Source organism: Podarcis vaucheri (genome assembly GCF_965113315.1).
Source record: "Podarcis vaucheri genome assembly, chromosome: 4".
In the NCBI taxonomy this organism is placed as follows: Eukaryota; Metazoa; Chordata; class Lepidosauria; order Squamata; family Lacertidae; genus Podarcis; species Podarcis vaucheri.
The window spans coordinates 58,775,066-58,827,345 of record NC_138762.1 but is presented as its reverse complement, the minus strand read 5'-3'; the positions used below and the strand labels follow the sequence as shown (position 1 = coordinate 58,827,345).

At 41.3% G+C, this 52,280-nt stretch overlaps 3 protein-coding genes across 10 annotated transcripts in view; 1 reads left to right on the top strand and 2 right to left on the bottom strand.

Annotated features, from left to right (window-relative positions):
• Positions 1–8,389: 8,389 nt before the first annotated feature.
• On the bottom strand, positions 8,390–18,961 carry NDUFV3 (NADH:ubiquinone oxidoreductase subunit V3). The gene is made up of 4 exons (XM_082219892.1): positions 18,805–18,961; positions 15,617–15,710; positions 11,341–12,207; positions 8,390–8,635 (listed from the first exon to the last, which is right to left on the bottom strand). The coding sequence occupies exons 1-4, from the start codon at positions 18,850–18,852 to the stop codon at positions 8,469–8,471; spliced, it is 1,176 nt and encodes a 391-aa protein (XP_082076018.1). The 5' UTR covers positions 18,853–18,961; the 3' UTR covers positions 8,390–8,468.
• A 99-nt stretch (positions 18,962–19,060) lies between these two features.
• On the top strand, positions 19,061–34,619 carry WDR4 (WDR4 tRNA N7-guanosine methyltransferase non-catalytic subunit). Of its 2 annotated transcripts, none has more exons than XM_082219906.1 (11): positions 19,061–19,233; positions 20,659–20,721; positions 21,966–22,112; positions 23,499–23,655; positions 24,551–24,663; positions 25,484–25,544; positions 26,286–26,384; positions 27,782–27,846; positions 28,702–28,885; positions 29,467–29,536; positions 31,152–34,619. In XM_082219906.1, exons 1-11 carry the CDS (start codon positions 19,115–19,117, stop codon positions 31,313–31,315), a joined length of 1,242 nt encoding a protein of 413 aa, XP_082076032.1. In that variant the 5' UTR covers positions 19,061–19,114; the 3' UTR covers positions 31,316–34,619. The 2 variants fall into 2 exon arrangements, with proteins under 2 accessions (XP_082076032.1, XP_082076031.1); XM_082219905.1 differs by having other exon boundaries at positions 19,076–19,233; positions 22,031–22,112.
• Positions 34,620–44,603: 9,984 nt separating this feature from the next.
• Positions 44,604–52,280, bottom strand: part of PDE9A (phosphodiesterase 9A) — a 66,543-nt gene continuing 58,866 nt past the window's right edge. For all 7 annotated transcript variants that reach the window (XM_082219860.1, XM_082219861.1, XM_082219862.1 and 4 more), the window contains 8 exons: positions 52,118–52,200; positions 51,303–51,459; positions 49,557–49,670; positions 49,114–49,218; positions 47,862–47,990; positions 47,566–47,661; positions 45,792–45,866; positions 44,604–45,166 (listed from right to left, as the gene is read on the bottom strand). In XM_082219860.1, coding sequence (XP_082075986.1) covers positions 45,816–45,866; positions 47,566–47,661; positions 47,862–47,990; positions 49,114–49,218; positions 49,557–49,670; positions 51,303–51,459; positions 52,118–52,200 — 735 coding nt within the window. In that variant the 3' untranslated portion in view covers positions 44,604–45,166; positions 45,792–45,815. The remainder of the gene's footprint in view (positions 45,167–45,791; positions 45,867–47,565; positions 47,662–47,861; positions 47,991–49,113; positions 49,219–49,556; positions 49,671–51,302; positions 51,460–52,117; positions 52,201–52,280) is intronic.

The window sequence follows — 52,280 nt, the reverse complement described above, 5'->3', positions numbered from 1 at the left end:
GTTTGTCAGTGAAGCAGACTCTTGGAGAGACTCTTTTTTGTTAAACATTTTAAAGCTGAACTGGGATGGCCACTTATGGCATACTGGAATAGTGGGGGATTTCCTGCAGTGATAGAGGGTTGGGCTGGATCAGGCAGGCATAGGCAAACTCGACCCTCCAGATGTTTTGGGACTACAACTCCCATCATCCCTAGCTAACAGGACCAGTGGTCAGGGATGATTGGAATTGTAGTCTCAAAACATCTGGAGGGTTGAGTTTGCCTATGCCTGGGCTAGATGAGCTTCAAGAGCCTCCCCTCTCTTATTCTAAACCTATGAGAATCATTTATATTGACACCATTGGTACATGAAATGCCAGTGGCTGCTTTTTTCATGCCTGGAAGACACAATTTCCTCTGCCACAAACCTGCACCAAAACCAGTTACTGTAGATAATGCATCCTGAGCCCATCTCATAATCCTCTTTCACTATGCTGCACAGGAAATACCATATACAGTACACACTCCATCTCAACCAAGTAATGCTCCAATGTTCTGTTGAATTCTTTCATGCTTTAGGAAAACCCTTGCATTGGAGTTAAAAGCATTTCCCACTAGAAATATTTTTCTGCTTGAGACTCTGTTGAAATGTGTGATGGATGCCTGTATTCGTTTTGATGGGAAAAGCTTAACAGTATGTAAATTATTTTTGACAAACACTTTATTTACACAGTCACTAATGTTCTATTACGTTAGTGTGGAAGTGATGTAATTAATTTTTATGTTATCTATGTAAAACTGTCCATTAGGTTCAGGAACCTAATTATGTTGGGAATTATGTTTGGTCTTGATAAATGTTCTCGAAAGAACGAAGAACAGAATCTTAAGACCAAAGTTCTCATGCATTACAATGCCCGGTAAGGTGAACTGGGAAAGCTAAAATTTCAACTCTGAATTCACAAAGTGGCATTGGGGAAGATACTCGTTCAGCCCTGGCACCTCCAAGCAAAAAGGCCCATCCCTTTCTGGAAGCTGTGGCTAGATGGAGCAATGGTCTGCCTTGCTTTCAGTCAGCTTCCTATGATCTACCTCCTGGTCTCTGTTGGCCATAAGTGTGGAACCACAAGTAGTTTGCTTGCATTTGAAAGATCAAAGTGCCCATTTTGTGTGTGTGGGGGGGGGGGGGAGAGACTATTACGCCCTAAATCCTGAAAGAACTTTCTCTACCCACAGCATCCATGTAAGAAAAACTGGGCTACAACAACCAGGAGAGTAAAGGAAGTAGGCCGAAGCCATGCATTCAGTGAAAGTTGTGAGCCGCTCTGAAGCTCTAAGAAAACAAACTAAAGCACATATGATACAAAGAAAGTGATTAAAAAGCTTGATTTAAAATAATTAATGGGTATTACACTTGTCCTTTTGGTTCTGGGGTTGGCAAGTTGTTAAATCTTTTAAAATCTTGAGAATTCCTAATGGACAGGGTTGCAAATGGGTTTTTTATTTGATAAAGCTGGAATAAAGTACGCAGCATACAATATATTTTTAATAAAAATGTAATATGTTAACTTACTTGGGTGGCATTTAATATGTAGTAAAGATGTGAATGAAGTACTAGTGTCAGAATAATCAACTCGAGGGGAAATGGTCAGAATGCCTTTATCTATTAATATGATTTCGTAATGGTTGCACAGACAGCACAAATTATCTGAGCAGCTGTGAACTTGGTTTATTTTGTCAACTGTAACCAGTAAGTTCTATAAATATTCCAAAATATCTGGGGTTGGAGTAATAAAAGTCATATTCTGCATGTACTGTCTTGTGCTAATCGCAGCAGAGAATTCAGTTGTATTATACTGCTTCTGTCTCTAGGGTTTATTTCACATAATCCTGCTTTATGAGCAATATAAGTGAAAACAGTCGAACTCTCCCACCCCCCTTTCTGCTATGCTGCTCCTTGTAACTGGAATGTCTCTGCTCATAAAAATAAATGTGCTTCTGCTTCCTGATATATTTTATATATGAGAAGATTGAAACAAGCCCACTCACAGTGTGTAGTGTTTAATATTAAATCATTCTTACTGATAAAATCCTCCTTTTTTGGTAGGAAGGTTTTCTTTAAACACATTCCCCCCCTCCAAAAAAATAATGTGCTAGAAGTAGTATTCTTGGTAGTGACTTTGGAGACTACAAGTACTCAGGTGTTCAAAACAATACTTTGATAAATAACCTTGAGCCCCGTTCAATAAAGCTGCAGAATACCTTTCTTATATGCCAAATTTTAACATTACAAACCCATTCCTATTAACCTTGTGCATGGTGTAATGTGGTTTTAAGTGCCTCATGTTTTCACAGAGTTTGAAATAAGAGTGAAAAATATTTCATGAGCCAATGTACACATTCAAGTGTGTCCTTCAAAGGTAGATTTCAGTAAATATGGGTTAATAATAAGCTTCTTCTCCCAGGAGGAAATATAGCTTTAAAAACTTGGTGGGATGAAAGCTGCCTTATCATTTCTTGGTTTAGTTTCTCCTCATTAGCCTGTTATTGACTGTGGTTCCCTTCTTGGGAATATCAAAACACATTTCGCTGCCAGAATTCATTGGCACCAACCGACTGAGTCAGAGCCTAATGCTATTACAAGGTCTGCAACAGCTGCAACAGCCATACATCTGCAAGTCATTTGGAAATGGGATAGAAACTATCCATTACATGGAATTGTACCTTATATATTAGTGTATTACCGCTAGCAGTCTTTCAGTGACAATATGAGCAGGCCTCCACTTTTCTAATTTAATTATATGCAGTTGAATAAATATCTGATACTTCCAATAGGCAATATATCCTTAATAGTTCCAGTTACAGACCTTGGGTATTGCCCAAGCTTCTGAGAACTTTACAATTTATTATGTAACCCCGGGCATTCTATAAAAGGCGTCACCAAAGGAAATACGGTTTCCTGCAGGTTTTCTTGGGCCAATCCCCTTCTTTGACTGAGAATAGTAAGTCAACTCCTCGCCTCTTCTCTAATTTAGTCCTTCCTTGTGTCACATTCAAGTTGATTCCCAAAGAAATTAATCAAGGCTGTGCGGATTTCAGTCGGTTTAGCTGCACAAAAGCCAACATGAACTACAGTGGTACCTTTGGTTAAGTACTTAATTCGTTCCGGAGATCCGTTCTTAACCTAAAACTGTTCTTAACCTGAAGCACCACTTTAGCTAATGGGGCCTCCCGCTGCATGATTTCTGTTCTCATCCTGAAGCAAAGTTCTTAACCCGAGGTACTATTTCTGGGTTAGCAGAGTCTGTAACCTGAAGTGTATGTAACCTGAAGCATATGTAACCCGAGGTACCACTGTATTAAAATGCAATTATCCTAGCGCTCACTGCTTGTCAGCTCACTTCTACAAAAGGGATGCTAGGCAAGGGAGTGAGCTCCTATACAACCCCAATGTTTGGCATGAAGTTTCTCTCTTCTAACCTGAGGAATGAACCAGAAACCCACATTACAATGCACTTAGTGCCACTTCCTATCAAGCAGTTGAGAGGCCATTAAAAAAAGGCATTGTGAGCCAAAATGAGGAAGGGATGGTGACAAGCCGTTCTCTCTCACCCATACTTTCCCTTCACAGCTGTTTTTCCTGCTAGAAGAAATCAAGAAAACCCAGATTGTAAATTGTCATGATGCTGTACTGTCTGATTCAGCCCATACCATATTTCAACCGTGTGTCACTGGAAACTCTCCTGCTGCTCTCTGAAGAGCTGCTCCATGCCTGAAAGGGGGCTCCACAACCCTCCACTGCTTGCACTGACTGACTTGCTCCTTGCTGAAGCATTGCATGGTATTAAGAGACAACCTTTTGCTCACAAGTATCTAACAGTTCTGCATCACTGGGACTCTCATGTTTTTGCACAGAATCCTGGCAATTACATCTTGGTATAATTCTGAATGATCAATCTCTAAGCCCCACCATGCTCCCAGAACTATTGTTATCATGGTTCTGGGGGGAATTACTGGGCGGCCAGCCCAAGTCAGGAATAGGGAAGCTGTGGCCCTGCAGATTTCATTGGACTCCGCCTTACATCAGCCACAGGCACCATGGCAAATGGTCAGGAATAATGGCGATGTGGCCCCCCAAACATCTGGAGGGCCACAGGTTCCCCATCCCTGGCTTAAGTTTATAACATAGCTTCAACCTTTGGGCAGACGAGGGTAGATAGAATTCATTTTCAGACTTCTCTAATCATGTTTTGAATTGAGTGTGTACCATGTTTTGGCAATCTATCCGTTATAGAAAAACTTTAGTTTTAATATTCTCATGAGGTGCAAGCACTGTCTCTGTATAATTACACTAATCTTTAAAAGTCCCAATTACATTTATTGTAATGGGACTAAAGATGTAAGAAAAAGTTTCCTACCTCAAAATAGCTTCTATTTTGTGGGTATGGCAATAGACAACAGATGGGGAGAGAAAAAGGAGTGGAAACCCAGGCAGTCAAATCAACAGCTGCAAAACCATTCCTAATTTCTTTTGTTATTTTGATTAATTTTGAATTAAGTATGAAAATAGGGAAGCTTGTAGTTTTTATCTTAATTACTGCATTTCAATAATGCTCTCACTATCGCTCAAAACATCAGACTGAATCCATCAGCTGCCTATGCAAGATTACAAGACATTTTAAAGTCTACTTCGAACAGAAGGCAATTAAAGTCTGCTTGCAATTGGAAAGTAAGTCTAGGAAATTGTTTTCCTACTCAGTAAGCTTCCTGTGTGCATATAGAGCCCAAATTGCTTGCTTTTACTGGCAATTCATTTTCCTTGGTGTGATATAAAACCAAAGCATACATATATATTTTTTTCTAATCCTAAAACAAGTGGCAAAATGTATGTAATAAAAATGAAAAGTACATTAACATTATGTACGGCTTACTCGAGCAGCAAGGATGTCCTCTAATAGGACTTTGGACCAATGCATCACTTTAGAAATTAAGCGACATAATTGAAAAATCTAATATGGAGCATTGCACGGGTGGTATTAGAATCCGGGCCATCAAAGTGTGAAGATTTAATGCTTTGGAGATTCCTGGGTGTGCAGTGGTGTCACAGAGCTGTAGTAATGTTGGCAGTAAGATTGTCAAGCAGTGCAGCTGTTCAGAAAGCTCTGGAAAGGGACAATCAATCAATGTGATATTTGGACATATCCCATTATTTTTCTCAGTATCTTTTGGCTGCTTTGTTACCCTGGAGTTGAATTTATTGCAGCAACATTGCCTTTCAAAGAATAATAGAATCGTAGAGTTGGAAGGGACCCTGAGGATCATCTAATCCAAACCCCTGCGATGCAGGAATATGCAGCTGTCCCATACGGGGATTGAACCTGCGACCTGGGCATTATCAGCACCATGCTCTAGCCGACTGAGCTGTTCATGTTAAGGAACATTGTGAATTTTTGACACTTGTGTATTTTGTAGACATAGTAGTGTCTTGTTCAGGCAGTAGTGCAGCAGACAGTAGTTTTGCTGAAACACACAAATGTTTAATATAAATGAATATTAATTCATGTTGGTAAACTGCTCTTACATAAAATAGATGAAGAAGGCTGAAAGCAAGTTTGGCCCAGGAGGATTAACAATCACCAGAGGCTACTTTAAATTTCATACACACATGAACATAGTGAGGCATGTCAATTGGGGGAAGGTGGCAATGAAGCTGTGTGTGTTTTCCACTCTATTTTCTTCTTTAATAACATTCTGTTGTTTTACTTTTAATTAATTAGAACGACATTCATTTTATGTCAAGTTTTCCCCATCTGGTCAATCCTATTTATTACCCACTGATTTTGATGGAAGATCCAGACACTTTCTTGCTGCTGGCAAGTTTGGATGGAAAATACCAATCTACACAACTTTTAAAGGTATTCATTCTACTGCCCTCCAAGGGAAAAGACCTGCCAAATCTCAGAGAGAGGAACAAAAAGGGTGCCTGTTTTATAGATAGTTTTAAAAGGCACAAAGATACCCAGCCAAACTTCTATTTAAAATGGCATCTATTTTTAGTATAAGTCCAGAACTCCAACAGGTGCTTACAGAGTCTAAATTAAAAAAACAAAAAACCAAGGGGATTTTTAAGACTTAAGGACCAATGGTCCAGGAACATTCCTAAGCCTTGGAAGGAAGAAGCTGTACAGCCCTCAGTTTGCTTAATCTTGCTCTTGGAAAACTTCTAATATGAGAAACAAAGGCCGTTACAGATCCCCCTTGTTATTAAGCTCTTCTTGTCCCTCTATGTCCTTGACCTCTTTAAGGTACAGTGAGATTTTTTTAGGCAAAAGAAGGATAGAAATGTTAATAAATGACTTATTTTTGCCCGCTGTGTTGGAGGTTTTGTGGTTGCTTCATCAGACACAGTATTTTGGGCAATTCCCTCTTGCACTCCTTCTAAATCTGCTCTGGAGAGTCCCTCAACCCTCTTGAGCAGATTTGGGGGAGAGATTGCAAGGGGAAGAAGTCGTCTCTAATTAATTGTTTCAACCCAGTTCCAGTGACAAAAGCCTTAGTGTCATCTGATACAACCCACAGCAATAAAATTTGTTTTTAATTATATTTAACATTGGCATGGCTTGCACATCACACTAAACCATAATTTAATGTGTTGTGAACACGCATTAAAGAGCTGCACAGATCTTTCAGTCTGGACTCTACTTCCTTTTTGTTCTTCTGTGTTTCTGGGAGGACTTCAGATGCTTTCATTTCTGCTTTTAATTAATCATAGCTTGCCACGTTATTTGGACAAAGTACTGCGGTTAATCTCAACTATGGGAAATTTAAAACAAACCAATGTAGTAGCTATGGTTTGAAGTTGGCTGATTTGAAAAGAACTATTGTTAATGTTAACCACATTTTATTGGTCCAAATGAAGCAATAAACCAGTGTTAGACAAAACTGGAAGCTTCTGAACTCCTTCTCCCAAATGTGCAGAATTGGAGCATGCAAGCTAATTCCAGTTTTAACAATAGTTTGTACAACGTGGAACAATGAGACACAAACAAACATGTCCGTTGTTTAAGTTACCTCAGGCATTGGGGGGGCAGGAGAAAGGCAAAGTAGAGATATAAAATTTGAATGCTAAAGGAACACAGCTCTAAAATTATGTTCATCTCTCTCAACACATAATGCATCTTATTCACTTGCTGACACATGAACAGTTGTAGACATATGCAAGTTGGATCCAGAGTTAGCCATGCTTAATGTAGAACTGCTTTTTCATGCAGATGTGGTACATAGCTGTCAACTTTTCCCTTTTCTTGCGAGGAATCCTATTCGGAATAAGGGGATTTCCCTTAAAAAGGGGGGAAAGTTGACAGCTATGATGTGGTATATGTTGTTGCTGTTAACGTTGCTCTCTGGTCTTTGACTGCAATAAAGATTAATTGATTGATTGACCCTCTAAAATCAATTGGACTTCAGTTAGTCACAATCAACTTGTCCCACAAATTTCAACAGGTCTACTCTAAGCTTGAATAAAGCTGCAGTCCTAACCCCACTGAATTCTATGGGATGTATATCAGAGTATGCCTAGTTAGGATTGCAGCCTAAGCCTGGAGTCAGCTCACATATGGCATCTTGTTTGCTTTCAACTAGTAATGAAACACTTCAAATTAGTCCCACTAGGCCAGAGTTATAGCTACCTAAAGCTATATGTGGCTAGCAGAGTCAACTAGCTAACTTCATATTCATCTTGGTCTACATATTTCTAAACACAAGCAAAAGAAGTTTCATTATATTAATTTTTTTTAAAGAAAAAATGAAAATGGAGTTTTAAAAGAGGTTTTTCAAGGGTTTCCAGAAGTTTAGAGGGGTGTTTGCAGGCTTTTTAGATAGTGTTTCAAATATATGCATTTCACATAAATGCACGATTCCTCAGAACAAAACTCCCTGCATAAACTGGAACTTAGCTGTATTGAAAATGCAGTATTATTTGCAGTGGTACCTCTGGATGCGAACGGGATCTGTTCCGGAGCCCCGTTCGAATCCTGAGCAGAACACAACCTGTGTCTGCGCGTGCACGGGCTGCGATTTGCCGCTTCTTCGCATGCGCGGGACGTTATTTTGAGCATCTGCACATGCGCGAGTGGCGAAACCTGGAAGTAACACGTTCTGTTACTCCCGGGTCGCCGTGGAGCGTAACCTGAAAACGCTCAATCTGAAGTGACTTTAACCCGAGGTATGACTGTATTTGAGTTTAGTCTCAATTGATAGGTGATTTGAATGGATTTCATAGGCAGGGGTTTTTTCGATAAAATGCAAGTGTGCCACTGAGAATACACAGTGGGAGATTATTGTTAGAACTAGAACCTGATTATGTAACTTCTCAAAGGGGCTCCATGTGTTTAAAAAACTGACAGCCAGCAAACTCATTTGCAGCACTTTAATTGTAGCATGGATATTCCTTCATTGTCAGAATTAATTTGTTTGTGCATTTCTGCATTTAATTCAATGTCGTGGAGATACTCTCCCAGAGGATGGCTGAGGCAGCCTGAATTTTGCAAGCTGAACGTCATAATCCACAAAGGTGTATGATGTATAATCATGGTGTTGCAGATTCTTGTAGGTAGACATGTCAAATGTTTCTGGAGCAGTTTCAGCTGGCGGCTCGGCCTCTATGAGGAGAAAATATACTTGTGAATTCAGAGATAAAATAAACACCAAGTTATTTCTGGCCGAGTCAGATTTCATGGAGATTTCTCTGTCACTGGAAACAGCAGCTAACCACTGATATTTTATGAGAAATCAAAAATATACTATATTAAACATAACTTGAATTTGAACATGTAGCAATCAATGCCTTAAGTTACATAAAATAAAAGGTACACATCTAGCTGCAACTGATTTTGCGAAGGTTAGTTTGTTTCTTTTAATATTATCAGTCAGGAAAACTAATGCCAAGATTCAAAACAGGAGCATGTGCATGTGAGACTATCCTACACGTGCAATTCAAGCTTTGTTGTTGATTTGTATCACAACCATTCTCACTGCTAGGGGCAAGAAACTGTCTTTCCCTGGCAGCAGAAGTGCTGCTGTGAAAAACAAGAAAGCACAGCTCAGACTAATAATAATAATAATAATAATAATAATAATAATAATACCCTGCCCATCTGGCTGGGTTTCCCCAGCCACTCTGGGCTCACAGCACTGATCTCCCCTGCACATGAATGTTCTGCTTTGGGATCAAGGGCTCAATGGTTGAATTTTTGCAGATTTTGAAACTACTCCACAACTTTCTACTTCCAATGGAGTATTCAAAATCAAAGAGGGTTTGCTGTTGAATCTAAATCTAATTAAAACTTTATAAATTTTATATTAAAAAGATATTTGCATTTCGCCTCCCTCAGAGTATTTAGCTCTTTACTAAGTTCACAAAATCCAAAAGATGTTCATCCTTCAATAAATGTCTACAAAAACAGTGCAGGGCAATAAGAATCCTGTCAGTGCCATGAAACACAAGACTGGTGCTCCTTTGCCTGTAACATATAAAAATTCCTAAGGAAGCATCTCCCAAATTGCGAAATTGGAGACTATTATGACCACAACTAGTTTATATAACTCAATATTTTACTCAACATTGCATTCTCATTCACCTGCCTTTAACAATGAGCCGTGTATATTTTTAGATCATTATTTTTATTTTTATTTTAAGATATACAGAGTCCCCTCTATGCTCTGTATTATACCTTGGTCAGTAGGTGGAGGACATAGAAAATGGAAACAGCAGAAAAGCTTGCACCTAGTGTTAGAGAGGCAAAAGATTTTGTGCATAGCCAAGCACTTGATTGACAATGGGAAAACTCAGCATATGTTGCAGCCTTTTCCTCTGAAATCAAAGAGACTTTAAAATGTTTATGCCCTGTACAGAAACCCACACCATATTTGGCTTTTAGTTAGAGTGACATCAGCATCAAGTGGTTCCACTAACTTCCACTGAATTACAACTTGACAATTAAATACGGTCTGCTTTAAGGTTTCATGTTTCACCAGCCTTCCCTTCCTCCACGCTTAATTGCCATTATCTCAATTTTTCCTGGGCTACAACCAAGTAGAAACGAAAGGCTCAAAGCATTCTCAATATATAGTCTCAACAATGCTTCTTCTAGTCACCACTGCCCTCTGCTGGATACACAGAAGCCTGAACATTTGGGAAGCTTCATAGTAATGGTGTGTGTAAAATTAGCACTCAATTAAATAGTTTCTTCCAGTAGGCTTCCTTACTTTTCATGCCACGTAGAAGTCACCTTTCAACTGGCTTGAGTATTATTTTCTCTCTGCCTTATAGAGTGACAAATTATTGGGGAGAGAATGTTTTAGTAAAAAAAAAAAAAGAACAAGATGAGTGTAGTACAAAATACAAGACACAGGAAGAGGAAGGACATAATGAAGAACATGGTTTGAATGGGTGAACTTATCCAGTCTTTGACATATTGGGATGGGGTGAGGGGAGAGAGAGACAAGAATTGATTTCTTGTGAGGTTTGGGTGTGTTTTGAGACCAAAGGACTCCCTCATAGTCTACAAACATTACAAGACCAAATGTGTATGGGAGTTCCAGTATCAGAGATATATTACTAGGGGAGAACATATGAGAAAGGCATGTGCTGTGAATGTCCCTTGTTGCTAATGCTGGATTCCGAAGCGATATCTTTGCTAGCCTGAAGGCATAGCATCCCCATCATTCCTCTGGTGCCAAAGCTAACTTTGTTCCTTGTGATCGCATCAGCACAGCAGAGCCGGCTTATGCATCTACAAGAGAACTGTGAAAGGAGGAAAAAGACAAGAGTCGAGAGTACTGGAGGAACAGACAGTCCCAGTAGAAAATCAGCTGTTAAGCCTGAGGGCAAGTGCTGGGCAGGAAGAGAAGGAGACTGCAAAATAGATTGCTCAATAGCCTCATTGTGCTTCTAGCAAAAGTGGAGCAAAATTCCGATTTTGATAAGGCAGCCTATTTGAACTCGGCTCAATTTGGCTTTGAAGGACCTCCCTTCCTTTTATCACCTTTCAGTATTTCAGATGGTTATAATCACTGGTACAGAAGAATGCTGTGAAAACACGTACTGCTTTCTCCCACCAACAGTCTAAAAGCCAAGCAGGAGAATCAAAGAAAAGATGACTGGAAGCGCAAAGAACTAGACAAAGAACTCATCAGCAAAGCAGAAAAGTCTGCAAAAACAACTGCATTAAGCTCTTGAAAAGAGCAGAAGAGATTCCAGAATGTTTTTAGCAATGCCAGTACTCAAGAGTACAAGATATTTGCTCATAAACAGCCCTCAGCCCCCGCAGTACATCAGTGTAGAACAAACAAGATAAAGTGATACCCTGTATAGTGCTTTGTTGTTCAGTCTGAACTCCTGCTTCCAGGGCAATCTCCTCCTTCACTGTGGTTTCTGCCACTGGCACTCTGCCACCCAAAACCTCTCCTTGTGGCACAGCAGCAGTTCTTCCTTGCATGTCAGTCTTTTGTGCCTCCCTTGCCACACTTCCCCCCTGCCTTGGCAAAGTCAGATTTTGAGCTGCATTTTGTTGAGGCACTGACTGAGTTCTAGACAATGTACTTGAAGTTGCTCCAAGGGGTGACGCTTCAGGGAGAGATGCCTCCAGCTGCTTAGCTACGTCTGTTGGCCTCTGACTCTCTGCAACTTTTGTTCCAAAGTTGGTGCTCTTTAAACGAGCTTCTTCCTGTCTTCGGTTTGTGGCAGACTTTGACAAATCTGACCATAACAATTTGTCACCGGCTGTGGTCTGATGCACCTCCTTTTGTTTCGCGGGGCTTTCTGTGAATCCAGGACTAAAAGGGAGCTTCTCGGCTGCTTTGCCTTTGACCTGCTCTTGGGGAACGTGTTTTTCGCTTCTTATCTTTGCTTTCTTCGTTCTATCACCAGAAGAGGGGGGATCTCGACTTGGAAATGATACTTTGGTTTTTATGGTATCTTTGAAGGCAGAATCTTCCTCATCAGAATCAGAGCTGGAATCTGACTCAGAGCTTGAGGAAGAGGATGTCTCTTCATCTCCCTTCTTCTTCCCCAAGCCTGCTGTTGAGGAAACAACAGACTGTCCCTCAAGAGAAGGAAGCTTTGCTCTCTGAGGAAATTTTACCACAGTTTTCTTAGCCAAGTATTTCCTCAGATCTTCATCTCTTAATTTTACAGCAACATCGGGTTTAGTGTTAATTATCTCACCTTTATCTGTAAATTGTGGAAAAGAGGAGACAGCTTTTAAACAACATTCAACTGTTGTTTTCACACACTCCTTTGGTGCCAATTACATCTACAAAATGGCAAAGAACAATATCATTTTGGAATAAACCACTTCAAACACACCCATTAATATGGAATTCTACTTAATAGCTGTGAAGTTATCTGGTATAAACACCAGTCTGGAAGCTCAGTTTCCATTATACGCTGCATTTCATATAAAAACGTCAAAAAGTGTCCTTTGCTTGCAGAATTCTCTCACAGGAACATGAAGGTTATTTCCTCCTCTTTGTGCCACACTGCCTGTGAACATCATTTCATCTGTGAAATGTGGATGAAAACACTCTCCTATCTCCTCGAGTGCATTGTGAAGAGCACACTTAGCAGTGTGAAGAGTATATTTAGCACTGCAGTATCTAAGTACCTAGCAATATAATCTGTTGGGAGTGCGATCTTCCTATGGTTTTACATGGAAAAGAAAACATTTGCCTTTTCCAGTATTTGTTTATCATGCAGAATGAATATTTTGCCTTTCAGTGGTGCTTCCTGGAGTAGGACCTTCCTTTGTATTTAACATTCAGAAGCATTCTGCCTTTATACACAACAAGTTTAGCCACCATTTATAGACCTATCCTACAGCAATTAATCTATTCTTGTTAAAAGCCACTATCAGTATTTCTTGTGGCAGTGAATTGCATACATTGATTATATGACAACCTCTTGTTCAATATTAGAAATACTCATCAATGAAAAAGATGTAGTGCTTATGCAAGACCTTAAGAGACAGAAGGAAGATTTACTGGCCAAGACTCCCCCCATATGATCTAGGAAGTGCACCCAATATTCCTTGAAGAAAAGGGGAGGACCACATTTTCTTTTGACTCCTCTGTAATGTGCTGGGTGCATTTCCTTGATTTGTTACCAATTGTCTGAGTACCAATTAATCACAGAAGGTTGTATTTTGGAATCAAGTATGTGAATCAATTAAGTATGTGATCATAATGCAGGGAATCGGTATGTTTGGATCTTAGGAACAGTAAAATTAATCCTATTCTAAGTTGTTCTTGCACCAAGAGCACTTAACAGAAACCTTAGCATAGAGTGCCAAAAGACATTAAATAAGCAAGACAGCATAAAACTAAGCCAGAGTAGCATACATGCTATGAAGTTCAGACAGCTAAGAAAGAATGAAATCATCAACATGGAAATGAGAACTGACCATCATTAAAGACTGGGGGAAAGAGGACAGTATTTAAAGCATGGTAGCAGAATTATTCATTTTCAGATTATTGATAAGTGAAGTTAGCGTTGAGAAAATTAATTAGGGACTGAACAAAACTTGTAACTTAAAAGTCAATGGCCACATTGCAGCTACTTTCTAAGTAGCAACACTGAGGGCACCACAGTTCTCCACACTTAATTCTTGCACCCACACATACTCCTCAAGTGCTACTGAATTTGCTCCAACTGAAGAATGATCATTGTCATTGATAACCAGACTGATATATTGTAAAGCGGTTTTCACAGAGCTTTTAAGGATGCAAAGCACAAGGATGGTATGAGTAACAAAGGTGCTTACATTCCTGTCAGAGGAAAATACTAGATATCAAACTAGCATTTTCAATTCCATTAGCATCAGAAAAGCAACATCTGTGTAATCCATTTTTTCCCCATGAATGACAGTCACGAGAAATTGTTTTCCTTCATCAGTGCAAAAGAACAAGTATACTGCACACTCTTCAATCTCTAGAATATGCAGACTACTCCACCACAGCATGAGGAGCCCCAGGGAAAAACCAGGATGTGTTTTCTTCCTGTGTCAGTTTTTACAGGTCACTCTAACGAATTTGAGGAGCCAGGAATAATAAAACGTATAATAATTCCTTTCAAGGAGGCAAGACAGGGAGTTTACAGCCCAAAGACATGTACATTTAACAGAACAAGAGTAAATTTTTAAGAGTGTTAAAAGAAGAAAGATACATGTCAATGGTTTGTTGCACTTTCCAAACTCTAAATACTCTTTTGTATGTTAAGATACCCTAGTAATTACAAGTTAATAGTTATAACAGAGTCTGGAAGAACAGAAAGTTTAGCCAAGCACAGCTACTAAAAAAACCACAAAGATTACACAAACAAGCCTGGATTGTGTGTGGACCCTGCCGTTCGTATGCAATCAGTCTAAATTCAGTGCGCAGTAACATACAACAAGGAAAATGTATTAAAAAGCTTAAATATACTGTGTTAAAGAGAATCAAATTAAGGTATTGAATTTCCCTAAAGTAACATTTAAGAATGACAGATGAGACTACAGGAGTGGTACCAATACTCTTCTCAAACTGCAGACTAGAAAGTGATTTTGTTACCGTTGGTCAATTTGAGTTCACTATGCATGGAGAATTCTATCAGCAACTGCTAATAAACAATCAAGGAACCCAATAGTAGAGATTTTCCAACCAAATGTGTTTTATATGTATATATTCTGAAACCTATTTTAATGGAGATTGGAAGCTGCATGCAAAGGTTTCACATCTTAACGTGTTTAATAAAACAAGCCCACTCATGTATTTCACAAACAACCATGTATCATTATTCCCACACACTGTCTCTATCTTCCCTAAGAAAAACACTGCTGAGGGACTCCCAACATTCTGACCATAACCTTACATTTATTGGAGCTGGTAATGCTGTTAAATATTCCCCTGAAATGATTTTAGATACAGGCAAGGCATGTGATGTAAATTTACTGCAAATAAAGAAAAATAAAGAAAAACACAATGAGCTGCTGGGAATGGCATTGATGTAGTGAGAAACGTAAACTTTATTGGGTTGGCTAATTTCCTTGTGCTCTGTTTTCCTGTCATTCATTTGTTTGAAATCATTAAACTCTACAACAGAGATGAACCTGGCCCTCCTGGAGCTGTTGGACTCCCAACTCCCATCAGTCTCAGCTAGCATGGCCAATGATAAGGGATGATGGGACTTGTAGTCCAGTATTCCTGTTCTAAAGGCTAATTATAGAGAGCGTTTTCCTAAAATATCTGCCTTCTGTCTATTACACTGAATTTGTTAAACGGAGTTTAATAGGTTGACAGCTGCAAGTATTGCTGCTTTGAATGTTTTAATCTCTTAAAAAGATGTTAGAATAATCCAATTATTTTAGAAATAAACCTTGATATTTTAGGTGAACAACCTGTGGCATACAATCTTTAAAAGTTGCTATACAAGTCCTCTACAGAATACCTAGAATATGGTAACAACCACTAGATGTAATTTTAAAAGTCTGAATCTTAACATTCTGCAGACCATTAAAACTAACAAACCTTTGATCAATATTGTTACAAAATGTTATGCAAACCATCTTATAACTTGCATAATTAACAAATAAGAAAAGGTACCTTACTTTTTTTGGAGACTTTCTTATCACCCCCTGGTTTGGTGCAGAGAGAAACAGCAGGAGGTACACTTCGAAGCCCCCATGCTTGCAACTTAAAAGTCTGTAAGAATTAGAAATAAGTAGAAAATCTGTAATAACTAGAAAGACACTTGATTTAATAATGTCATTTATAATTACCCAGGCTACAAAAAGTATAAAGCACAATGTAGACAAATATGACTAAAAATCAGGCATATATGTACAGCAGTTGTGATAAAACAGACCACTCACTCCCTGCAATTCCTTCCAGAGCATAAACTGTGCAAATTAAGAAAACTATGAAATCTGAAATGTTGTCTTAACTAACAAAAGCCTATGTTGCTACATGTATACCCATTTGTACCAACAAGTATTCACATAGAACATGCACAAACGTTTAGAAATATAAAAAGACACCCTTACTCTCAAACAAATATTCTTACTTCAGGTCCTAGGCATATATATCAAATGCTTATGCACCTGTACAACTATACCTAGTTTTTTCCAGCCTCACGTAAAGGGGCATAAGTTTGGTACAAGTAAATGGACTTTACATTCAAATAAGGATTTTGACACAGCTCTGTGCAGATGAAACCGGTACAGTGCATATAAATGCTTTTTTATTATTATATCTGGAAATGGTTACGGATGCCTTGCAATTAAGTGGAATGTTAAAACTTGGTGCTAGCACACTGAAGTGTGCTTCTTTCTCCTGCTCCAAATACAGAACTGATTGACAAGTGAATGTAATGTACAATTTGGGGTACGGGTGGGAGAGAATGAAGACAACAACAACATACACCTTCTGCATCATTGTACAATATTACATTACTGTAGGTTAACATCTAATAAAGTCACCATGTCTTTTACCTAGGCTGTAAGGAACTTTATTATTTTACCAGCGAAGAAATTACTGGTAGTCTAAAAGTGGCAAGAGACACTAAACATACCTGAAGAAATACTCACTGCAGAATTTATAGCCTTATACAACTATAAGGCTTTAAAGCCTGCACCACAACAACCTATAGTTTATAGCACCTGTTAAACAGGTCATGTCAGTACTTGCACTACTACTTCTATTATTTGGTTTGTTGACTGCTTGTTACTCGAAGGACTCCAAGTGACTTACAATTCTGCTAAAATCACAAATATATTATACCATAAAACAGAGCAACCAACAACCCCATAATAGCCACAGGAAGCTTTGGCAGCATACTAACAACAAGCAATATCGTCTTAGTCTGTCAAAATCCTGGGACAAAAGCTAAGCCTTTGCCTGGTGCCAAAAAGATGTCAATGAAGGCTTCGGTGGGGAGCAAATTCCACAGATACAAAGCCAAAACTGAAAAGGCCCTCTCCTTTGTCATTAGCCTCCCTCAGAAGGGGGCCAGGAGAAGAGCCTCAAAGAAAGATCTATAGATCTCTCATATAGGGAGAGGCATTCCAGAAGATACTGGAGCCCTGAGCAGGAAAGAGCTTTGTATGTCAAAACCATCACTTTGAATTGGGCTTGGAAGCATGCAGGCAGCTAGCGAAGTTGGAACAGACTAGGTGTTATATTATCTGTTCTTATAGACAAATTCATGGCTATGTTCTGTTTCTACTGTCAGAGGCATTATGCCTCTGAATAACAGTTGCTGGGAATCACAGATGGGCAGAATGCTATTGTGTTCATGTCCAACTTGCAGGCTTCCCTCAGGATGCTGGACTATAGCTGCGCCACTGGCCACTGGCTTGATCCAGCAGGCATGTCTTATGTTGCCTCAAATCCATCACCAGTTGGCCAGGCACATTCTGAACTAACTCAAGCTCTGAACATTTTCAAAGGCAGCCCCACATAAAACATATTGCAGCAATCCAGACTTGAGGTTACCAGAGCATAGATTGCTGTAGCCAAGTTATCCCTACTGGATAGGTTTGCAAGTAGGCCACTAGCCTAAGCTGATGGAAGGAACTCCATGCGGCGTGTGTGCGTGTGACAGTGTTGAGTTCATAGTTGGGGGTTCCCTTGAATCTACTGCTGAAGCACAGGTGGTGGTGGGTGGTGGTAAAGTGTCTGCATCTGGCATGAGTCCCAAGACAGAATGTAGGTGGAGGTAACAGGCACTCAAATAAGGCTCTTTTGGGTGCAGGTCCCACCAAGCCCCCTTGGGAAGTTTAAGGCTTAAGGTTATAAAAGCAACAGCACATAGTCAGATGATCTATACTAGTTAGGGTTGTTAAACAGCATTAGGTAATGTAGGATGCACTCTCTTACTTTAAAAAGTAAGAAATATATTGATTGGTCAAGTCAGGGTCCAGAAAATCCATCTAGACCTGCATTTATTGCAAAAAATCACAGTAGGCACTATGTGGCCCAGGAGGAATCAGGACTGGTTCATCCAATCCGTGTTCTAGAAATAAAATGCAAGCACTTGTCCCATGAGTGAGGGCTAGGGTGTCAGCAAAGCAGCCCTCAGTGAGGTAGAACACTACAGCAACAGGCAACAGCAATTACTGGTATGTGATTTTTCCATATCTCTCCCTAAATTAATGAAAATGTAATCTGCCAAGCACACTCTAGTCTGATTTACAGTGGTTCTCCTATTCTCCAAGGCCTCGGGAAAAGTTATTTCCCGGCTTTGCTACCAGAGATCCACATGCCAGACTGAATTTGATATCTTTTGGATGCAAATGTTGGGCGTTACCTCTGAGTGACAGCCTCCTCCATTCAATATCAATAAAAATAAATAAATAAATAATAGCATGAGAAGCCAAAATCAAAGAGGCAGCTAAGAGTTTGCCCATTACCCTGCAGGCTTTGACGTTTCAGGTAAAACCCTACTGCAGGCTTCCTCAACCTCATCCCTCCAGATGTTTTTGGGACTACAATTCCCATCATCCCTGACCACTGGTCCTACTAGCTAAGGATCATGGGAGTTGTATGCCAAAAACATCTGGCGGGCCGAGGCTGAGGAAGCCTGCCCTACTGCCATCTTCTAGGGAGTAAGTCCCACTGAAATCAGCAAAACTTACTGCCAAGGAATAATGCACTGACTCAAGCTGCACAACCCGGAAACGTCAGGTCGAATCCTGACGCACACAAGGTCTGTCCATGGGCACAAACATTATAAACGGCACTGTGGCGACGGAGCGGCCAGCCCGAAAGCGCCTCTCGGATCTGCACCCTCGGTTACCTTGAGCACGGCGGTACGGCCGCAGGAGATTAGCAGAGCCGTCGCCATTTCAGCGTCCCACCCAACCTCGTCCCTGCTGCAACCTCCGCCCAGGAGGAAAAGGTCCCTCCTCTGTCAAGGGTCTTGCTCCGCCCACATTCCCTGCAGTATCCAATGAGCAGCGCTCTCTTGCTGCTGAGTGGCGGCGAGGGAGAGGTGGGGATTCCCGTTCCTCAACTGGGGAGGAGGGGCCCTTGCCAAGGAGTCCCGCAGTGACGTCATTTGCCGGCGACGGCTGTGTGGTTTCCCGCACGCGGCTCTGTTGTCGGGCATGGAGGCGGCTGACCCCGCCGGGGTTGCGGGTTCTTCCCCGGAGCTGGCGGTCTGCGGGGACCTGATGGTGGTCACCGGCGGAGCCAAGCTCTTGGCGGCCCTTTACAAAGAGCCTGGGTGAGTGAAACCGGGCTGAGGAGCTCCTGTTCAGCCTCTTCTAGCCTCGCTCTCCCGTCGTCTTGTCTATATATCTGCTGAGACTGCAGCCCTAACCGCATTTACCATTGAACTTACTCTGAGTAGGCACGGTTAAGATTCCGCTGTAAGGCAGCGGCTGTGTGAGAAGGGTTGTGTGTTTCTTTAACGGAGTGTGTAAAGCGGTAACCGGGTGCACCCTTTAATTCTGATCAGTTGCTTCAAAGCTGCCCCCCTTTTATACTCACAGTGGAGCAGGATCAATAACCGGTGGCAGTGTGTACACAGTTTATCCAGGCAGCTGGTCAGTGTGCATAATGCTGGTCAGCTTAGAAAAGTTGAGTGACAACGCTGATCTATATAATTAGAGGAAATAGGCTGCAGTGCTCTTCCGACAAATGAAATGCTGGTCGGATGGAGGGGGTGGACAGCCTTTCCCCAGCCTTATAGGTTTAGGATGATTGAATTTACATGTTTCTTCCTGCTAAAAAGGTTCCAAAATAGATAATGCTTTCAGGAGTAAAAGTAATCAGAGTACGCACGTTCTCTGCTTCTTATTTTCTGCACATTTTCTGCTTTGGAGAATGTATTACCCACTGCTTTTCTGAAAATATATGATCACTTGGGTTTCAAGATATTATATAATGAGCTGCTTTATTTTGAGTCAGCTACTCTAAGTACACAGTGTATTGTCAGTGCTGACAATAGGTCTCCACGCCTATTGTTTTCTAACTTCCCATGGTTACTACCTGATCCCTCTTAATAGAGGGATTCTGTAATTGAACCTTGAAATTTAATTCAATGGGATATACTTCTGAGTGGACATGTATAAAACTGTGCTATAAGGAAGCTCTGTATCAGTCTCTGGCCAATAAATAACGGACCATTTAATTACATTTACTGTATAGAGGTGCTGACATCTGTGGTAATAATGCAGAAGTTTGAAAAAAAGAACCATGTAAAATATACTTTTCATAAAAGATTCTAAAACTTCTCTGCATTTTCTGCCCTAGTATTTTCCACGTCTATACAGTGGTACCTTGGGTTAAGTACTTAATTTGTTCCAGAGGTCCGTTCTTAACCTGGAACTGTTCTTAAGCTGAAGCACCAGTTTAGCTAATGGGGCCTCCTGCTGCTGCTGCTGCTGCGCCGCCGCCGCATGATTTCTGTTCTCATCCTGAAGCAAAGTTCTTAACCCGAGGTACTATTTCTGGGTTAGCGGAGTCTGTAACCTGAAGCGTATGTAACCCGAGGTACCACTGTATGTTCCTCTGCAATAAAATGAAACAGAAAACCTCATTAATTTTGAAATTTTACTGTTTAAAAAGGCATGGTAAGTAAGATGAGACACAACTGATACTATGCTTATTGGAAAATACTGACCTGATGTAATTATATAATTTCCAGGAATGAAGATATTTTCATTTATGACTGTTCCACAGCAACAGAGAAACTTCAACAGAGTCAAGGGTAAGACTGTTTAAATTTTCCTTAATCTGAAGTAGGAAATCCACTGCATTCCTATTTATTCAGAAACTCTGTTGAATATGACATTTACATCTCTTGGAGTTGTTGTTTGTAGCTGAGAATAAATGTTGCCGCTATCACCAGTGTCACATAAAATACAAAAACAAATTGAGGAATACAAACTACTTATATGCAGTGATGCAGCTAAGTGATTCTAAACCTTGGACTCAATTGTCAGGTATGGGATGGGGTTTTAAATGGTCATGTGTTTTTTTTCAGTTGTGAACTACGGTACATAATTTAATATTTCTCACTTCCACCACCATTCCACACTTTACAAGTGCTTCCACATCCCTGATCAGTTAGAGAAATATACCAAGCAAAAAACTATTTGACTACCCTAATAATAAAAAGTGTGCTGGGCATATGCAGTTTGCCATTTTAAAAACTTGCTTAAATCATAGCACCTACACAGATAAAATGGTGCTTGCTTCTGCTGCCCTGATGCTCAGTGCATTTACTTGGGAATGAGTACTGAAGAAGAGGAGTTTGGCTTTGATATCCCGCTTTATCACTACCCTAAGCATCTAACAATCTCCTTTCCCCTCCTCTCCCACAACAAACACTCTGTGAGGTGAGTGAGGCTGAGAGACTTCAGAGAAGTGTGACTAGCCCAAGGTCACCCAGCAGCTGCATGTGGAGGAGTGGAGACACGAACCTGGTTCACCAGATTACGAGTCTACCACTCTTAACCACTACACCACACTGGTACTGTTCAGCTGTTTTAAAGTAAAAATAGTACAGTGAATATCTGCAACCATGTATATTCCTGACTGGCTGCCTCCTAACCGTAAAATGTTTTTTTTTTAAATAAGAAGGAAGGTCTCTTTGCTGCTACCTCATCACCTGCCACTCTCTTAAGTCGTCATTTGGGGGGTTGGCTATAGACATCTCTATTTCGACCATGAGCGCTGCCTTCACCATTGTTTATAAGAAAGGATTTGGTGTGTAAAGTTTTTTTAAAATCTGATCTTACTGCACACTAGTGGAAGGAAGGGTACCCTCTGAAATAACAGAAAACATAATTCCATAAGTTATCCATTGACTTAGTAGTACAGATACTCTAGTAAATAAACAAATGTTGTATTGATCAAGCCTACTAAATAGCAATTCCTGTTCTTAGCAGTCTGAGGTAACTGGGTGCAAAACCTCTAGGTCTTGAATATTTTTTTTCTTGTTGTTTTTAGAGATGATGGAAAGTCAGCAAGTGAAGCAAGTAACGATATCCTTGCCTGCACGTTTTCTTCATCAGGAACCTACTTTGCTCTGACTGATGACAACAAACGACTGATCCTTTTTCGTACGAAACCGTCTTGGAAATGTCTGAGTGTAAGGTATGGAAAGGAAGGCACTTCAGAAAAAATATTTGTACCCAAATATAAATAAGAGCTGTTTTAAGACAAACTTCTTTACATTTCTTGATCATTTTCTGTAACTGATCAGATATGTTTAACTTTACTGATAGAAAAGTTACCCATTATTAGTGTCCTTCATTTCCTCTAGTGCAGGGATGGGCAACCTATGTTGTTTGGTCAAAGTCACTCAGATCTCCCTCACCCAAGTCATTACAGCACACCTAGTTCTTTTTTCAGTTCACAAAAGGCTTAAGCTAAATTGGTGATTAAATTTTGGAATGTTTTGAAGAGATTACATACAATTTGGTTTTAGCCTGCTGTGCTTTATCTTTATGCTGGTTTTAGCTGCCTGCTATTTGTTTGCTTGGTTGTATTATTTTATTTTATGTGTTTTTTCTAAGCCGCTCTGAGAATTACAGCTGAAGAGCAGGCTCGTAACATGAGTTATTAACTTTATTGCACTACATTGTAAGTTGTTTTTGAAACTCAGATGATTTCATAATCATTTTGTTCTTTGTCATGATAATCCTCACTAAAAATGTGCAAGATTTCTCAGGTACCTGATCATGAACTCTCTATATTGTGACTTTATACATTCTAGCCATTCTGTAATTCAGATAAAAGGGCCCCCCACTTCCCAACCCAGTATGAAGAACTGAAATTTATTTGGTGTCATAAGTTTATTTATTTTTTAAAAATGTTTCTATACTTTCCTTTCAGCTCTAAAAAGAGACTACATTGTGTGTGAATGTGTCAAATTATATTCATTTAAAAGTTAGGAAAAATTAGGGACAAAGCAAAGGAGTCCTTTTTTTTGCTAGTCCAGTGTGTGGTGATGGGATTAAGAGTAGGGTTAAAGTGGGATTAAGATTAAGGTCAGGTTAAGAGTGGTCATAAATGAATGAATGAATTTTATTCCTAGGATTTAGAACTGTGCTGCATGCATACCCTTTAAACTCCTTTGGTGCTGGATTCTGACTGGGATTATTATGCCCTTCTCTTTTGAGATCTTCTGTTACCACTTCCAGAAACACCAAAGGGCAGGCTTTCTGAAATTCTGTAGCTGCAGTGCCTTATTTCCCCTGGCTACCACTAACCCCTTTCAGGTACTTATTAGTAAGGAGTCAATTCATATAGGTTTGTTCTGCTATAAAGTTTCTGACATGATCAAAACACATTGTTCATTTCTTTCAGTTTATGCAGATCTTCATGCAAATAATGTGGCCATTAACTTCTCTGGGAAAATGCCTTCCTGCCCCCAAATTTAGCAATCAGAATGTGATGTGCAAACATAATTTAGCTATAAAGTCTAATCTTCCAAAGAGGAAGTTTTGGACCCTAATTAGCGTCAATTCTTCATTCCAGGTCTGTCATTAGAAGATGTACTTCCCTGATTATAACAGCGGCAGAAGACAAGATACTAGTTGCTGACAAATCAGGTGATGTCTATTCGTACTCAACAACAGAGCCTGAAAATGCAGGAACAATTGAACTTGGTCACTTGTCTCTTCTGTTGGATGTGGTATGTATGCAATTTCTGGCCCAATACCATCTTTGTTTATTTAAAGAAGAGCCCCAAGCATAAATATATAGCCCAGTCCTAAGCATGTTCATTTTAAATAAATTTCCCCTGAATTCATTGGGTCTGCACAGTTACAGTGGAAAAAGCTCAGTGAACTCAACAAAACTATTTTCGTCATAAACGTGTGTTCTGTGTTTGACTATTCCTTTATATTGTTTTCTGAACAATCTAGAAGACTTGGTTTGAATGGGTTTGAATAGTATAAAAATGTTTTAAGATATCTAAAATAAGTTTGGGTTGGAAACCTATTGTTAAATATTTAGTTTCAGCTACCTCCTTTGAAAACAATGGCTGATAGTCAACTAAGTTTTACTCAGAGTAATGCCATTAAAATTAAGGGACTTAAGTTAGTCTTGTTCATTATTTTCAATGTGTCTGTTCTTGAGCAAAACCAGATAGATAGCCAGATGATTATTATCTTTGGTTATTGCTTATTTAAAACTTACCCAGCTTTTGCTTGCATCATAAATTTAACCAACCTTTTTATGTTTTGTGTGGCAGGATTGTCAAGAACCCCTAGTTTTGCTGCCTGCAGTGAGTAAGGGTCATCTCCAGGGGACTCTTACGCACTTCAGGAGAACTTGTAATTTGGAAGAAAATGTAGTTGTTTCTGTGTGTCACAGTGTGTTACAAATAAGCACAGACAAGTGTGACTAAACAGGCCAGCAAAATATTCAAGACTAGTAGCTTTTGTAGACTTTTCCCCCAAGTCTTGTCAATCTGAAACCAAAGAGATCTGAAACCAGACTAGTAGATGTGTACTTATTTCCCATATGTGTCTGCATGCCGCAAAGCCTCCTGGACTGTTTCATGGTGACCTGTGTTGTGTCATTAGGCGCTGAGTCCCGATGACCAGTATATCCTGACCGCTGACCGTGATGAGAAGATACGAGTTAGTTTGACTAGAGCACCACATAACATTGTGTCCTTCTGCCTGGGACACAGAGAGTAAGTGCAGTTGTAGAAAGTCTGCAACATGAGGAAAAGGGAAGAGCGGCCTGTTTATAAGGGGGGCGGGGAGAGGGGAGGTAGGAAGACATATTTTAAGATCAGTGCTACACAGCAAGCTAGCCAATGGGGTGCCCTGCCAATGTTGATGGACCGTGACTCCCACAATCCCTGTCTATTGACCATGCGTGCTGGGCTTCATGGAATTGGCTGAAGCTGTAGTCCAGCAACACTGAGAGGGCACCACAATGGCTACCCTTAAGCTGTCTGAGGAGATTGTAGATTCCCCCCAACCCACACTAGAGAGTTTTAAGAAGAGGTTGGACAGGCCCCTGTCCAGGCTCTTCAGGAATTGCTCTCTAAGCCCAAAGCGCTGGTCTGGATGAGATGCTGCATCCCTGGTAGCTCTTGGTTCTGTCAGGTAAGGGCAACATTAGGAGTTGAGCTCCCACTTACACAAACTCACGCAGTGGAGCCTTTCCAACTCTCTATTAATCAAAATTCATGTCAGGTGGCTTTCATTATTGAGTACATTTGGATACTGCACTACAATCTTCCCCTGTCCCAGAAAACTCTTTATAATGTGCTGCTCTGGCACTTTTTCATCGTTTGGGTTTTGCTCTTTCTAATCTATTTTCTAAACAGTGATACTGGTAGTAAATTGGTTCGTGTGCCTTTTTCCTGACCTAAAAGATAACATAGTGATCTAATCCAGTGTAGAGCCTTCTGTTGCTATGGTGATGTTTCACCTCACACTTTATTACTTTTTGCTTGCATTAGGAATGTACACCACAAACACTGACCTTTTTTTCTCTCCTAGATTTGTCAGCAAAATATTTGTAATACCAAACTATCCAGAACTTCTCTTATCAGCTTCTGGGGTATGTATGTTGTCTGAGGCATTTTACATCTGGAATTTTAGTAGGTTGCTTACACATTTTCCTCCCTTGCTGAGGGTAAAATACTGTAGTTGCTTTATGTTCCTTCTCTAAACACTTTTCTCAGGAGCATCCTTTAGGCAGGTGAGGAGGAAGCTACCAACTTTTCTAAGTGCTTTCTTAGGATCATCTAATCCTGATTACCATAATAAGGAAATGTAAAACATAATTACAATGAATGTTCACAGAACACTGCTGCATTTTTGTGTTGGGTGGTTTTGCCATTTTAAGTTGAATGCATTTAAGAATAGGCCTTTTTAACTTCATAGAGTAGGACTGAGGAGCCTGTGATCTGTCACATGTTGCTCAACTACAACTCCCATTCTTTTATTTTTATTTTATTATCACTTGCGTTTCTGTCCCATATTTTCCTCTAAGGAGCTCAAAGTGGCATAAATGGTTCTCTTCCAACTTTTATCTTTCCAACAATCCTGTGGCATTGACCTTGGACCAGTCATTGTCTCTCAGTCAGTGAGCTTCATGGCTGTGTGGGGATTTAAAGCTTGGCTCTTTGATCATCCCTGACCATTGGCCGTGCTGATAGGAGCTGTGGCCCAACAACATCTGAGGGGCCTCAGGTATCCGATTCTGTTGAGAGTGTGTGCATACATGTATGGCTGTTGTCTTCTTGACAGAAGCGGTGTTAATCAGCCTCTCTCTTTTGAACTGTACCCCCTTCCCCAGGACTGCACATTGAGGCTCTGGGAATACAAAAGTGGGAAGGAAGTGCACTGCTGTCATCTGAATAGTTTGAGTACATCTGAGGCTCCGCCAAATGAGAAGGTAATGCGTTTTTCTGTGAACATGTGAATCTCCCTCTCTGTCTTTCCAGGCAAACTTGCTTTCAGAATGGTATGTGTAGGTGAGGTGAGAGTAAATTTTAAACTACAGAAAATCTAATCCCAGAATGACAAGGAGGGCTTTTTGTAGTTCTGCAACACGATGTGCAAAGCACCACAAACCTTTTGGCCGCCTTTCTCTCCAAGATTACATTGAGAATAAAACCATTGCGCTGCTCTGAAAAGCTGTTGGTCTGGAATGAAATAGCTTCGGGTGTTTGCAGATTTATTTATTTTTTAAAAACACTTCAGAATCTATTTCATCCTTCATTTAATTGTCAACCTTTTTTTTTTTTACTTGAATTGGTGATATGAAGTGGGCGGTTTTTTGTCTACGTGCATACACATTGCAATCTGACATGCTAAAATTGCATACCTCTCTTCCTAAGGGGCATATGGGCTGGTGTTGTAAGGGCAGCAATTGCATCCAGAAGTTGAGTTATACTGTGAGAAGAAGGCAGGCACCCAACCCATTAGATCAAACTGTGGCTTGCTGTGGGTTATCATCCAGCATTAAGTGTCCAAGCAAAGAAGAGAACCAAACATGCAAACAAAAATCATGGGCAAAAATAATCTGAAAACTAAATTTGAGAATATTTCTGTTTTCTTTTTGTTAACCTCACACAAGTATAAGGCTAGATTATCCCAGCATAATAATATCTAGGAAAGCCGGGCCAACCCTGAATACCACAATGAGAGCTTCCAGTCTAGCTAAGGAAGGTAATTAAGGCTTCCCTTATTGGTTGCACTGGTGCTGGGTGTTAGACACAACTTTTTGTTGTGCCCCCCCCCACACTTTTGCATACTTGGGATCCACCATTTAAATATGGTCATGGGCACCTTCAGTCTTGCACATTTACTCTTCCCTTTCACCTGCCTGCCTGCCAAGAATGTGGAAGGGGGCTGTGCAGTTCGGCTGTGATGTGTGACTCTCGCTGCAAATAGTTTAAGACTTTAGTCCTCAGGCATTCAGAATAATTTTGGTGGACTCAAAAATTACCCCACTGGGGTTGGGAGGATGATTGCTGGCCTCATCTCCTCCTCTCCCAACCGTTATGCTATAGCAACTGTACATAGTTCCTAGTTGTGGGAAGGATTCTAACCATGTTCAACTAAATCCAGTTAGAATCCCCCCCTCCGGATCTTCATGCTCAACTTGGAAAGGAGAGGAGAGGGCTGAGATACTCAAAACTCCCTATCCAGTTTGAGTATGGGCCTTTGAACACCTGAAGAGGGCTTTTGAATTTGACAAGAAGGCTTTTCCTTTGTTACCATCTCTTCTTCCCCTACAAACTCTCTTGCCTGAGAGGTTTCTAATTGCATCTCCTTTTCCCTCCTCAGAAATATGCAGTCTCCAGGACAGCCTATTGTTGTGAAGGAAATTACATTGGCATTTTATATGACTGGTAAGAGGAAAAGAATATCTAAAATTACTGTGGAAGCAACAGCCAAATTGCATAATTTCATTATTAGGCCTGTCAGATATCTGTTGCTTTAAAATTACTGTGGAAGCAGCGTAGTCATGGCCACCAAGAATGTGGATTTTTCTTTGTTCATGATAATGATATTTTGCTTCAATAATATTAAGCCTGTCTGAGTTAATATAATATAATGAAGTTGATTTTGGTTGATGCTCGTATTGCTACATTAGCTTTGTTGTATCCACGGCATGTTTGGAAATCTCTTAGAACATGGGCAGTTCTCCTGCATATATCTGAGATGTGTTCTACCATGAACTGGACATTCTTGTTGGTCAGGGAGAACCATAAGGGGACCTTATAAACAATCACTCACAGGGAGTGAGACCCAAAGTTGTTGAGATTTTTTTGGGGAGGAAACCCACAGTTGTTGAGCTTGTTCTGAGGAGGCATCAGCAAAGTTGTTGAGCTTCGACTGGTTGGACACCCCTGACTTACAGCAACTTCTACAACAGGGATGGGAAATTTTTGGCTCTCCAGATGTTGTTGGACTCCAACTCCCATCAGCCCCAGCCCTAGATCAGAGATGAAGGGAACTGTAGTCCAGCCCCACAGGTTCCCCATCCCTGCTCTACGAGGTGATCATATTGCATGCATTGGCCATGACCAGAAAGAATCTGTACATTTAAGCCTTATGTGAAATTCAGGGCAAATCAACCATCATTTTACATAAGGTCTCTAAGAGCTTTGATTGACGTGTTTTAACCTGCTAGGCAATCTTGGCGTGCAAAATTTGCTCTGTAAAAATGATAGCCCTAATCATTACTGATCATTTCTGAAAAGTCTTCCCACAGTTTCCATCTTCCAGCTTGACCCCGAGACTCAGAAACTCATTCACAAACAGAACATCCCCTTGATCTGCAAAGGCTGGGCCATTGCATTTGAGAAAACAGGGGGGCTCTGGATTCTGCAGGAGGACATGCAGACACCTCTTCTGTTCTACCAACTTGTGAAAGGCCAATGGCAGGTGAGAGGGAACCTTCTGGTTGCAGCTGACTGTGTGCTTGCCCTTCTGTGGTGTCAGGCAAAGAACTTTGGGATACTCATACAGGAAAAGGGCATTGAACTGGAGCTGGCTTGGGAGTCAATTATTTACTATCTGCACATTAGACTAGGTAGCACTGGCTGAATCCATTTGGCAACATCCTTTGACAGTGTTACCAGTTTTTAATAAACACTCCCAAGCTTGAGAAGAACATGGTGCAGCTATGGTTGCCCAATCAAATAGCATGTTTCATTTTTAATTTTCATGCTGGTCAATATACAGCAGCCTAAGGCACAGTGCCAGAGCTCAGGCTGGTGATCAAGACAACAGTGACATAGGGCTACTTTGGTTTCTTTATCTGAAAATATGAGTGGAATGCCTGTTCCTTCTTTTGTTGTCAGTTTCTCTTTGTGAAAAGATTGAAAAAAAAAACCACACACACACGGTTTGGGGCAAATCATGGAAGATTTTGGGAGGGCTGTGCCCAGCACATGGTTCCCTGTATGAGAACCGATGTGCTTAATATGGGGATTTCAAGAGTTGTCCTTCTTTCCTTTTTTCAGTCTTCTGCTGAAGAGAGAGGGTTGATTAAAATGTCAAAGTGCATCCGTGACAACTGGACAGCGTTTGAAGGTAAGGCGGTTGAGACACTGTTTAAAGTGGGTGTCAAGGTAGGATTTGAGGAGAGTGCATCTCACAGCATTCATAAAAAGTAACTTTTTAGATTTAGATAAGAGCCTTGTCCCTTTGAGGAGGCTTGGTTCTGAGAGTGGAATTGCATGGAAGTTCACCCATCCCTGCTGTCAGCTGAGATTTGGTTATGTTGGGCAAGCCTTTGGAGTAATTATGTGAGGGAGAATGGGAGTGGAAAGGGTATTATAAAGCCAGGGTATTATTATTATTATTATTATTATTATTATTATTATTATTATTATTATTATTTATTTTCTATGCCACCCTTCATCTGAGGTTCACAAGGTGGTTGACAATATAGAAATACAAAAATACATATAACAGTAAAGAACAAAAACAATAACCCCTCCCACAGTTTAAATGGCCATAGATTGTTTAATTGGCCAAAGGCTAATTGATGTTACATTTAACATAATTTGAAAGCTAATCAGGAATTCCCATGTTGAGAAAATCTGTAATGATGAGCAATCATCCCCCAACTTGTTATCCACTACACAACTTTGCAATTTATAGCCACAAGACTGTGATGGGTACACCTTTGTCTTGGTCCAATAGCCTAAGCACTTAGACTGAGTGTACATTCCCAGAATCCTTTGCAACAGGGTGGGGTCATGTAGCAAAGATGCTAAAGTTCCTCAGCATTGAGGAAAAGATTTCCCTGAAGGTAGAAAGTAATATACTTTGGTAGCTGGCTCTTTTTTGGTTTTTGTTACATGCTGCCTTGAGCTGCTGAGGTCAGGTGAGATCTAAAAAATCCTGCTAATCGATAGTACCCACAAAAGAACCATTGAATAATGTGAGAACACAGCAAAATAGTTTTCCTAGATCTCAAATTATAGTTCCATGCAGAGATCCTAAGTGTATCAGCAGCTGGGGGAAAGGGGCTATTAAGATTATAGTGATTATTGCAGCTAATTAGCACAAGGGAGCTTGATAGTTGAATCCTGTTCCAGATGCTTAATTAGTGTCTTTACCCCTATGGAAAAGGTAGTTATCTTTTTATTGTCAAAATGTTAATAGCTGTCTGCCCCCTCCAGCTTTGATAGTTCTTCAGCCGACGATCACAATTTCTCTTCTGTTACGAGATGGGAGAGGAATATTTAAACCTTGAATGAATTGTTGCTGAAAAGAAAATCTAGCAAAGCCTTAACGTTGTCCAGTCAAGTGGAAAGGCTAATAGATATGTAGATTATTATTTTTTATTATCTTCTCTGAGCCAGATCAGCTTCTGTTAAAACACATTCTGTGGGGTAACGGGGCAGCGTACTAATTAATGTCATTTTAAAAACCCAAAATCATGGTCACAGTTCAAGACAGAAAGCCAAGACCATGGTCTAATCTAACAAAGCAATCTTTAATTTCTTAGTATTTGTAGTTGCCTATTTTCTCCTTCCCAAAGCACCCAGTGCCCCTTTAGTACTCACATTGGCTTATTATTGGTTGTGCAAATTCAGATTTTAAGGTTTTAAGTCTCTTCTTGACTTGCACAGAAAACAGACCCTCAGTGTGTGGAAAACACATGCCTATGAGCCTGTTCCAATTCTCTCTTCTACAGGCTCAGTTGGCAAAGAAAGTTGCTATCAAAATCTCTACAAGGCTTCTTTTGATAACATGGCTGTTTACCTCCAAAAGAAAGAAGAGAGACTTCAGCAGCGGAAGAGTAAGAGAAAGGACCCGCAGCATGAATCAAATGGGCAGACAAAGAAGCTCAAAACCTGAGCAGCATCCTTGCGCAGTGCAAAATTTGGTTGTGACTTGCAGTGCATTGGAAGAAGCTGGTTTGAAAACTACTGAATCACTTGGCACACTGAAGAACAAGCTGGCTTGATTTTTTCCACAAAGTGCAAATATTAACACGTCTAGCCTTATTATGGTGACACTTCCTTCCCTTGTCAGTGATAAATATGTCCTCTGCAAACTCTTTCTAGCTGCTTGCCTTGACTGTCAGCGTAGATGTCATTGGGTGATGACATCGTGATGCATGGCGGGGAAGAAGAAACACTGCAAAACTTGCTCCTCCAAGCTGAAAGCCTTTCTTGGCTCTGCTTCCGTACATGTGCCACATAAGCCATAGTGAGAACCCTTTGTCAAGTACAGGCCCCTAAAGCTCACCCAACAATTCCTACCATACGTCCTTCAGTCCTCCTCTGTCCAGAAAGAAGGTGGAGAGCAGGAATGGATGGAGGAGGTTTCCAGTCACTTCACAAGTCAATGGTGGTTGCTCCTTGCTGTCCTCTGTCAACAGCAAGGAGGTTCAGGCAGGGAAAAGCCAGGATTTATGAGGCAAAAATCCTGGCAATGTTCCCCAGGGGTGTCTGGAGAGCTTACTGCATCCCGTTGTGCCACACAACCCTGGAGTTTAGCTTCCCCTTCCAGTTGGAAGCGATCCTTTTGACTGTTCTAGTTACTAGCTAAGGATGTACATGACCAAATCCAAAATATCCTTGGATAATTCTCAGAGCTCACCTTTCATAATGTGACTTCATTGTGCAACAAATCATAACTGTGGAGTCCCTGCATAACCACAGATCTCCAGTGCATTTAAACTGGTGGAAACACAATATCTTCACAGTGAAGGTAATGAGTTACTTTGTAGTGTTGGGACGTGGGTGGCGCTGTAGTCTAAACCAATGAGCCTAAACCACTGAGCCTCTTGGGCTTGCTGATCGGAAGGTTGGCGGTTCAAATCCCTGCGACAGGGTGAGCTCCTGTTGTCCCAGCTCCTGCCAACCTAGCAGTTCGAAAGCACGCCAGTGCAAGTAGATAAATAGATACCGTTGCGTCAGGAGGGTAAACAGCATTTCTAGGCACTCTGACACTCGTCACGGTCTTCCATGCACCAGTGGCAGTTTAGTCATGCTGGCCACATGACTCTGAAAACTGTCTGTGGACAAACGCCGGCTCCCTCGGCCTGAAAGCGAGATGAGCGCCACAACCCCATACTCGCTTTTGGCTGGACTTAATCATCCAGGGCTCCTTTACCTTTTACCCTACTTTGTAGTGTAGGATGAGTCTGGTGACCTACTGGACCAAAAATGGGATTCTATTGCTGGAGTTGTCCTTTGACAACGGGACAATTTTCTCTAGAAGGAATCTCTGATTGATAGCTGGATGGGTGGGTGGGTTGGTTTGTTTTTGAACTAAATTAAGGCGACCTTTTTACTATGGCAAAAAGTATCCATACTTTTGAGATGTGATTTAGACTGCAACTTGCCAGCTTGAGTGTCTTCTTAAAAAAATAATAATAATACGAAGTTAAAGGATTTTATTTCATTGATTCTGTTTTAGAATGTGAGAGGCGCTGAAGTGTTCTGATACAGTATATACCATACTAGCATACAAGCGGCATATCACTGAATGAATGATATGCTGTAAATAAGCCGTAAAACGTGGTCACAGCATTCTGTCACTTAGAAGACTCTGCCTGTGCATCTCAGCTGTTTCAAGGTATTCAGAATTCCATTTCATAAGATTGAGACAGTTACAGGTAGTGATTGCCCCAGCTGCTTTTTAATGGTATTTCTCATCAGGCGGCCTGTTGAGAACGAACCTGGAAACTGCGCATAGTACAATCAAGGAAAAGACGAGAGAAAAGGCTATAGGTTTGATGAGGCTCCTGCTGGCAATGTCTAATGGACAGGGTTTCCAGACCTGGATCAAAACAATTGCACAAGCGGTTATGTGCATGCGGCATATCATTGCGGTGCCTTTTCTCGAGCAGTAAGTCATTGCCGTCCACACTGCTTCTGAAACCAAAGGGAATTTTGACGTTTGTAATGTTCAGAGTCTAAACTCCCATAGGACATGCGCAGCTCCTGGTTTGGAGCCATCCAAGTCCTTGAGGTAGATTCTGAACTCAACTTGCAGTTGTTACACAAAGCTTGTCTACACACAGTGTTGAATCTCAGCCTGTTAAGTTTACCCTGAGTTTCAAGCAGCATCTTAAGCAGTGGTGAACGTGAGCAGGAGTGGAGAGCTGTGGATTGCCAGTACCATTACTGAGCTGATTAATCATTGACCTCAATAGGATTATTTTCTGGTTTGTGAATATTCCTGGTAATTTAATGCAGTGTTTCTCAACCTGAAGGTTGACAGTGATGGAGACAGATGTGCCTCATAGGAAGGTCATTCTACAAATGGGAAACGATCACTGAAAAGGCCCAGTCATAGGTCACTGCCAGCTGGGTTGTCCTTGGTAACCAGGCCTTACCTGCAGATCATAGGGTCTGAGATGGCTTTTGCGGTCTTAAGTTCAGTTCTCCACATTCCCACATCAGTTTGTGATTTTCTTTACAAAGCCCTCATGATAGTCCAGCATTTTAGTGAATTTCTCCAAGTATTCACTGTTTGGGATGTGTATTTTGCCTAACATACATATTTTTGCAAAGCAATTTCCCCAAATATAGTGCATTTTGGTGTGTTATTTTCACTAATATATGCATGCTCCCTAAATCTGTTCTGTAGTTTTCCCCAACCCTCCGGAGGGTGTGTGGGAAGTGGACAAGTTGCATTACATAAATGGAAACCCTTGAGCTAACAGAACTACTTTGTTGGAGAACAGTGATTTAACCTGTGAACTTTTAAAGCAATAGCTGGGTATTGTCTTTCTGAAAACCATGGAAGATGCTGCCAAGTAACCCTTGTAGTTCAGTAGCAATCTGCAATTTCTTTTATTTGCTGTGCTCCTGGCAAAAAGTAGTCCATGTGGTATCACAATTAAATATTGGACTGTCCCAGACTCCTTTGTTGTCTTGTAAGAGTTTTCATCAAAACACCTGGGTGTCCTGCTCCAGATAAAACCCATGCTCAGAACACTCACCCAGACAATTGTCACATTTTGTGCTGTGCAAATTGGTGCCTGTAATCAGAATGTTCAGTTATAAGTAGGTAATTCTTCCCTTTCCTTTGTCCAAACTATTCCAAATGAGATTGTCGTCGTGTGGAAGGCTGTGCTCTAAAGAAACTTCAAATTGCAACTTAAAAGGGTCTATTAAAGAGTCTGTGACCATGTTTTGGTACAGCACACACACTCATTCTGACGGTTCTGTTTGTGTCAGAGCTGCTGCTTCCTAGTTAAGCACTCACTGCTTAGTTACAGACCCGCATTCTGTGAGGCAAATAGGTGGATTCTTTGTTGGGAAGGACAAAGGAGAATATTTGCATGCTGGTGCTCTTTGTTCTTTTCATTGTTAGGTCAGTGCTTTGTGTGCTTAAATGAATATAAAGCACATGAAATATAGTAGATGTTGCATTTGTTATGAGCACATGAGTTGTATTTTTTTTTTAAGATTCCAGAATGTATTCATTCTCTTTAAAAAGAGAGAGAGAGCCCCAGGTGCAATATGTCAGAAATATATTTCAGAAGCAGTACTAAGCCAGTTGCCTGGTTTTTCAGTGCAAGGGCTTGGTTACTGTCCTTTGGACAGAAAAAAGTAACGTGTGTGGAATACTCTGCCATGCAAGTTACAGCTTTTGTCCATGAAATAATAAGTTTTCGAAGCTGCCTGCCTTTTTGAACAGGCTGCACATACTGTAGCCCTAGTCAGGGATTCAGTTCACACTGTTACAATTCCATGGAGTTGGAAAACAAAGCTGCCGTCACAAGCGCCCCTCGTCCCAGTGGCCTTGCTGGCACCCCACCAACATGCCTTGTCTGGAAAGGGGAGCTTTATCTATGTACACAGGCTCTCCTCATTGTGTGAACAACCCTACATGTGTGCCCCCACTGCATACCTGGTGGGGGTGAGACACTCCTGCTCCATGGGAGCTGAGTGACCCAAGTAGGACTTATCCCCTCCTGGTGGAGAGAGGAGGAAGGTTGTTGTCCCTCAAGATGTTGCTGTTCACCATTGGGGGGAAAAGGGGAAGAGGTTGAATGAGTTCTCCAGTGCTACATATGCACAGACAGTATAAACACCCCCGTACTGAATTTCTTTTTAAATGGAAAGCCAGCAGTACATGGCTGCTTTTAGATCTATGTTTTGAAAAAATACTCCTAGTAGGCGGGCAGTTCTCAATCAAATGTTCTAACCATTCAATGACGCAGCTTTGGGAAAGGAAGTTCACAGCCAGTGACGGCATAGGCACTGTCCAATAGGGGCCTGCATTTCTCAACCGTCCCTATTTTTGGTGTTTGTTGCTGTTCAGTCACTGTCTCTGCTTTGTCTTAGGGGAAGATGCTGAGGAAGATGCTTTCTAAAATGCTCTTAGGTGGCTTGGGCCATGTCTTTGAGGAGCTCTGTGAAATGCTGAAGCAATAGGGATTTCTTTTTGCTGTTTTTTCCCCAGCTGTCGGATTTCTTTGAGAAAAACAAAAGGATTTCCTTGGGGAATTAGATTGGCTTGGAAACACTAAATAAATAAGTATTCATCCGGCACTGGAGTAGTGCAGTGCCAGAGTGTTCTACTCAGAGTTGTGCTCACATTTCTTCGAATCAATCCATTATTATTATTTTAAATTTCATCTCTAGGAGAATGCAGGTGCTTCCAGACAGGGGCCTCATATCGTAAATGAGCTGTTGAGATCTGATTTTTCTGCATGCACATTTGGCACCTCAGCTTCCACACATTACCATTTTCCCGACCCTAAATATTCATTGGTATTCTACTGCTTGCCATCAACACCCCTGCTTGGCTCCCTTTCAGCAAAGGAAGTAGGCTGGGAAAAACCAGCTGAAGCACAGTAGTGAGTAAGGCAGGTGCGCTCCATTTTATATTAAAAGTTGACCTATCCCACGCTCTCTCTATAGCCCAGCTCATGTTTAACAAACTCGTACACATCTGATTGGGCTCCCAAAAAGACTTTCGAGATCTGGTGTGGCTCTTGCTGATTGTTCAGGTAACAAAGAACCCCTGAGAGTATCCTCAGCTTGAAAGACGGCTGAAGAAGTAGATTTGATACTAATTACCTTATAATAGGTTTGTAAAAGCCTGCGAAGCATAGAATTAAGTCTGATGTAGTTATGTGTGAGGCATATATTAGTCTGATCTTCAGTGGCATCTCAGTTACTGTCTCTGCTTCTGCAGCTGCAATTTAGCCCACAGTTAGAAGGATAAATGCCGGCAATTAATTGCAGGTGCAAAATTGTGCATGCTGTAATTGAATGGAAGGGAGCCGCTATCACAACAATAGCAGCAGTTGAAAAGAAAACTGCAGACCTAGTTTATTTTAACTACTTGCGTTGGTTCCATCACCTCAGTTGCTTTTCGAGCCCGGCGTGTATTTATCTCCCCAAGGGCTTTGGGAGATAAATACATTTCAGGTTAGAAAGGATGTGGAGGGCGAGAGGCAGCGCTGTTCACTTTCACTAGTGCAGGCACAAAACAGATAACAGGAAACAAAAACTATTTTCAAAGTGCATACTGTGCAGGGTTCATCTAATACACCACACCAATGGAAGCGTTGCATAAGGATTTCGGCTTGCACAAGGGGGCCCTCCCCCCCCCCCCGAAATTGGCTCTGGGGAGGATGAGAGGACCCCTAGAAAGAGCATGGGGGAAGGAGAGTGGGGAATCATTGCATGTGGCAGATGGAACAGTTGTAATAGCATGATATTGACTTCTACCCAGTGTATTGTATTAAATGACAATTTAATACGTAAGGGTAAAGGGACCCCTGACCATTAGGTCCAGTCGTAGCCAACTCTGGGGTTTCGGCGCTCATCTCACTTTATGGGCCGCGGGAGCCGGCGTACAGCTTGCGGGTCATGTGGCCAGCATGACTAAACCACTTCTGGTGAACCAGAGCTGAGCATGGTAACGCCGTTTACCTTCCCACCGGAGCGGTACCTATTTATCTACTTGCACTTTGATATGCTTTCGAACTGTTAGGTAGGCAGGAGCAGGGACTGAGCAACAGGAGCTCACCCCGTCATGGGGATTCGAACCGCCAACCTTCTGATCGGCAAGTCCTAGGCTCTGTAGTTTAACATTAAATAAATAATGTATTTAATACATTAATAAAATGTATTAAAGCACTAAAAAGCTTATGTGTTGTGTGTAATGACGTGATTCATAGAAGTGGATCAGTCCCATAAACAAGCTTTGCCAATCTGGTGCCTTCCAGATTGCAACTCCTATCAGCCCAAGCCTTTAGCACATCCATGCTAGTATTATTTATTGATATTTATGATATATGTAGGGACGCGGGTGGCGCTGTGGGCTAAAGCCTCAACGCCTAGGGCTTGCCGATCGAAAGGTCGGCGGTTCGAATCCCCGCGGCGGGGTGCGCTCCCGCTGCTCGGTCCCAGCGCCTGCCCACCTAGCAGTTCGAAAGCACCCCCGGGGGCAAGTAGATAAATAGGTACCGCTTACCAGCGGGAAGGTAAACGGCGTTCCGTGTGCGGCTATGGCTCGCCAGAGCAGCGATGTCACGCTGGCCACGTGACCCGGAAGTGTCCCCGGACAGCGCTGGCCCCCGGCCAATAGATGTGAGATGGGCGCACAAACCCCACAGTCTGTCAAGACTGGCCCGTTCGGGCAGGGGTACCTTTACCTTTACCTTTACCTATGATATATGTGGGTCACTTCTCATTAGACATCTCAAGGCAATGTGCATTAGTAAATCTGCACTCCCCAAAAATCAGGAGGGTACCAAGTTGGAGAAGGCTTCCATGTAAGAACAGAAATGTCAGACCGGGAAGATCTAGAAACATCAGATTTCAAAGTAATATAGGAAATCCCTGCTGCAGCGTGGGCCAGAGCATCCATTGAATTAAGATGTGATCACAGAATGGAGCTTCCCCAAGCAGCAGCAGTACATATAAAGCTTATTCAATGCACATTTAAAGCACATGGCACTCTGGGAACTGTAGTTTCCCCACCACAGAGCTGCAATTACCAGCACCTTTAACAAACTGCATTTCCCAGGATGCTTTGGGAATGTGCAGTGAATAAGCCTTAAATGCTTAGTGTGGTTCTACCCTAGTGGGATCATGAATAAAGCTATTATTGCTGTGCCTTATAAGTCGGTTTTTATGTCAGTGTATTTTCATCTACTATTCAAAAATAGGTGAGTGACTTTGTCATAAAAAATCTGGTTCCTTTCCCTGATTACAAGCCCTTCTGCCACCATCAGGTATGGCAGCAGGTCAAATTAGTCCGGACTTTTTTAAATACAAGGACTGCTCATATTTGTTTATTCAATAGTATGAGTTATATCAATTCTCTTCGTCCATTGATTCTCTCTTTGATAGAAAATAAGCAAAGAAGAAGAAAAAAACAAGAAAAAAGAACAAGAAAAATTATATATGCCAAAGGAAAAAATAAGCAAAAAATAAATAAATGGCTGAGCATTATCCTGGATTGATGCAGTCTGGTGATTTCTAAATAGTCTCCATTTAAAAATGAATAAATTAAGTGTTCATCCTTCTTTGCTTCTTTTCATAATACATTAAGTTTTGTTAACAATTGCCTAGATTTGATTAGACCATCTGATTATTCCATTGTATAATAGTTTAGAAGACTGGTTGTTTTCAGAGCTTTGCAGTGCTTTATTGGCCATGATTCTACTCCAGTCTGAACTTTAATCACACAGGTGTTACTCCTTGCAAACAGTACTGGAAAATCCTCTAAAAAAACAGTCTTGAGGAAGCCCATTTTCACTTTGCTCCATGTGCTTCCTCTGCTGCACATTTCAAAGCTTTGGCTTCAGACTGATTGGGATACTCAGCCTCACAAAAGGAGCCCTTATCAAGAAGAACACATGTTACTGTTAGGTGGCTATCATTATACACCTCGAGCATTTTTCATTTTACAAGGAATCTCCTGTTACGTGACACTTTCCAATAGCCACTTAAGGGGAAGCACAATGTTTCCATCTGGTTCTCCTTTCCCCCCTCTGCATTGCTTGTTGACGGATGGCTTAGCAGCTTCCTGTGTTATCGGCTTGGCATAGGAATGCAAAATCAGACTTCAGTGGTATGAATAAAGCAGGGACCTCTCTGTCCATATTGAAAATGGGAATCTTGTACATGGAAATCTGTCGTATTGCACAGGCCCCTTGATTGCCATTTCCTGTAGTTAGGATATGTAGGTGCTGGTGATTCCTTGTATATATGTGAATTGTGGGGCTTGGGTGCATGTAGGATGTACATCAGATCCACTTGAGGAGGAATGAGAGTCTTTTTCATACGTTCACTGGACAGCTGAGAAAAAGACCAGGTCTACTGTTGCTAGTAATATGTTCTACACTTTCAGCAGCGTTCAGTGGTGAGGAACAGGTGGTCCTCCAGATGTTGTTGGACTTCAACTCCCATCAGACTCCCCCTGTATGCCAGTGATGACTGTAGTTGTAGTTCAGCCGCATCTGCAAGGCCATAGGTTACCAATGCTGGAGAGGGGCCTATAAGGCACCCTGATTTTCCAGCTGTATGCAGCCTGGGGTCCGCCCCCGCCACTTAATGGATCCAATTGGTTTCCAAGAGTGGTAGGGGATGCTTTGTCCCATGTTGATGGCCTTTCAGCTGATCTCCTGGTGGCCAGCTGGAATGTGGAGTTAACCAGGACTATTGACTGCTTGGCTCTGAAGTGCCCTCTCTGATTGCATGGAGCCTGGACAGCCCCGTGGTTTTCCGTGGATCTGAGGGCAATGAAACAATCACTGAGATAGCTAGAGAGCCTGTGGAGGATAACTCATTCTGAAGCTGACTGGACACGGGTTAGGGCTCAATGTTGAGCCTACCAAGTGGGGATAGCAACAGTGAAGACGACTTTCTTCACCGCCTCTATTGCATCTACAGAAAACAGCAGCAGGAGACAGCTGACAGTAGTGATAGGCAAGAAATTTAATGTTAATAAGAAACTACAAAATTCACGCTTCTCTAATTTGGACCAAGCCAAAATGCAACTATCCTTCAAATTTTTTATTTCTCTGAATTTTGTGATGTAATTCTTCTACCCATGTGTACAAAAATGCACATATAATTTAGAAATGCTTTGTATTAGGGGGAAACGGTAGCAAAAATGTGTATATCAAACTTTGAAGCTTGCCTGTTGATAGCTTGTTGCACAACCTTTTTAAGATGCAGATATTTCAGTGAGGGGGAAAGCCATTATTAGTGCTCAGCTACAAACTATTCAACAGTTAAGATTATAAGAATCTGATGACAAGCTGACAGATTGACAGTTCTGTCTACACAAGTGCACTATAATATGATATAATCAGCTTATTCATTTGGGAAGCAAATCAACCTTCTTTAAGCAGAGCTGCATTATCCATTAAAAAAACAAAGGGGGGGTTTAGAACTGAAATTATAGAAAGGAGAAAATATTGATGGCCTCTTCATGCTACTGTGACACTAAATTGTGTGAATATGTTTTACATGCCACCTTATGATTGCTAGGAGCACTATTGGGTCTGCTAAGGGCATTAATGGAAGAAATCCCAATTAAGCCACTTACGCAGCCTACAGCTGTCACTTCTCTCCACTTGACAGGTTCTAATGTTTCCCCATTAAGGAAAATGTCAACCAAATCCAACCAAGTCATACTGCAAACGGACCCAAGTAAATGAGCCCTGTTTGTAAGAGACTTCCATGGCTCCCTTGTGGGCACGCATACCTTTTCGCTAAGGGACAAGAGTAGTTGTACTTGTTGTATTTTTTTCATGTGTAACGTGCCCCCGTGTATAAGACAACCCCTATTTTGGGGGCCTCCAATTTAAGAAATGGGGGGAGATGGCCCAGAGTTGTTGAGCAAAAAGGTTGGGTTGGGAGTGTAGTGATCACACGGGGTTCCCAGACGTTTCACCGTCTATTGATCCCTGTGGCACCACTTTATTTCTCGCTGCAACCACCCAGGCCCTACCTGGTAAAATACTGAGTCCAGCCAGGGTTAAATTGGAACATAAGCTTCTGTTTATTTATTGCAGTTTGACAAGCGTGTGGTTTCATAAACGGTATCGGTCCATTACAATCATGGGGTGCCTATCCAGACCTATAACTTCCGCTACCTGCTCCCACACACTAAACCACCTCTCAGATATTTACTTGTCTTCCTAGTTCCTGACTCAGCTTACTGTATTTCGCTACACTAACTCAACCTACCCACAGACTCTATCCCAATTCACTCCCACTCCAACCAACCTCCCAACGAACTCTCCCCTTCACCCCTCCCAGAGCTGGTTTTATAGTCCCTCTGACTCCACCCCCCTGGGTTCTGATTGGGTAACCTGTTTAACTATTTCACCTCCAGCACTCTCATATGTTAACATCACAGGGAGTGCCCAGGGTTTTTTTTGGGGGGGGCGGATTGCCCAATTGCCACAGCAGTAGTCAATCCACAGCAGCCCTTGCCACAGCCACCAATCATCAGCCCAATTGCTACAGCAGCAGCCAATCCACAGCAGCCCTTGCCGCAGCCACCAATCACACACACAATTGCCGCTGACAAGCTCCTGCTAGCGGCTGCAACCAATCGCTCATTCCCCATCTGAACTATCCATGTATAAAACGACCCCCCATTTTGAACATTATTTTACAGTAAAAAAAACCTTGTCTTATACATGGAAAAGTACGGTAATTTTATTTCTACTGTACTAGAAGCCCGTGGGAGCTACTGCCAACTGAACTGGTAGGGTGGAAGGCCACCTACTTCCTTGGAATAAGTGATATTTGTGCTTCAGCTTCTCTTTCCCTCCCTCTGTTTTTCCTTTTAGCTCTCATGCAGGTGCTCCCAAGCCACTGCAGTATGCAGTATTTGCATTCCAACTCCCCTCTTTAATCAGCTCCATGCATGTCTGTCTGGCACTTTTTGTACTTCTCTCTCTCTCTCTCTCTCTCTCTCTCTCTTTATACTTGACATTAGATCCATCCAATCTCTACCACTTGGTAGATGTAATGCCAGAACTGCTTGTTCAACTGGATTAACAAACGTCTTATTTTTGTAACAACACAAACAGTAACCAATCTTTCTGTTTTGTAATAAACTGTGTTTTCTTTGATTCTCAGCTTTGGATTTTTGTTTGGATAGCTAATTCCCCACTGTGCACTAAGTCTGAGCTAATGATCTGAAGTCCCATGTTCCTCCTCTCCACATACATTGATTTGTATACTGGGATGGCAATAGCAGTAGTTCAGGGACATTTGACAAATGTCAGGAATACAACCATGCTGAAGACAATATCAGATTTATTCTACTTCTGTTTGAAAAAGAAATTACAACAGTTTGGAATAATAAATTTTGTTCACTCAATGAACAGGTGCCTTCAAACAGCATGTAATAAACTAGAGATATTTCATCTGCGGCTTGCTTCTTCAGTTGTGTGACTCAGGAAGAAAAATGCTTAGAAAGTTACTAGCTCTGGTTAAGGATGCCTGTCCACATCCCATGTGGATTTCAGAGCAGGTCGAACAGTATTTCTGGTCAACAGAAATGGATCAAAATGCAGTAATGGACCATCTCCCAAAATACATATTGGAGAGCTATCATCACCAAGAAAAAACATCTACACACAAACAATACAAGAGTAAAGGTTTGCTGTTCCAAAATGTTTTGTCACACTTAAAGGTGGCACGGTTATTATTCAGTGCTGGAGAGCCAGGTGTTAGTCACTGAGATCCTTTGGTAAGGGAAGCCTGAGTGTTAGCAAGATATCTCCTGTTTTGCATGGAAGAAAGTCTGAGCACCCACCTACACAATTTCTTTTAAAATCCAAACTGAGACTCAGAAAGCAGCTCTGCAGCTCACAGGCATATGGCTTGGGTACATGTGCCCTTCAAACAGAGACACGAGCTTCCTTGGATGGCAACGCCTTCCTTATGCATTACTCTAGATTTATAAACTCACTTTAAAAGCAACTTAACAAAAGCCTATGTAGAAATTACAGTGCATACTCCATTTAAAACATATACATAGGTACATGAATAGTACATAGAGGTGCAACGGGATTGCTTACATTTCTCCCAGAGCAAATCCAAGGCATCTTTCATAAGCCACACCTTTCATTTTGCGTCTTGTGCTTTACTTTCATGTACATTTCTAACAGGATGCTGTGGAAGGCATACAAGACCATAAGTTGCACCAAAGGATATCTCCCTTGGCTCATACTTGAATACTGATGTGTCTCTAGACTTTGGGAGAACTAAGAGAATAGAAGGGGAAATTTCACTAGATGTAGGATTCCCCAGTCCTCTTTTTTGCACAGCAATCCTTCTGTGGGTCTGAATGTGAATGCTCAGGGCACCCTAGTTGCTGGCACTTAAGTCCTGTCCCTGTCATAGGCTTTCTAGGGGACCTTGCACAAACCAGATTACAGTGGTGCCTTAGTTTACGAACTTAATCCGTTCTGGAAGTCTGTTCTTAATCCGAAACCATTCATAAACTGAGGCACACTTCCCTAATGAGGCCTCCCACCGCTGGTGCCCTTCCACCGTTCGGCTTCCGTTCTTAGACTGAGGTAAAGCTCGCAAACCTGGACACTATTACCGGTTTTGTAGAGTTCGTAAACCGAATCGTTTGTAAACAGGACAGTTCTTAAACTGAGGTACCACTGTAGTTTCTTCATGCCCAATGTTCCTTTCTGTAACCTAGGAGCAACAACCCATGCCCATTTCAGTTGGATACGTTGGTCCCAAACTCTCATTGTTCCGTATTAAAAGGGCACACTATCAGCATTACCTTTAGCAATTCGCATCCAAGCAAAATGGCTGCCAGCTTTTGTCCAATAAAAGCTGCCATGTGAATTTAAGTGCTGTATTAATCTGCCCAAGTAGGTCTTGAAGGCCACATGCAAAAGTTTTTCCTAGCTCTACATCTCAAAATGCTTCTAATTGTGGAGGTTTCAGAGACTGAATCTCAAACTGTAAGCATGGAAAACACATGCCAGTAGTCCTTCACCATCACAGACCCCTCTCAGGCACTGGGATAAGGTAACTGGAAACCTGTAGGCCATATTTGTCTCTCTAAAGGACCATCATCTGTACTCCTCAGTTACTGATCCAAAAACAAAAGGGGGAACAGCATATGCAGAGAGGGACTAGGGCGGCAGGGCTGAGGGACCCGGCTATCATTTCACCCTCCCTCCTGAAGGGTTTTCCTGACCAATAGTTGCTGACCAGAGAAGAGAACATTAAGCTTCTCAGCTTGCTATTGGTTCTGTCAAATCCCTCGGCAAGGTGACACTTCTAAATCGTACACAGACATATTGAGATAAATTGTTGTTACTTTAACGCTACACAAAACTACATTTTAAAAGATTTCTAAAACAACTCGCTTAAAAAGTACAATTTTCCCCAATACATCTCCATATGACAACCAGAAGCAGTTAAAAAAAAGAAGAAGACATATAAAATCTTAAAAAGAGAATAATTACAGCAGCCATTTTTTGTATAAGAATATATTATTTAGAAGATTACTTTTTCTTTAAAAAAATGTACAACAGCAGAGATTCCTTATTGTCTGCATCCATAAGGATAAATACTAGGGTTCTTTTTTTATATAAAAAAGGAACTTGGAAAAAGTGCTTGTGGCAGTGTCAGCTGTTCAGTCTCATCCTCCATCAGTGCTGTGTAATCCCATGATGCTTAGCTAGACTTGGCAAACCTCTAAAGGATCTTTGTGTCCATTATAATGCTGGAATTAAAATACAAACATTGTTAGGCCCAAAGAATGAGGTCTCATCCACTCAGAATAATTTTTGGCAGGGCTCAGACATGCTGATTCAGCACATCTTTTAAGCCACATGCACAGCAACTGTGGTAATCCCTATTTGGCCACATTTACACCATACATTTAAAGCACTAAGAGACCACTTTAAAGAGCCATAGCTTCCCACAGGGAATTATGGAAGCTGTAGTTTGTTAAGGCTGCTGGAAGTTGTTGAGAGACCTTTATTTGCCTCGCGGGGTTACAATTCTCAGAGTGCTTTAACAATCAATCCCTTTTCTTAGGGAACTCTGGAAATTGTAGTTCTGTAAGGGGACTAGGACTCTCCTAACAACTCGAGAGCGCTCTCTCTCTCTCTGCTTTTCATTACTGGTTTTATATTGTATAAATAGTTGGTAAAAAATGCATTACAATTCTATTTTATTTTGTTTTTCACAAGCATACGTTCAATATATTGCAGAGAAATTAGCTGGATTTTATCAATTTTTTTTGCTGAAAACGCCTCATGCCATTGGCAATTTTCTATATAATGTTTTAAATGTTGTCACCATGTTTCTTAATGTGAAAGTATCCTTTAAAGAGGGATAATTACCCTGATGTGCCTTGCCTTTGCTTTTCACTTCTCCTTGCTTCCAATTGCCAAACTTTCGTTCTTCTTCTTCTGTAACTAGTTAAGAGTAGAATGGAATAATTAACAATGGCAGTCATGAGGCACCTGATTTGTCAATATAGCAGCCACCGAGTCATTGGCACAACCCCGCAAATATGATCATCAGTGCATGAAATCTGTTCATTTCAGTGGAGTTTCCTTACAATGTGCCCCATAGGATCTGCAGCACCAGTGGTGGGTGTACAGGAACCATTATTTTTCTCTCTGGTTGTTAGTTTCCTCTGGGAACCCAACACACGCAGGCACCAGTGGGGAATGCATGAGAGTGTGAGCTGCCTTTTGAGTAGGGGTGGCCCATCCCGTTTTGCTACCTAAGAGAGCCAGTGTGCTGTAGTGGTTAAGAGCTGTAGTCTCGTAATCTGGGGAACCGGGTTCCCATCTCCGCTCCTCCACATGCAGCTGCTGGGTGACCTTGGGCTAGTCACACTTCTTTGAAGTCTCTCAGCCCCACTCACCTCACAGAGTGTTTGTTGTGGGGGAGGAAGGGAAAAAGAGATTGTTAGCCGCTTTGAGACTCCTTAGGGTAGTGATAAAGCAGGATATCAAATCCAAACTCTTCTACCCGAGGCAAAACGGGAAGCTGCTGCCCCTGTCTCCTGCCCCACTGCTGAAGCCTTACTGGAGTTGTGTGGCAGTACCTTCTGGTAAGATCTCATGGAGCTCTCGTGAGATGGGAAGAAATGGAACATGATCGCTATAAAAATCTAACTTGGAAGGAAGCCAGATCAATAAAGCTAGGAGAATGAAAAGCCCATAGTGAAAAGATTACAAGATGAAACATTGGGCATCATTTGGGGCCGATGCTGAAAAACTAAAAGCAGGCTTGTCTGTCAGTGGCTAGCTTACCCTCTGCCACTCAGAAGGACTACTCTGTCTTCATTCTTTGCCACTGTGAGCCAAAGGCCATTTGACTGCCTCAGCAGGAGCCACAAGCACTTGACAAAGGAGAGCTATAATTTGCTCCGCATGTGTTCTGCTTTGCATGCATCATTTTCCTATTAGTTGCCTTATTACCAGAAGTGCTATGCCACTATGCTTAAATGAACCAATTAATTCATGAAATTTGTACATCCCTATTTTATTGGCATCGAAGGGAACCTGTGGTGGCTTCCTTCCAGAGGGCATTATAGCATTACACATAAGAATGTAGGAATCTTTGCTTCAGCGTGAAAATCACAAAGCCTGTTTTATCAAGCACAGTTGTAAGTGAAGTTAGAAAAGCTTCTCGTGTTCTGTGTTGTATTCACAGCCAGAATCAGCTATACCCTTTGGTTCAAAAGTTCCCATTACGTTAGACCTGTTCCTCAACTTACTATTAAGGCTGTACTCCTACATACTTATTTGGACGTAGGGATGGGAAGAAATTTGATTTGGTTAGGATTTAATGCAAACCTGCCAGTGTGAACAATATGTGACTGAAGCACAGCTATCCTTCAAAATTTCTATAAAATTTGCACCTATATGAATTTTGTATTGCATTTCTTGAAACAAATAATGCACACAAAAATGCATATAGTTGGGCAAGTATGTGCAAAAATGCATATATTTGTGAAAATGGCATATAAAAATGTGTTGTATTAGGAGAATTCTTGCAAGCAAAACCTCAAAATCCTGATTCATCTAAGGGAGTCTGGGTGTTGCCTTTTCAGCCTCTGCAGTTGTCCTTGTTAATCCTATAAACAGAAGCTTGCCTTACCTCTTTCACAGCATCCTCTATTTGCTTCAGCTCCTCATAGCGATCCCTAGATTCCCAAAGTGGTTGGAGCAATACTTCTTCAACCTCTGGAAAAAGCTAAAACAAAGCAAGAAAGCTAAACTAAAATTGGTTTCCAATAACTATGTGTTTTGAAATGAGAAAAATTCAGCATGCTAGCATTGTATAAATGAGTTATTAAAAGCCTGGAATGTTAGTACCCACACACACCCACACACAGCTATGAGAAAATGCACTTGATCCAAGGGCTTTTGATCAATCAACTTATTTGACCTTACCTTTGTTACAGTTTCAAACATTGGGATAAGAACAAACTTCAGGAAGCCTATCTGTGCTGTAGGTTTGGTCACTTTGTCACGGTCCATGAAAGGTGCCACCGGAAGGCCTTCAGACTTTTCCCGGTCACTCTAGGACAAAGTGTAGCAATACATTAAGCAAATTCAAACCAACGGTCAATATTTATCCAATTTGGAATGATATAATTGGTTATTATGTGTGACCTGTTTATGCTGTATTATTTTAAAGATTTTTTATATTTGAAAGATGCAGCCGAAAGATTTTCAGACCTACAGAAATTTGGGGCATTAGAAAAAAAGTGGGAGGGTGGCAGAGACATCTTCTGGGGGTTCTCAGCAGGGAAGATTTTCTTCCCTTATCTGGAAATAAGGCCCACTGAACACAGTGTAGGATTGCTCTGCAAATGAATGAAGTGAACATTCTTTCATCTTTTCCTCTTTCTGCTATTATTCAATGGCTTTTTTGGCTGTATTTTAAATTTTCCACACTGGGAACATGTTAAATCAAGAAATAATATACCTGCCTTTATGTGCTGCCTATCACGATCAAGCCTTACTTGGTGTGATGCCAACTGCCACAGCTTGTATATACACATCGTGTTGACGGATTTGAGAGGGCAAGTGGACTGCTACTTTTTTTGTTGTTACTTCCTGCAGTCATCTCCAAATGAAATCCGGTAAGAAATGATAACGATGTGGCACCATAAGGCGCTTTTTTCCAACACTAATGAGATTGTCCTTTTGAAATGATCACAGCGCTTTCTTTCTTTTTCTTTTCGCCTTTCGCTTAAAAAACACCCAACTTTTCAGTTCTAATAGGCTTAGTCATGAATGGTTCAAAGTCACAGATATAAATAATCCAAACTTAACCTACATGGTGCTGCTTATTTAGCTGACATTTTCTACAAAGTCCTTGTCCCTGTTTGGTTTCAAAATGGTTTACATGCTGAGTTAACTCCTAAAAACAGCCCTGTTAGAGAAAACAGGCAGCAATCTGCTAACATTTGCATTTCTGGGCTGTGATTGCCCTTTTAGGCTACAAATTACAGTCAATTACAGTCACTTTTATTCAAAGTACATCATCAGAATGACACACTTTCAAGACCCTGCTGAGAAAGGGTCTTTCATCTTGGTGGAACTAGAAAGTCAGGCCTTGTTACTGGATAACTTCCAGCTCTGTTGTATTGAAACATGAACTACTGTACTACGGCAGTTCCACTGGGTGTACCCTTACCTGCATAAAATACTCCTCTAATAAGCAGTCTACCCATGGCTCTGCCACTTCCATTGGGCGAACTTCATTGGAGATATCACAGCATTTGATCAGGACCATCTTTAGCTGAAAGGAGGAGAGCATTTTACAGTGTGGTAAGAAATCTGCCATGTTTACCTGCACTTATTACCGGGCAATGTTTCCTTCATTTCTCAGTGAGATGTCAGCACTGAAAATAAGGGCACCTCCAGCTGTGGTTGTACATAGCAATAAGCTGTTCTTGCTATTAAAGTGCATTTGTACTGTATTTGTGCTGCACTTTCAGCTTCTACTCCTGCTACATGACATGTCCTGTGACACCCCCACATTGGTGCCTCCACACTGGCATTGTTTGACTCAGGCTGTTGTTCCTGTCCCCCACTTTGCCCCCCTTTAACATCTGAAAACAGAGAATATTGTCTTACCTGGGTCACATGCTCCTCATTTGAATAGTCAAACTTGTCCAGTATTTCTTTGAAAGCGTCCAAAATCTCAGCGTGCCTTGCCATGTCTGTTGCTAGGATTAATGTAATTATCCCCTATGTGAAACAAACCAACCAATGATATTGTAAGACGTTTATATTTCTTAATGTAGAAATGCCACTACCTCACCTATGCTTCCCCTCCACTCCAACAATTTACCCATTTAACAGTTTTGTACCAAGTTATCACACTTTTTTGGGGGGACTCTACGAAGATGCTGGGGAGCAGGAGAAAACTCTAGAGATAAAAGCCAAGCTGCACATTTGTTTTGTCTTTTGGAAAGGAGAGGCACATTGAGAAGCCTCAGTTCAGATACTCCCTAGAACTGCTCTTAGCCACACGATGTGGGCTTAATTTGTCAAGCTTTTAAGTTTCCTTCCCCATAGCTAATAGCTACTGTGTGTGTTCTAGACTGGGGCCAAGGTGCAAGGAGGGAAAGATATGACCTTCCTTACTATGCCCCTGATTCAGAATTGGGAGTCCCAAGGTTGCTTTTACAAAAATGAAAACATTTGGTGTTTAAAACCAAGAGCTGCAACACTGAAAAAACGTATCAGTGTTCTTAGGCAATTTGATCAAGGCACATGCGATATTCAAATTGGTGGGGAAAGATATTTATTTTATTTATAGATAAAAGGTAAAGGACCCCTGGACAGTTAAGTCCAGTCAAAGGCAATTATGGGGTGTGGCGCTCATCTCGCTTTGAGGCTGAGGGAGTTGGTGTTTGTCCACAGACAGCATTCTGGGTCATGTGGCCAGCAAGACTAAACTGCTTCTACCATAACAGGACACTGTGACAGAAACCAGAGTGCATGGAAACACTGTTTACCTTCCCGCTGCAGCAGTACCTATTTAGCTACTTGCACTGGTGTGCTTTCAAACACCTAGGTTGGTAGAAGCTGGGAGAAAGCAATGGGATCTCACCCTGTCACGCAAATTCGAACTGATGACCTTCCAATCGGCAAGCCAAAGAGGCTCAGTGATTTAGACCACAGTGCTACCCGCATCCTTTATTTTATTTATATCCTGCCATTCAACAGGTTCTCAGAGCTTTACAGAAAGTTATAAGTACATTTTTTAAAAAAGAATCCTTTTTTTTTAAAGAATCAAAACAAGAACCCCAGAACACCACAATTTAAAAGAGCAGTTTGTGACCATGATATGGGAGGTGCTTATTTCACCAGGTTTGGCTTATTTTCTCAAACCACAACCAATGCTTAATTTCCAAAATAAGAGATGCTGAGGTTTAAGACTGCCTATCAATTTGATCTAATTATAGATTTTGGGGGGCTGGTTGTAAAGGTTTTGAATGGTGGCAATCACTCTGGACAAGCTCATAGGCACTCTATACAGTGCTACCTTGGGTTACAAATCTTCAGGTTACAAACTCTGCTAACCTGGAAGTAGTACCTTGGGTTACAAACTTTGCCCCAGGATGAGAACGGAAATCGTGCGCTGGCGGCACGGCAGCAGCGGGAGGCCCCATTAGTGAAAGCGCGCCTCAGGTTAAGAACAGTTTCAGGTTGAGAATGGACCTCCGGATTGAATTAAGTTTGTAACCCGAGGTACCACTGTACTTTACATTTTCTCCACATGTCTCATGACTGAGCCCAGGCATTTCATTAGCAGATGCTTTCTGGCACTAATACACATTGACAGGAACTTTGCCACATCTTTCTGACCCATACCTGCCTAATCCGTTTGAACTGCTCCTTATCAACATGGGACAAAATGTTGCATTCTGGCTGCGCAAGGATCTGGAAAGCCACAGCACAGTGATGGTTCTCCAGCGGGGAAATGTCATTGTAGCGCACAGCAAGCTCCGTCCGTGCATTAATTTGGTACCTGGTGTGAAGGAAACACATAGAAAGAAATGCACAGTCTGCCCAAAGGGAAGGTGCTCATCTGTAGTTTGAAGGCATTTTGAAATTTGTGGGATTCTGAACTCCTAGATGTGAGAGCCTCTCCCACATCCAAGTGAAGCCTTTTTTAAATGAGACAAATTCCAAAGGGATAGTCGTGTTAGTCTGTTCTTGTAACAAAACCTCGGAGGGTTTTGTGTGGTACCCTTAAAAGCATAAGCAATGTGTGGCATAAGCTTTTCTGATCCAGAGCCCACCCTGTCAGGTGCATGTCAAAGGTAGCTCTACCTCAGGAAAGAGTTTATGCCAAAATAAATTTCTCAGGTTTTATTTTTGGTCTGCATTTGCCCGAATATCTACTATAAATTTTGGAAAGTGATTTGTCTGTCTGTCCACCTGTTATTTATAGGTTCAGCCGTCTCTTTATAACATCACTGTCAAATATGACATGAGAATTCATGAAGCGGGGGCAGCAGTCTTCATTGATGTTTTGATGTTGGGCAAAGATGGTGTGACTCTGCCAATTTTTGTGTGTGATGGGCCCAAACTCACAAATTACACTATCCTGGGCAGCACTGGACACTTCCTGCTAGTACTTTACATTCCTAATCATTCTTCTCACACACAAAAAGGATACATACGTGTTGTTATATCCTGGGTGATCCAGATCATGACACACTGATGCAGTCATTAGTGTTAAGATATCCACTTGAGAAAGCTTTACCTAAGCAGGAAGAAGAAGAAAATGCAGCTCATTAATTCAAACAGCTTTTATAATAAAGAAATCATATATAACATTTCAAA

Coding starts and splice junctions, on each gene's coding strand:
- NDUFV3 (XM_082219892.1), bottom strand. CDS start 18,852: ATGGCGACGGCTCTGCTAATCTCCTGCGGCCGTACCGCCGTGCTCAAG. Junction 15,711..18,804: donor GCCGTACCGCCGTGCTCAAG/GTAACCGAGGGT, acceptor TAATTCTTACAG/ACTTTTAAGTTGCAAGCATG. Junction 8,636..11,340: donor ACAACAAAGCACTATACAGG/GTATCACTTTAT, acceptor TTCTCCTCATAG/AGGCCGAGCCGCCAGCTGAA.
- WDR4 (XM_082219906.1), top strand. CDS start 19,115: ATGGAGGCGGCTGACCCCGCCGGGGTTGCGGGTTCTTCCCCGGAGCTG. Junction 19,234..20,658: donor GCCCTTTACAAAGAGCCTGG/GTGAGTGAAACC, acceptor TATAATTTCCAG/GAATGAAGATATTTTCATTT. Junction 20,722..21,965: donor AAACTTCAACAGAGTCAAGG/GTAAGACTGTTT, acceptor TGTTGTTTTTAG/AGATGATGGAAAGTCAGCAA.